Here is a 70,754-nt window from a genome sequence, read left to right on the forward strand (position 1 = left end):
CTGAGGGTGCAAAAGGGGAGTCACCCACGGGCTTGGATAAACCCTTCCTGAGAGGGCAGGTGATTCCAGAGCTGATCGGCCAGCCCCAGGGGATCAACGGGACCTGAGGTGCAATTACTGTGGGCAGAGGGGCCACAGATGGGCCTGATGCCAATAGCTCAGGGACAAGCTGAGCAAGCCAAGCCTTCAAGGGATTAATTGGGTGGGGGACCAGTCAGAATAGGGGCAGGCTCCCCAGATGAGTGTGGCTGGCAGTGTACCAACGGCTCCGGAGGGAAGAGGAGTCTCCCAGGCCAGCTCCTTGTGGGGGGTTGATGCTCCAGTTTCAGGGCTCTCAGTCTACTGGGTGGGCATGGGGCAGCCCCTGAGGAGTGAATCCCTCATTCCCCTGGAGGTGGATGGGAAGCAGGTCACAGGGTACTGAGACCCGGGTGCTGAGGTGAGGCTGGCCCGGCCCAAGGTGGTAGTCCGGAACCGGGTGGTGCCCAACCCCTACCTGACCCTGACGGGCATGTGCAGACCTCTGATTAAGGTACCCGTGGTGCGGATATGTCTAAAATGGGGGGCCATGGCAGGCCCCAAAGATGTGGGGGTGCACTATCAGTTGCCAGCCAAGGTGCTGATGGCAAGTGACCAACTTCATGTCAACCTTGCTCTGGTGCTTGTGGGAGATGTGTGGGGTCCGGCACATCAGTCCAACGGGCTGGTGGATAGGTTTAACAGGACCCTAAAGATGATGCTGAAAATGTTTATAAACCAGCACCCGCAGGACTGGGACAAGTATTTACCCCACCTGCTGTTCACATACAGGGAAGTGCCCCAGGAATCCACAGGATTTTCCCCCTTCGAGTTGCTGTGTGGGAGGAGAGTGAGGGGACCCCTGGACTTGGTGAGGGACAAGTGCGAGGGGAAGACCACCCCCAGTGGAGAATCAGTGGTGGGGTATGTACTGACTCTCTGTGGAAAGTTCGCTAAGTGCATAGGCTTGGCCTGGGAGAACCTTGCCAGAGCCCAAGGGAAGAAGGTCTGGTGCGACTGCACGGAATGGGCCCACACCTACGCCACCGGAGACCAGGTGATGGTTCTCGTTCCCGTGAGACAGAACAAACTATAAGCGGCCTGGGACGGGCCCTTTAAGGTCATCAGACAGGTAAACGAGGTTAACTATGTAGTGGAACTGTCCAACCGGGCTCACAGCCACCGGGTGTACCATGTCAACATGATGAAGCCGTACTGGGACAGGGAGAAGCTGGTACTGGCCGTGTGTGGCCGGTGGGAGGAGAAGGGGGATGATCCCCTGGTGGGTCTCTTCCCTGAGACAGGAGACGGCCTCCTGCTGGAATCAAACCCCTGCCCAGCAGGCAGAGATCAGAGCGGTGCTACATTCATACCCGCAGCTGTTCTCCAAGTGGCCTGGGCTCACTAACCTGGCTGTCCACCAGGTGGAGACGGGAGCCCACCCTCCTGTCAGATATTCCCATTCAGAGTCAGGGAGAAAACAGCCCAGGACCTGGAGAGAGAGGTCAAGGACATGCTGGCTTTAGGGGTGATCCAGCCGTCCTCCAGCCCCTGGGCCTCACCCGTGGGGCTGGTCCCCAAGAAGGACAGGTCGATCAAGTTCTGTGTGGACTATCAGAAGCTCAGTGCCATCACTGTGTCCAATGCCTACCCTATGCCTAGGACTGATGAGATCCTAGATAAGCTGCGGGGTGGGGGGCCTTGTTACCTCACTACCATGGATCTCACCAAGGGCTACTGGCAAGTGCCTTTGGATCCAGAGGCCAGGCTGAAGTCTGCTTTTACCACCCCTCTGGGGCTCTATGATTTCCTGGTCCTACCTTTTGGCCTCAAGGGGGCACCTGTCACCTTCAGCACCAGGTGGACCAGTTACTGAGGAGGATGGAGGACTTTGCTCTCGCATACATTGACCATGTCTGGGTCTTTAGCTGGACCTGGGAAGAACATGTGTCCCAGGTGAAGAGCATGCTGGGTCACCTCCAGGATGCAGGACTGATGATAAAAGTAGGAAAGTGCAAAGTAGGGATGGCAGAGGTGTTGTACCTGGGCCACAAGGTGGAGAGCAGCTGCCTAAAGCCAGAGACGGCCAAGATGGAGGCAATCAGAAATTGGTCCACTTCCCAAACCGAGAAACAGGTCCAGGCTTTCATAGACTCATAGACTCATAGACTTTAAGGTCAGAAGGGACCATTATGATCATCTAGTCTGACCTCCCGCATGATGCAGGCCACAAAAGCTGGCCCACCCACTCCTGGAATAATTCTCTCCCTTGACTCAGATGTTGAAGTCCCCAAATCATGATTTAAAGACTTCAAGTCACAGAGAATCCTCCAGCCAGCGACCCCTGCCCCATGCTGTGGAGGAAGGCGAAAAACCTCCAGGGCCTCTGCCAATCTACCCTGGAGGAAAATTCCTTCCCGACTCCAAATATGGCGATCAGCTTAACCCCGAGCATGTGGGCAAGATTCTCCAGCTAGACCCTCCGGAAAAAGTTCACTGTAGTAACTTTTAATATCCCATCATTGACCATCATTGGGATGGCGGGGTACTACTGGAGGTTTGTGGCCCACTTTAGCTATGTGTCAGCTCCCATCACTGAGCTATGCAAGAAGGGTAAGCCAGACAAGATGGTCTGGACTGGGCAGTGCCAGAGGGCTCTCTGCGTGCTGAAGAAGGATCTGGTCAAGGGCCCGGTGCTGGTAAACCCAGACTCTGACAAGCCCTTTATGGTGTTCACCGATGCCCCAGATACAGGGCTGGGCGTGGTGCCGATGCTGACTGATGCAAAGGGGGAGAAACGCCCCATCCTGTACCTGAGCAGAAAGCTGCTGCTCCAGGAGCAGGGCTATGCGGCCATAGAGAAGGAATGCCTGGCCATGGAGTGGGATCCTAAAGGGCTGCATCCCGATCTATTTGGGCATCACTTCACTGCCCTGGTTGCACCAGATGAAAGGGGCTAATGCCCCTTTGAAAGGGCCCTTGGCCCTCCAGGATTACGATATGGGGGTGGTCCACATTAAGGGGAGTGCCAATGTTATATCTGATTCTGTGTCCAGGAGAGGGGGGCCTGAACTTTCCCAGGCCACTGGCTAAAGTGACTTCACTCAGTTTGGTCTCGGAGGTGGGAGAGTAGGGTTGTCAACTGTCTAATCACACAAACCCAAACACCCTTGTCCCTTCCCCACCCCTTCCCCAAGCCCACACCCCTGTCTCGCCCCTTCTCTAAGGCCCTGCCCCCGCTCACTCCAGCCTCGATTGCTCACTGTCCCCTACTCTCACTCACTTTCACCGGGCTGGAGCAGGGGGTTGGAGTGTGTGAGGGGGTTTGGGCTCTGGTAGGGAGTTTGGGTGCAGGAGGAGGCTCAGGGTTGGGGTAGGGGGTTGGGGTGCAGGAGGGGATGCAGGGGGCAGGATCTGGGAGGGAGTTTGGATGTGGGAGGAGCTCAGGGCTGAGGCAGGGTGTTGGGGTGCAGGAGGGGGTTCAGGGTACAGGCTCTGGCCGGCCCTTACCTCCGGTGGCTCCCGGAAGTGTCCGGCTTGTCCAGCAGCGGCTCCTAGGCTCAGGGGCAGCCAGGGGGCTCTGTGTGCTCCCTCTGCCTGCAGGAACTACCCTCGCAGCTCTCATTGGCAGTGTGTAACGATGCTGCCTTTGGTGGGACGCTTCTGAGAGTATCAATTCAAGACAAATTGCTTAGATCAGGGCAGTTACAGCCCAAGGCTGGGGTTTCTCCACGTCTAAGGCAAACCAAACCAGCCAGACAGAGAGAACTTTGGTTTTACCCCACTGGCTAACCATAAGTCATACAAGCAATTCCCCTAGACACTCCAGTTTCCCAGTATCACCACCAGTGCCACTTGTTGGGGGATGAATGGTTATGAAAACCAATACCCCAGTAAAAGAAAAAAGGTTCTCTCGATCCCAAAGAACCAAGCCCCAGACCCAGGTCAATATATAAGTTAGATCTTACCCACAAATCACGCTGTTGCCAATCCTTTAGAATCTAAAATGTAAAGGTTTATTCATAAAAAGAAAGAAATATAGATGAGAGCTATAATTGGTTAAATTGAATCAATAGCCTACAGCAATGGCCAAGCTCCTGGTTCAGGCTTGTAGCAGTGATGGAATAAATTGCAGGTGTTGCGGTAAGAGTCACAGCCTATTGTCACAACTGGATGTCCCTACGTAAAAGGATAAATGGACACAAGTCAGATATCAGGAATGGCAATATACAAAAACCTGTAGGAGAACACTTCAACCTCCCTGGCCACACAATAGCAGATGTAAAGGTAGCCATCTTACAGCAAAAAAACTTCAGGACCAGACTCCAAAGAGAAACTGCTGAGCTTCAGTTCATTTGCAAGTTTGACACCATCAGATCAGGATTAAACAAAGACTGCAAATGGCTAGCCAACTACAAAAGCAGTTTCTCCTCCCTTGCTGTTCGCACCTCAACTGCTAGAAGAGGGCCTCATCCTCCCTGACTGAACTAACCTCGTTATCTCCAGACTGATTCTGGCCTGATATTTATACCTGCCTCTGGAAATTTCCACCACATGCATCTGATGAAGTGGGTATTCACCCAGGAAAGCTTATGGTCCAATACGTTTGTTAGTCTATAAGGTGCCACAGGACTCTTTGTCGCTTTTTACAGATCCAGACTAACACGGCTACCCCTCTGATACTTGACAGCCTATTGAGTTACTTTCATCACCAGCTAGTATGGGAGATGGGAAGGGGGATTACCCCACAGTCTCTGTTGCTCTGTAGAGCCAGGGCCGCCCAGAAGATTCAGGAGGCCTGGGGTCTTCGGTGCGAGACTTTTCCGGGGCCCCCAGAGCGAGTGAAGGACCCTGCTCCAGGGGCCTCAAAAAACTCTCATGGGGGCCCCTGTGGGACCCAGGGCCTGGGGCAAATTGCCCCACTTGCCCCCCCCCCCCCAGGCGGCCCTGCATAGAGCTCAATGGGCGCAGTTCGGCCTCCTGCCTGAGCCGAGTCCTGCTTCCCCTCTCAAGGGGATCTCTGTAGAGTAGGGGGGAGGGGGAACCCGGGCCCGCCCTCAACTCCGGGTTCCAGCCCAGGGACCCTAATGGTAGCAGCTGTTGGCGGCTTTCCCTCCACCACTGATGCAGCTTTGATTCCCTGGGCCACTTCCCTGTGGTCCCCCTTTCCCAGCCTCACCCTTACCTCAGGATTCAGGAATTCAGCTCCAGCTACTCCCTCTCTGCTACCTGGTCGCTGGCTGGCTGGTGGGTGCCCCCCCCCAACCCTTGGTTGCTGCTGCTCCTGCTGCAGTCCCTGGGGGGGGGAGCTGCTGGCCCGCTCCCCAGGAGAGGGGAGTGAGGGATCCCTGCCCCAGCCATTGCTGCTGCTGTGGACACCATCACCACCTGAGAGGGGTCCTGCCTGCCTTGCCACGAGACTGCCTGCTGGAGTTGCTGGAGCCCCTGCTGCTGGGCTTGCTGCCTGGGAACTGCTGGAGCCTTGAGGTAGAGAAGAAGAGAATTGTCTGCGGCTGGGGGAGGGCGCAGAGACTCTGCAGACAATCGTGGAGGGGGCCTTCCAAGACTGAGTAATTTTCCAACTGTGCTCTTGTGGTGGGGGTCTTGACTGTGTTTGTGGGGACACTAGGGGTGTGGTGTGGAGCCTGCCCCCTGGTTCATCTGTGCCCCCCCTTTTCCCCCCTACCACCGCTGCCCTCTCCACCACCCCCACTGGCTGCTTACTATCTGCCTCAGCTCCAGCCTCTGGGACTCAGCTGCTTGCCTTGTCTGCAATGCACTTTTGCCACCATTTGGGCCTGAAGCAGCAGTCAGCCCAAAGACTCTCTGAAAGTGCACGTGGGTGCATGTGCCCCCCGCCTTAGACTGACACCCCCCCTTCCCTGCAGCAATCCCCCAGCTTTGCCCCTTACTACCTGCCCCTTCCGGCAGGGTGACCAGACGTCCCGATTTTATCGGGACTGTCCCGATATTTGCTTGTTTGTCCTGCATCCTGACCAATGTTAGGTTGGGACACTGGACAAACAAGCAAATGCTCCGGAGCCCGGAGCTGCAGTTGGTCCTGTTGGCATATGCCGACGACATACTCCTTGTGGTCCAGGACCCGGGTGACTTGGTGCGGGTGGAGCCTTGCCAGGCCATCTACTTGGTGGCCTCCTCCGCCCGGGTCAACTGGGTCAAGAGCTCTGGCCTGGTGGTCGGGGACGGGTGGCCGGCGAGCTCCCTCCCACCTGCGCTTCAAGCCATCCGGTGGAGCGCGGGTCCGCTGCTCTATCTCAGCATTTACCTTTCTGCCATGCATCCATCTCCACCGAAGAACTGGCAAGGTTTAGAGGGCAGGGTGTCAGAGCGGCTCCAGAAATGGACAGGACTACTCCGGTGCCTCTCCCTGCAAGGGAGAACACTGGTACTCACCCAGATGGTCCTGTCCATGCTCTGGCACCAGCTCAACACCCTGGTCCTGGTCCCGGCCCCGGGTTTCCTGGCTGATCTCCAGAGGATGGTTCTGGGGTTCCTTTGGCCAGGACTGCACTGGGTCTCTGCACTCTGCCCCTGGAGGAGGGAGGACAGGACCTGAACTGCCTGTACACTGAGGTCCACGTCTTCCACCTCCAGGCCCTGACCAGACCTACGCTGTCCTAGGCCACACCATCTTCGACAATCTTTATTTGGTCCGGGATCTCCTTGAGCTTGGATGTAGGGATGGTCTGTCATTTGCCCTCCTTTCCCTGGATCAGGAGAAGGTGTTCGACCAAATGGACTATGGGTATCTCTTCGGCACTCTGCGGGCATTCGGCTTCGGGCCCCGTTTCATGGGTTTTCTCCAGGTGCTGTACAATTCCGCAGAGTGCTTGATCAGGCTCAACTGGACCCTGACCGAGCCGGTCAGCTTCGGGCGAGGAGTGTCAAGGCTGCCTCTGGCCATTGAACCCTTCCTTCGTCTCCTCCGGAAGAGGATGACGGGGTTGGTGCTGCGTGAGCCAGGGATGCAGCTGGTCCTGTCAGGGTACGCCGATTACATACTCCTCATGGTCCAGGACCCGGGGGACCTGGTGTGGGTGGAGGCCTGCCAAGCTGTGTACTCGGCAGCCTCCTCCGTCCGGGTCAACTGGGTCAAAAGCTCTGGCCTGATGATCGGGGCCGGGTGGGAGGCGAGCTCCCTCCCACCCATGCTTCAGGCCATTCGGTGGGGTGCGGGTCCGCTGCTCTATCTTGGCATTTATCTTTCTGCCGCGCATCCTTCTCCGCCGGAGAACTGGCAGGATTTGGAGGGCAGGGCGGTTGAGCAGCTGCGGAGGTGGGCAGGACTGCTCTGGTGCCTCTCCCTTCGGAGGAGGGTGCCGGTGCTTAATCAGCGAGTCCTGTCCATGCTCGGGCTCTGGCTCAACCCGCTGTGCCCAGCCCCGGGGTTCCTGGCCTGGCTCCAGAAGTGGGTTCTGGAGTTCTTTTGGCCGGGGCTGTCTCTGCGGGGGCTTTGCATCTTCCTCTGGAGGAGGGGGGACAGGGCCTGACGTGCTTGTGCATGCAGGTCCATGTCTTTCACCTCCAGGCCCTGCAGAGACTCCTTTATGGTGCAGGTAGTTTGGCGAGGAGCACGTTGGCGCACACCTTCCTCTGCTGCCTCTGAGGGCTCTGATGTGACCGGCAGCTCTTTTATCTCCATCCGAGAGGTCTTCCACGAGACCTCTCTGAGCTGCCGGTCTTCTACCAGGACCTCCTCTGGACCTGGAAGCTGGTCTCCATGACCAGGTCCGTAGCGGCCACCGGGGAGGCAGATCTCCTCGCAGAGCCCCTGCTACACAATCCCCATCTTCGTGTGCAGGTGGTGGAATCCCCCTTGGTGCGCCAGAGGTTGGTCCTGGTGGAAGTTACCAGGATCAGAGACCTCCTGGACTATGACCGGGGGGACTGGGTGGATCCCTATGCACTCAGTAGGCGCATGGGGCTCTCTGCCCTTGGCACCCTCGGTGCGTACTTCGGGAGGTGGAGTCAGCCTTATTGGCCACTTCTTGTTTTTTCCTCAAGTGAGTCCTGTGAGAGGGTATTCCCAGCCCACCCCTTACCCAGGGCCCTCCAGATTTCTTCATCGGGCCCCTACCCCATGAGCCTTCAAGACCCCCACCACTTTGTACCCCAACCCGGCTGCGCGATTTGCAGCCAGTTCGTTTCCGAACCGCACCACGGGACCATCTTTACACGCTCGTGATCCACACTCTTCATTTCCCCCACCCTCACGTCCCGCCCCGATACTAAGTGCAGAAAAGGACCTAGGGGTTACGGTGGACGAGAAGCTGGATATGAGTCGACAGTGTGCCCTTGTTGCCAAGAAGGCTAACGGCATTTAGGGCTGTATAAGTAGGGGCATTGCCAGCAGATCGAGGGACGTGATCGTTCCCCTCTATTCGACATTAGTGAGGCCTCACCTGGAGTACTGTGTCCAGTTTTGGGCCCCACACTACAAGAAAGATGTGGATAAATTGGAAAGAGTCCAGCGGAGGGTAACAAAAATGATTAGGGGGCTGGAGCACATGACTTATGAGGAGAGGCTGAGGGAACTGAGATTGTTTAGTCTCCAGAAGAGAAGAATGAGGGGGGTGATTTGATAGCTGCTTTCAACTACCTGAAAGGGGGTTCCAAAGAGGATGGATCTAGACTGTTCTCAGTGGTACCAGATGACAGAACAAGGAGTAATGGTCTCAAGTTGCAGTGGGGGAGGTTTAGATTGGATATTAGGAAAAACTTTTTCACTAGGAGGGTGGTGAAGCACTGGAATGGGTTACCTAGGGAGGTGGTGGAATCTCTTTCCTTAGAGGTTTTTAAGGTCAGGCTTGACAAAGCCCTGGCTGGGATGATTTAGTTGGGAATTGGTCCTGCTTTGAGCAGGGGGTTGGACTAGATGACCTCCTGAGGTCCCTTCCAACCCTGATATTCTATGATTCTATGATTCTATGAAATGAGATCCCAAGCTGTGTGTCTGTTAAAGGGAAAGGTTTCTTCAGCTCTGCTTTGGAGCAGACAGAAGGTGCCTTTCAGCCTGTGATGGTTGAGGGTAGTGCAGTTTTCTCAGAGTTGGTTCTGGATTCAACTAAAGCCCAGGAAGGGAATGGTCCTAAGTTTGTGTCCATTGTACTCTTTCCAATTTTTCCACATTATTCTTGTAGTGTGGGGCCCAAAACTGGACACAATACTCCAGGTGAGGCCTCACCAATGTTGAATAGAGGGAAATGATCACGTTCCTCGATCTGCTGGCAATGCCCCTACTTATAATGCCGTTAGCCTTCTTGACAACAAGGGCACACTGTCGACTCATATCCAGCTTCTCGTCCACAGTAACCCCTAGGTCCTTTTCTGCAGAACTGCTTCCTAGCCATTCGGTCCCTAGTCTGTAACACTGAATGGGATTCTTCCATCCTAAGTGCAGAGCTGGGATGGGTCGTTCAGTCCTTTGTTTAGAGCTTCAGTTTGTAGCAAGGTTCCTCCAGAAGTAAGAAGCAGGATTAAAGACAAGATGGAGGGGTTCCCAGGGCCTTTTATATCCTCTGCGCGTGGAAGGACACCCCTTTGTTCTTACTGTGGAAAATCACAGCAGCAAGATGGAGCTTGGAGTCACATGGTCATGTCACATGTCGCATGATTCAGTTTGCAAGCGGATGCCATTGTTTACATGTTAGTTTGAATGTTCTTGGGAAAGCTTAGATGTGGATTGGTGTCTCCCAAAACCCATTGTCAGTTAAATGTTTCTGGACTGGGCACTTACTGAGAATAGTCTTTTCTCAAGAAGCTGATCAAATGCTTCACTGAGGCTACTTAGAATCAAAACACATTGAGATACAAGTACGTAGCCAATATTCATAACTTCAACTACAAAAATGATACACACATACAGACAGCATAATCATACCCAGCAAATCATATCCTTTCCATAGACATCTTACACGACAATCTTTGTACAGTATTTGCTGCAAATATATAACGGTGGTTGCAACAATGATCTATATGGTCACAGGTGATGTCAGTAACGTCACACCGCAGTTCCCCGTTCCTGGCCAATGGGAGCTGCGGAGTCTGCGCTCGGGGTGGGGGGCAGCGCATGGAGACCCCCTGGCCACACCACTGCCTAGGGGCCGCAGGGACATGACAGTCTCTTCTGGAAGCTGTGCGGAGTCAGGGCAGGCAGGGAGCCTGCCTTAGCCCCGTTGCACCATCGGACTCTTAGCAGCCTAAAATCCCCCAGATGGGCTTCAGTAGCATCCAGGAGATCAAGCCCAATTCTGGGAGTCTCCTGGCCAAACCGGGAGGGTTGGCAACTCTAGTGAGATGTGACAAAGTGGGGGGTTTTCACGCCTTATTATGTTCTATGTGAATCTCACCGTTGTGTGTGAATACTGTTTGTGCCTCAGTTTCCCAGTGTATTACACCAACACCTAGGTGGTAGGGATAAAGGTGTGTGACTTTCACTGAGACCCTCGGGGCCAGGTGAAGCAGATCCAGCTGCCTTCACATAGGCAATGGATGGTACCCTTCATAACCTGAGACCCAGGAGGGGGATGTGACCAGGTGTCTCTTTGCCCTGGAAGCAACACAAAGACCAGGAGGAGGAGCAACGGGGGTGTCGGAGGTCGGGTCGCTGGAACTGGTCAGTCTCCTGTTTGGGACTCAGAGAGGGAGAGTCCAGGTCACCCCCCAGAGTCCCCCAAGATGGACTTTGCTGAAAGTTCCTGCTTTCTGTGCTAGCAAGCTGTGTTCTATGCTGTGTTCCTGTCAACTACTAAACCTAAATGTGTGTTACCCACTGGCTGGGAGTCATGACTGACTGCGGAGTCTGGGTGCAGGGCCCCTCTGGCTTCCCCAGAGGTCCCGTCCAGATGGACCCGCTGCGTGGAGTGCATGGTGAGAACAGGAGAGCTGAATGCTCTGAGATCAGATCCAGGAAGACCATAGCCTAGAAGGCTTCTTGCCCTGGTGACAGCTCAGAGGGGAGTCACGCTACCCCAGAGACTGTCTGGCTTCCAACATAGCAGTTCCAGAGCACCGGGCCTGTGACTCCGTGACACCCCAGGAGTGACTCCTTCCTGGATCACGTTCGTTTCACAGACTCCTCGCCAGAATTCAGGTCCCTGGTGCGATTGGCACTGTTCCATGGCAAACAAGGCATTCTGAGGAACGTGAGCAATGCCTAGGAGCACGTCCACGGTTCATGACCGCCTGAATATATTTACTTTCCACCAAGCAAATAGGTTCCAGGGAATGGCCGGCTGGTGGCTGGCAGCCGGCAGCTGGCACTTAGGAGGAAAACATACGTGACAATGAACTCATCACAACATCCAGTTCCTGCCACCAAGGGCTGGGAAAAGCAGTGGAGGAGGCTGCAGGTCCGGATTGAGGAGCACTGGTGGAGTTCAGAGAGCGGGATGTGATGGGGAGGAGACCAGGGCTGGGTTAGCAGGAGGGGTATAGGACAGGTCTGAGAGACATTGTAACAGCTGGGGTGTGGGGGGAGCAGGGCTGAGATAGCAGGGGCTGTGCAGGGCTGGCCTTAGGGAAAATGTCTCCCTGGATGAACTTGTATTTTGGTGCCCCCGCCCATCACTCCTGGCCTCCACAGGCTCCCTGGGCTCACTCCCCCTCCCATCACCTCTGGGCCCCACTGCCTCCCCCAGTGTTTAATTTGTATTGAAAGAGCTGCCAGAGCTCAGCCCTGGCACAAATTAAACACTGGCAGGGCGGCCTGATACTGGCGGGTGCTGGCCGGGTGCCCAGCTCTGAAGGCAACACCACTACCAGCAGCAGCGCAGCCGTAAGGGTGGCCTGGTGTATGGTGTATTGCCACCCTTACGGCTGCGCTGCTGCTGTGGCTTGTGGTGTCTGGCGCTCGGCACGCGGATCAAGGTGGGATTCGTGCTGTCACACGGGGATGGGGGGGGGGGGGGGCTGCATCTTGCCAGAGCCCACAGCCCTCCTGCAGCCCTCTGGCTCACCGGGATGCCATTTCAGATTTGGAGGGGGAGGAAACTTTAAACGTGATTCCAGGGACTACTTAGGCACCTGAAGACTCTAGGGCAGTGGTGGGCAACCTGCGGCCCGTCAGGGTAAGCCGCTGGTGGGCCGCCAGACCATTTGTTTACATTTGCACGGCTGCCTGAAGATCCCAGTGGCCGCAGTTCGCCGTTCCCGGCCAATGGGAGCTGCGGGTGGCCGTGCAAATGTAAACGAACGGTCTGAGGGCCCACCAATGGCTTGCCCACTACTGCTCTAGGTTTTTTGCAGATAATAACTTAGGAATTAGATGACAGGAGCACCTTATCTAACTGTTATAAAAAGAAAGAAAAACTATATACAGACTCCAATTAAAGCCACGTTTAAAGTTTATATGTAAATTTAGAACAATGAGGAGACAATACAGCAAGATATCCACAATCCCAAGCCTTGAGCTATCAGTTCTGGAGCTTTAACACAGATATCAGAAACGGGATCACGCCCCTTTCACAGGCTCCCAGACAGAATTCAGGTCCCTGGTGTGGTTGGCACCATTCCACGGCAAACACGGGAGGAACACGAGCACTGCCTAGGAAAGCTCACATGTGCCGGTGTCAGGATTGCCTGAGTGTATTTACTGTCCACCAAGCAAACAGACTCCAGGGCAGGGCTGGATGGTGCTCAGGAGAAAAGCATCCGTGACAATGAACTCATCACAGTGTAAAGAGCAACAGAGGGTCCTGTGGCACCTTTAAGACTAACAGAAGTATTGGGAGCATAAGCTTTAGTCTTAAAGGTGCCACAGGACCCTCTGTTGCTTTTTACAGATTCAGACTAACACGGCTACCCCTCTGATACTCATCACAGTGTACAATTCCTGCCCTTTGTTTCCCCCCCCCCCTTTTTTCTTTTTAAATTTCCTTTATTTTTTCCTGGAACTTTATCAGTGTTTATTACCACCACAACATAACAGGTGAAAAATAGGTGCAAAAACTATTAATCATTTTTCTGGGTAAATATCAGGGTTTATTTTGATGGACGGAAGGACAGTGGGGAAAAAAGTATTCAGTAGATTAATGCTTTTGTAAGGGGACTGTTGCCCCCTTACTAACACTCAGTGGGGGTGTTTTGGTTGGCTAGCTCCCAGAAATAAAAGGGGAAGGGTGGATGGCAAATCAGGAGCCTCAGACTGACAGTCCCCAGGAACAATGGGGAGAGGCCAATGCTCAAGGTCAGCCTGATTGACAGGGCGGGCAGGCTAATCAGGAAGCCAGGGGGGTCCCGTCCTCCATGTGAGCTGGAATTGCCTGGGTCAGACAGAGTGGGGCCGAGCTAAGGAGAGGGCAGGGGCCCAAGCTGAGCTGCTGGAAGCAGAGCTGCAGCCCCAAAGCCAGAGCACAGCCCAGAGCGAGCAGACCTGCCCTGGGAGCAGAGCTGCAGCCCCAAAGCCAGAGCACAGCCCAGAGAGAGCAGACCTGCCCTGGGAGCAGAGCTGCAGCCCCAAAGCCAGAGCACAGCCCAGAGAGAGCAGACCTGCCCTGGGAGCAGAGCTGCAGCAACCAGAGCCAGAGGGGCCAGACAAGCAGCCAGGAAGCAGGTCAGAGCTGGGAACAGAGTCACAGAAGCAGCCTGCAGAGCCGATCTGTGCTGGGGGCAGAGCTGCAGCAACCAGAGCCAGAGGGGCCAGAGAAGCAGCCCAGGGAGCTGATGGCAGAGCAGCAGCAGCCGTGTTGAGGCAGAGTGGAGCTGGAGCTGGAGCTGGAGCTGGAGCTGGGGCTGGAGCAGTCCAGAGCTGGGTGCGGTGAGCAGCTGGGGAGAGCGAGGGGGACCCTGGGCAGTGGGCCCAGCGCAGGGAGACGCCTCAGCCAAGAGGCTCTGCAGGCCAGACTCGGAGGGGGATCGTAACCCTGACCGGGCGGGGGCAACGCTGGGAAGAAGGGTCCTGCCACCTAGAGCCTGAGAGCATGTGGCCACCGCCAGAGCAAGAGTCCAACCCGCACCGTCTCTGCAGCACAGCCAGGGCCTGAGAAGGAGCCTGGGACCTACAAGGAACAGACTGAACTGCCCTGACGTTCCAGAGACACTGGTTGTGATGTTCCCTGCCACAGAGCGGGGTGATGTGTTTTCCTTTAACCTTTCCCATTTTTCCTTATTTTTTTTTTAATTAATTGTTAATTAAACAACTTGTATTTGCTTTAAATTGTATGAAATGATCAGTGGGTCAGGGAGGTGCCCAGTGCAGAGAGGGTACCCTGGAGTGGGGACACCCTAGCCCTTGTCCTGGGTGACCACAGCAGGGTTGGGGGTCGAGCACCCCAGGAATCCTGGGCCCAGCCTTGTCTGGGTTATGAGGACTCTGCCAGACAGGAGAGTGGAAGGGGAGTACTCAAGGGCAGGGAGGCCTCTGCGTAAAGGAAGTGGGAGCGAGGACTCAGATCCTTTCGCTAGCCCATTTCACTGGGGTAGTGCAGAAGCCAGGAAAGTTCCCCACAATAGCGGGACCATTCCCCTGCTTACGCTTTGATGAATGGAATTCAGTGTGGTTTGCTGCAGAACTAAAACAGAACTCAAATCTCTTTGCCACCTCGGAGTTTATTTAAGAAATAGTTTACTGTTGTAGATTTAGGACTATTAGCTTATAAACACATAACCCTTCTGGCAGGTGAAGCCAGCAGCAACAAGGGCCAGGTTCAGTTTCTAGGGGTTCCTTTTCAACAGTGTAGAAAATCTTTTAATAAAAGGAGGGAATTAACTCAGCATTAATTAGGGAAAACACTGCAACTAAGGCTCATAAACACAAATGATGAGCAAAAGACCCACCCCCAAGTAAGTTGGGCAGTGTCCTTTTCCCCTCAGGGTCTTAAGTCCAGCAACCCCACAGTCCCCTTAACGTGTCTGTCCCTTCTCTGCACCCCCTCGCAATTGCGGTCCTAGGCCAGTGCAGCCCCAGACTTCAGAGGTTCATCCACAGAGTTCACCTCCCACCCTGTGTGGAAGGTGGGGGCAGGGGGGTAAGGAGGCACCTTACACACTCCACTGCTCGGGCACTCGCTCATCACCTCAATAGCCAGTTGCCACACCTCTGCAGGGCTCTGCTCTGGTCCTTTCCACCAGTTTCTCTGCTGGCTGCTTGCCATGCCGCTCCACCAGCCACCCACTCACCTAGATGTCTTCAGCCCCCCCCCACACACACACTTAGCACAGCTCTCAGTGATTTCAGCTGCTAGTGGGGGAGCCTCACTGCTGGTGCACACACAGGTCAGTCTCTTGCAATAGAGACACTGTTCCAAAGCAGGTCTAATACTTAGACCCAGGTATCAGTGACTTCAGCTCTGCAGCATGTAACAAGACTCTCAATGGAGTCTAAATTAGCTCTGTTATTGTACCATGGAGAGAGGACAGGCCAAATAGTATCTAGGCCTGTAGCAAAGCGAGACTCACCGGCATGGTGCCTCTTGCTGGTCATCTTAGAAATTAGCTGTTGTCCAGCTCGGAGCACCCTTTGCAGGCTGGTGTCTTACCTGCCGCTGGCCCTATGTTCCTCCTAGACTCCGGGGCCCTTTACCTCAGGGTTCTTCCCCAGCAGTACCCCCTCGCTCTGGGTCTCCCCTCCCAGGGAGACCCCCAACCCTCTAAACTCACCTTGCCTCAGTGGCTGCTGCCAGTCATCATCTAGCCCCTGCTCACTGGGGCAGACTGCAGTCTGTAATAGCCACTCATCATTGGCAAGGGGTTAGGAGCTGCTGCCTTTGTCTATTCCCAGGCTGTATCTCAGCAGCGCCCATACCTTTGTAGGCCTTCAACAAGGCCTGCAGCCTGGGGTTTTACCAGGCTGGAACTCCCCAGCTCCCTTGGACTATTCCCCACCACTGCTCCAGTTCAGGTATATTCCTTTCAGGCAGTTAGCTCTTTCCCCTTGAGGGCTGGAAAAAGATACCTCCAGACCTCTTATCAGGACTAACTACTCTTCAGTTGTTTTTACTGCTTTTCCCATCTTCTGAACTGTTTTTAAAACACCCCCATCCCCTTTACAAAAACAACACCCCACTCCTAGGCCTTTGGAACCCATGTCTCCTGCCTAGCGAGTGCCATTCAAATGAGGGTGAGTCCTTCCATTGGGATATGCCAGGTACAGTTCTGCTGCCCTCAGTTCACACAACAAGGATAGCAACGCTTTATTACTCCTGCCCCAATAACAAGGAGACTGGGGATCCAACACCAGCCACAAGTGATCACTTGGGGGAAGTAATCCCATTATGCTGAGCATCTAAGCAGGGTGGGTGTGTCCATGCAAACAAGACCAGCTTCTGAAGTCTTTTTCCACAGCTCACCACTAGATGGCAGGGGAGAGCACAGCCAGACTCTGCTTACAAATATTTACATTTAATAATTGGGCCACACCATTTGCAGCGCACACACTCAACTTCAGCCTTTTTTCCTATTTTTGTTTTTTTAAAACTTTTGCATAAGTCATGGAAGAATCATAGAAGTGTAGGACTGGAAGGAACTTGAAAGGTAATTGAGTCCAGTCCCCTTCCTTCACAGCAGGACCATGTACCATCCCTGACAGATTTTTGCTAGGGTTACCATACGTCCTCTTTTTCCCGGACATGTCCGGCCTTTCAGCAGTCAAACCCCCGTCCGGGGGGAATTGCCAAAAAGCCGAACATGTCCAGGAAAATGGCGGCTCTGCTCCTCCCCGACTCTTCGGCTCTGTTTAAGAGCTGGGCTGCCCGAGCGCTACCGGCTTCGGGCAGCCCCGTGCCTCCAGACCCTGCGTCGCCGGAGCCCGGGAGGGGAAGAGCCCGGCTGGGGGCACAGGGTCTGGAGGCACGGGGGCTGCCCGAAGTCGGTAGCGCTCGGGCAGCCCGGCTCTTAAACAGAGCCGAAGAGTCGGGGAGGAGCAGAGCCGCCGCGGCTGGAGGCTCTGCTCCTCTTCGGCTCTGTTTAAGAGCCGGGCTGCCCAAGGGCTACCGGTTTCGGGCAGCCCCCGTGCCTCCGGACCCTGCGCCGCCGGAGCCCGGGAGGGGAAGGGCCCGGCTGGGGGCGCAGGGTCCGGAGGCATAGGGGCTGCCCAAAGCCCGAGCGCTACCGGCTTCACGGTTTGCCGGGCAGCCTCCAGACCCTGCGCCCCCGGCTGGGCGCTTCCCCTCCCGGGCTCCAGCTGCGCTGGGGAAGCGCTGGCTGGGGGAGCAGGGTCTGGGGGCTGCCTGGCAAACCCTGAAGCCGGTAGCACTGGGGCAGCCCTTTCCCCCTGGCTGGGAGTGGGAGGGAGGAGGGGGCGGAGTTAGGGTGGAGAAGGGGCAGAGTTGGGGCGGGGCTAGGGTGGGGAAATGGGCGGGGCCAGGGCCCATGGAGGGTCCTCCTTTTTTATTTATGAGATATGGTAACCCTAATTTTTGCCCCAGATCCCTAAGGATTGATCTCACAACGCTGGGTTTAGCCAGCCAATGTGCAAACCATTTCCCTCTTTCTTGCCTTCTGAACCGTAGTCTGATACAGATTGTCATTTTCTTCCCATTTTAGTGTGTCAAACCTTTAAACTGGTCTCTGCGACCAGCTTGAAATGTGTACGTGGTGGGCATGAGATTCAGAGCTTGTGTGCAGGCCTGTTTGTTTCTTGTATGTACCTTCTAGACTAATATAGCCTTACTTCAACACACAGCTCTGCGTATACACACAGACTAATGTCTTCGCATAATATAGCTCTCTCATGCAATGGATTGTATTTTCCTAGTAAAACACGTTATTTTTTATGTATTTTAATGATACAAAAATAGGGTGAAAATCAGAGAAAACTGAACACGTTTTGTAAAACCCGGGAATTTTTTGGTAAAAAAAATTTGGTAAAAAACAAAGGGGTTTATTTGTACGCCATCTTTAGTAGAGATAAATAAAAATAAATAAAATCTGCTTACTTTCTCTAACAGACACACTGTATTATTGCCATTATCTGCTCTATTTTAGTCAATTGTTTTTCACTCCACTAAAAAAGTATTTACTTTATTTTAACACACGTGACTAAGGTTTTTTTTTTTCTCTTTTTTTAAGAAAGAGAATTTATTTTTCTAATTATTTTGGCATTTATGTTTACTGAGCACAATCATGTACACGACTCACTCACATTTGACTCCATCGTACTTGGAACTGCATTTATTTTCATATGAGTTTTAAGTTATTTTACAGATATAACTAAAAATCCAATTTGAAAATAAGTGACCTTCATCTGCTCAGTGTCTAAAGTTATGTGTTTGTTTAGCTATTTTTTTAAATCGGGAATTGCTAAGGAGAATACAAGCTAAAGTTACATTCTAGAAGGATACTATTATATGACTATACCATTTTAAATAGTAAATGACAAAGCACAATATGGCAATAAAAGTAATAATGATAATTACTCCAGCCAGGACAAGTTAGGCATTTTAGAACTCTCTACTGAAAGAATTAAATTTAAACATAAGAGAGAAATTAAATTATGAATGCATAGACCAGTCAAAACACTAAAATAACAGCATGGTAATCCTTAACAAACTTTGAAAGAATAAAATTACAGAGAATATATGTGCATTGCGCATTTTGAAAGGAAGTACCAAACAATAATAACAACAATAGAAGTGTGTGTCTGTGTGCGTGTGTGTGTGTGAGAGAGAGAATATGTGTCAGGGGAGTGTCCAGACACAAAGCCATTGAAATAGGGGCACCACCATGCTGGGCGCTGCCCAGACACAGAATCACTGAGATCGGGGCCCCGTCACACTGGGGGCTGCTCGGACATAGAATCACTGAGATTGGGGCCCTGTCAGGCTGGGCGCTGCCCAGACACAGAGTCGCCAAGATCGGGGCCCCGTTGTGCCGGACGATGCCCAGACACAGAATCACTGAGATCATGTGCCATCTACCGCGATTGCCCAGACATTTGGTACCAAGCAACTAAGGACCATGGCTGTACCATCCCCCTGCAGGAAGCCGGCCGGGTTTGCCTGGGAAGACCAAAGGACTGAGGAGGGCCCAGGTGTGGGCTGTTACGTGTGGGACAGTTGGAAGATGGAGACTCTCCTGAACTGGGACAACAGGGGGTGAAGACAGACCAGGCTGTAACTTTCTGGCCCCTGCGTTAACCAAGGACGTTCTATGCTGTGCTCCAGCCAGCTGAGAAACCCAACAGTCTTTACCCTGCTGGCGGAGGGTCACTGCAGCGGCTGGATTTGGGGGTGCACACGGCTCCCTGTGGGGGTACACGTCTTCCTCAGGTGCCCATCCCAGGGGGACCCGCTGAAGGGACTCAGAGGGTGAAGCAGGGAAGCTGGTGGCTCAGGTTCAGTCCAAGGAGGCGGAGAAGCCACACGGGTTCCCCTAGGGACACAGAGAGGAAGGCGCCTCCCCGAGCTCTGGATCTGTGGCTCCGTGACCCAGGACGGTTGGTATTCGAGCAGGGACATTTTGCTCTTTTCCTGGTAGGTTTTTTCTTGGGCATTAACGTGCAGGAACTTTCCCATCATGGATGGCCAAATCTCACTCCCCAAATGCTCTCTCTTACCCTGCAAAGGGCCTTGTTGGATTTGGTTCAACTGCGTCTCCTTCTCTGCGGGGTTATTCGCTCATATCCGGAGGGGATGAGGGGGAGTCACAAATCCACTGGCCCCCACACAAGGGAGAGGAATTGCTAAACTGGATTTCTAGAGCTAATGCTGGAGAATGGCTGTTTTCCAGATGTGAGCAGTGAATCCATCCATCCAGCCGTCCGTCCAGCCAGCCTGCCGACGAGACCCTGCCTCACGAACCACCTTGGGGCTGAAATCTCTGGGAGTTATCAATCAATCAATCAATCAATCAATAAACCCCTTCGGTTTATAATCTATGGCTTCTGTATGACCTGTCAATCAGTCCATCAATGGACCAATCCATCCCCCAGTCATTCCCCCCTGCTCCGGCCCTGTGATCTCACCAACCCATTCCAGGCTCTGAGGGGAGCCCGACTTCAGCCCTTAAACATCTGATTTCTGTTCCTCCTGAATCTGCCCCCTCCGATGCAGGGTGGTGTAGCCCAGTGGCTAGAGCCCCGGCTGTTCATCCCAAAGTTCCCCCAGGTCTTTACAAAGGAGGCTGGGCTGGCGATGCCCATTTGACAGATGGGGAAACTGAGGCAGGGAGTGGGGCTCTGCCCGGGGGCACATAGCAGAGCTGGGGCCAGGGTGGGTGTTCAGGTGACTCTGAAGGATCCTCTAGCCCCATGGAAGGCGGACAACGGGTGCCTCATGTGGGCAGAAATGAGGAGAGGGAGTGAGCACCCTGGCAAGGGGTGGGCAGTGGGGTTGCCCCTCCCTGAGCCACCTTTAGCTGCCATCCAGGGGGCAGCGTGGATTAGCACCTAAAGCCTGGTGCTCAGGACTCCTGGGTTCTATTCCCCCTTGGTCCAGGCCCTTCTGCTATCTCTGCCTCAGTTTCCCTCTCTGCACTTATGGGGTGAATGGCCATGACTTCCCCCTGCTCTGGGGCACTACAGATGGGGAAAGCCTGGGGTGTGTGTGCTGCTGTTCCAGATGTGGGTGACACCCTGGGGCGGGGAGGGGTTGTCCCAGCCCCCCAGCAGGGCTGGTTCAGGGTAGGGGGGCTGGACAGGAGCTGTGGAAGGCCCTGCTCACTGGGGGTATCAGGTGAGGACGGGCCCTGTCTGCTCCCCTACTGCCTTGGAATAGGGGGTCAGGAGGTGCAAGCAGAATGGGGGATGGGGGAAGGTCAGGGGGTCAGTACAACAAGGGATGGAGGCAGGAGATGGGGGCTGGGGGATGAGGTGGGGGCATGTGGGGGCAGCAGGGATGCCAGGAGAATGAGGGACACGGGGGGCAATTGTTTTGGGGAAACGGGAGGTGGAGAAAGGGGGCTAGGATGGGGGGGCTGGGACCCCTCCCGGGTGACAGAATCAAAGCAGAGGCCTGATCTAGGGGGAAAAGCCAGGTTGCTTTCGCCCCGTATCCCCCCTTTTCCCCCATGTTCCCTGTGCCACTCCCTGCCCAGCTCCCCCATGAGCCTCCACATGCAGACTGTCTGGCTCTGGCCTCCCCTGCGCCGTGTGGACGCTCCGCAGCAGCCCTAGGCTAAGGGAGGGCTGGAGCCCGGGGTGGGGGTGGGGGGGTGACCTTTGTCCCTCCTCCCTCCTCCTCAAGCACTTTCGCTTTCACTGCCGCAGCTGGTGAGTGGGGCCGGGCTGGGGCAATGCTCAGGGATGGGGGGGAGGGCTCCCCTCAACCTGCATCCTCAGGTGCCCTCCCCTCCTCTCTGCCCCCCCCCGCTCTCTCCTGTCACCCCTCCAGGGCTTAATTTGGGGCAGGGCTGAGCCCGGTCTCTCTGGGCTTGTCACTTCCTAACCCCGGCCCCGCTGGGCTTGGCCCGTCAGTTATGAAAGGAAAAATATTGCTTGCGCTCCGGCAGCTCTCCACCACTAATGAAGTGCTGCCCCGTCCCCTCCATTATTCCCCTCCCCTCCCCTCCCCTGACCCTCTTCTCTTCCCATCTGTCCCCCTGTTCCTCTCCGGTCTCCTTCCCTCTCTGACCTTCCCCCCCCATCTTCCTCTCCTGCCCCATCTCCTTCCCCCTTCCCCCATCTCTTCTTCTTCTCCTGTCCCCTTCACCATCTGACCCCCCTCTTCTTCCCCTTCCCCTGAGACCCTCTTCCTCTCCACCCTCCCCTCCTGACCCCCATCTGATATCCCCCCTTCTTCTCTGACTCCTGCCCCCCCACTCCTCCCCTGCTGCTTCCCCCACCCCACAGCCGCCCCTGGTCTCTGGGGGGCAGCAGACGGGCAGGGGACCGAGAGCCGCAGCAGCTGGGCCTGGGAGCTCTCAGCTGCCTTCTGACTTCCCCATGGGGGTGACACCAATTCTCAGCAGCCAAGCGGCTGGAGCCCAGGTGCCGATCCAAGGGGACACCGGGGATCTGGTGGTTCAAGCTCCCTGTGCCCAAAGCAGGGGGTGGGGATGAAACTGAGGCAAGGGACCGGCTCGGGGCAGCTACAGGGACGCACGGTGAGGAGCTCAGATTTGGGGTCCGGTCCCAGTTCTGCCATGGGGTGTGCATGGTGGGGGGTGGGGGGATGTGGGATTGTGTCTGCATCAGGTGCTTAATAATGCCCCATAGCCCCTGGGTCTTCCTGTCAGCAGCTCTTGAAGTGCTCTGCAAAAGAAATTGGGATCATTAACCCCATGGCACAGATGGGGACACTTTCCTGCTGAGCTCTGGGACGCCAGCCCGGGGCAGAGATGGCAGAGAGCGTGTGCTGCAAGCTTGTCGAGTATTTGAACGATCTAGAAGCGCAGGAGCTCCAGTTTCACCTGGAGAACTATCCCCTGGAAGACGCTACAAGCACATCCCCCGCTCCAAGATGGAGGCAGCCGATGCCATGGACATAGCTCGAGCATGGTCCAAACTTACCAGGAATCCAGGGCTCTGCAGATGGCGGTGAAGATATTGGACGGCATTAGCCGGAAGGATCTGTCGCTAAGGATTCAAAACGACATGCCAGAGGGTGAGTAGATGGAGGAGATCCCCTTCATTTCCGCCTACGGTCTGACTCATTCCTTGCTGGAGCTTTTTTGATAAATGGGAGGGGGTCACCCCCTGGTGTGCCTCAGTTTCCCCCAGTCCAACAAGGGTGGCCTAGGGGCTAGCGCACAGAGCTGGCACTCAGTGGACCGGGGTTTCATGCCCAGCTCTGCTGCTGGGTGATCCCAGACAAATCGCAGCTCCTCCCACTCTCCCTGCCTCAGTTTCCCCATCTAAAAAATGTCTGCAAGGGATGCTGGCCTCCCCTCTAAAGTGCTTTGCCTCTACGGATGGAAAGCACTAAGGCATGGAGAGGCTGCAGCTACATCTCTGCTACTGAGCCTCGTGTAGACGCCGTGGCCGCTCTGTCTCACTGCAGGGGCTGCCCCTCTCCCGCTGGGGTATAAACGCTTCCTACATCAGTGGAAGGGGTTTTCCCGTCCTCTCTCTGAGAGACAGTAGCAAGGTTGACGGAGGAATCCGTTCACCTAGCCACAGCGATGCTGGGGATGAGGGCAACCCATCTCCGGCGCTCGGAGCATGACATTTTTCACCTCCCGAAAAACACGGCGGGGTCGATCTCATTTTGCAGCTAGACCAGATGCTCTCTGCTGTCAGCACTGGGGGCTTTGCTGGCCTGGCTCTGTCGATCCCGGGGGGCAGTTGTTCCCTCCCCGCAGCTACATCAGGAGGCATTTGACGGGTAGGCCAGGTGCAAGCAGCTTGTCCCAGGTCGCCCGGGGTGTCTGTGGCAAAGCAGCAGATCAAACCCAGGGCTTCCAAATGTCAGGCCAGTGTCCTAAGCCTCTGCCCTTTTTTCACAGAAAGGATGTGGATACATTGCAGAGGAGTCAGAGAAGAGCTACGAGAATGATTAAAGGATTAGAAAACCTGCCTGACAGTGACAGACTGCAGGAACTCGATCTAGTTAGTTAAAGCAAGAGAAGGTTCAGGGGGGACTTGATCCCAGTCTATGGCTATGTCTACACTATGAAATTAGGTCAAATTTATAGAAGTCGTTTTTTTAGAAATCGAAATGAATTCTGCCAGAGACCTCCCTAGGCCAATCTAATTCACGGGGGAGGCACTCAGGTCTGTGGGGATGGGCAACAGGATCAGAGCTTGGGAGAGACAAAGAGAAAAGTGCAAAGCCAAATTCCTCCTGATACTACAGCTGGACAAACAAGGCCCTGCAGCATGTCTGAGGAAACCATGTCTGCTCCTGGAGCCTAATATGGAGGCCCATCAGCAGACAAGGTAAGTGCTGCGCTGCCAGGGCTGGGGCTCTTGGCACCTTCAGTGTGGCTGGGCTGTCCTCAGGGACGTGTCAGAGCTCCAGCGGGCAGAGAGCACGTTACAAACCTGACGCTACGGATCCCCATGGCCAAGCGATGAATGGAAAGGGGCTGAGCCAACCTTCAAAGCACCATGCCAGCGTGTCCCAGGAATGGTTTCCTAGGAGAGGAAATTCTCCCCTCCCCCTCTCTGCGCAGAATCCCCCTTCCCCATGGCGGGAATCTCTTACACTCTCCATCTTGTCTCCGTGTAGAGATACAATGTAGCTCCAGCCTCGGAGTCAGCGCCTATGCACGGAGCCGCAAAGTAACCTCTGAAGAACCGCATGTGGATCCGGAGGCACAGGTTGGCCACCCCTGCCCTAGGAAAAGGAGACACCAACCTGTCATGTGCGATCTAATGAGCAGGAAAAGAATCTGGGAGCCTAGAGCACCCACAAGGAAAAATTAGTGGGTGTTTAGCACCTACTGGCAGCCAAGCTCTGCTCTGCTCGCAGTACATCTCGCCCGCTGGCGGCCCCACTGAGCAACTCCTCCCGCTCCCTCCCAGCACTTCCTGCCCACTGCAAAACAGCTCTTTCATGGAATTCAGGATGCTCCGGGAGGGTAGGGGAGGAGCGGGGACATGGCATATGTGGGGGAGGAGATGGGGAAGAGGCGGGGTGGGGGTTGGGGAAAGGGGTGGGATAGAAGCGGGACGGGGGTGGAGCAGGGGCAAGAAGAGAGGGGGCCGGGGGTTAGAGGAAGGGGTTGATTTGGGGGTGTGGCTGGGGCAGAGCAGGGGCGGGAAAAGGTGGGGCGGAGCTTTGGGGAAGGGGTGGAGTGGGGGCGGGGCCTGGGGCAGAGCGGGAGTTGAGCACCCACTGGCCAGAGGGGAAGTCGGTGCCTACTGAGGGGATGGACAAAGGACTGATAGAATCATAGAATATCAGGGTTGGAAGGGACCTCAGGAGGTATCTAGTCCAACCCCCTGCTCATGGCAGGACCAATCCCCAACTAAATCATCCCAGCCAGGGCTTTGTCAAGCCTGACCTTAAAAACCTCTAAGGATGGAGATTCCACCACCTCCCTAGAGAACCCAGTCCAGTGCTTCACCACCCTCCTATTAGGAAATTGTGTTTCCTTATATCCAACCTAGACCTCCCCCACTGCAACTTGAGACCATTGCTCCTTGTTCTGTCATCTGCCACCACTGAGAACAGCCGAGCTCCATCCTCTTTGGAACCCCCCTTCAGGTAGTTGAAAGCAGCTATCAAATCCCCCCTCACTCTTCTCTTCTGTAGACTAAATAAGCCCAGTTCCCTCAGCCAATCCTCATACGTCATATGCCCCAGCCCCCTAATCATTTTCCTTCCCCTCCGCTGGACTCTCTCCAATTTGTCCACATCCTTTCTGTAGTGAGGGGCCCTAAACTGGACACAATACTCCAGGTGTGGCCTCACCAGTGCCGAATAGAGGGGAATGATCACCTCCCTCGATCTGCTGGCAATGCACCTACTAATGCAGCCCAATATGCTGTTAGCCTTCTTGGCAACAAGGGCACACTGCTGACTCAAATCCAGCTGCTTGTGCATTGTAATCCTCAGATCCCTTTCTGCAGAACTGCTGCTTAGCCAGTCAGTCACCAGCCTGTAGCGGGGCATGGGATTCTTCTGTCCAAAATGCAGGACTCTGCACTTGTTCTTGTTGAACCTCATCAGATTTTTTTTGTCCCAATCCCAATTTGTGTAGGTCACTCTGGACCCTATCCCTACCCTCCAGGGTATCTACCACTCTCCCCAGCTTAGTGTCATCTGCGAACTTGCTGAGGGTGCAATCCATCCCATCATCCAGATCATTAATGAAGATGTTGAATAAAACCAGCCCCAGGACTGACCCATGGGAAAGCGGGGGAGGGAGTGGAGGAGAGGAGGCACACGGTGAGCGTAAGGGACTCCACAGAGCGGGAGTGTAGTGCAGGAGAGGGGGAACTCAGCCTAGCAGTGGTGGGCGATGGGGGCTGGGAGAAGGGGCTAAGCAGATACAGGAAGAGATGGAGAACAGGATGGGCCACCGGGGCCCAGGCATCTGGGGCCTGGTCGGCGGCTGTGCCAGGGGAGGCTTAGCCTCCCCGCCTATTATACCCACGGCCTGTGCTTCCTCTGAGGGATCTCCAGTGTCAATGTTCCCCGGAGCTCGCCTTCCCTGACAGGCCTGAGCAACCAGAGCTTGTAACTAGACCACTCACAGCCTCCCCGCGGGGAGCGTATGGACACAAACAGGCTGGAGACAAGTGATGGCAGAAATCACTGGGGACTCGGGGAGCTGAGGACGGGGCCACACCCCACAGGAGCTGAATTTCTGACTCGGGGCTGAGTAGTGCAGGTTGGATGCGCAGCACAGCTGTGAGGCTGTCTGCTGCGATCGATCCCCCGGGGGTCGATTTAGTGGGGGTCTAGTGAAGACCCACTAAATCGACAGTGGAGCGCTCTCCGGGAGACTCGGGGACTACACCGGGAACGCCAGGAGTAAGGTAAGTCTCCCGTCGGCCCAGCATAGAGTAGACACAGCAGTAAGTCGACCTAAGCTACGTTGAATCCAGCTGTGTTATTCACGTAGCTGGAGCAGCGTCACTTAGGACAACTTACTGCGGTAGGATAGACACTGCCTGAGGCCTGAGTTTCCACTGGAGTCTGGATGCTCAAACACCAGATTGGCAACACAAGTCACCAAGCCCAGGCCACACAGAGACAGGCTCAGTGTGCAGTGTGGACACCCCCTCACACAAGCCCAGGATTGTCAAATGAGGAAATCCTTCCTTTCGTTTGACTTGCTGGCAGAGGAGCCCAGTGATATTGGAGCTCCCCAAGCGTCAGTGACAAACGCAGCGCTCCAGCCACTGAGCTCTAGGGCTCCCTGCTGAAAGAAACGCTTCAGGAGGGACAGGTCAAAGAGAGGTGCTGGTCTTTGGCCAAGGGCAGGGAGTCCCACCCTCAAATATAGACCATTTCCCTCATTGTCTGTCTGTGCTGGGGCAGGAGCAATAACACGGCCTCCTGCATTTGCTATTGCAGAGAGTGGTTTCTGACGGTCTCCTCAAACACAGGGTGCGAAACAGGCCTCAGACCTGACTGGCTGTAAACAAGAACTACGCAGCTAGACTGAGCCAGCTGAGAATTCAGATGTGCCCCTTGCCTAGAGCGATGGACTGAGCTGTGAGGGGACTGGAACCTGAGCTCCCAATGTTTAACTGGCACTCGTTCAGCATCTTTCCTCCGAGTGCCGTCACTGTAGGTTAAATACTCCAGCACCGGACTCCCTGCCAGCTCTGGGCCCCACAAGCTTTCCTTGGGACTGGATTCTGTACAGCAGGGGTGCAGGGAACCAGCAGGTGCATGTGACTCCTTGGTAAGGTTTTGCGTGCAAGGTGTGTGTGTGAATCTTTGTGTGTCAGAAGCAATGAGTGTGGCACTCTCACTGAACCGAGAGAGGGCCACGGTGGTTGGAGCGAGACAGCAGAAGAATAAAGGGGCAACGATGAGCATAACGATGATGATTGTGTTGTGTTTCATTCCTTAGATCTGGTGCCACTGCCCATCCCTTTAGCCTTGTAGTTTACCAAGGGTAAAACTAACCATCTGTTCAGATACAAGGGAGTGTTTGTGTTCATTTCCGCTAGCTACACAGGGGTTTGATGTTGCTGCTTTCAATCCTCCAGCTCTGCCGGGATAAGGAACAATTCAGGCCGTCACTGAACTGAAGGAGGGAGATGATTTTCTGACAGGGAGGGACGCCTCCTCTTCAAGGTGTTTGGCAGGCAGCCTCCTTCCCAGCTCTGTCCTGACAACAGCCAGTTGAAAGGGACCCTCCCCAGCCCTCCTCAGCCTGGTGAAAATGAGCCAGTGACTGAGTGTGGGGGAGAGCAAGCGACGGAGGGAGAAGGAGTGAGCGGGCCGGGACCTCGGAGAAGGGGCGGGACATGGGTGGTCAGTTTTGTTGGGTCAGAAAGTTGGCAACCCTAGATCCAGGGGAATCATCCAGTATGATTCTCTTCTCAGTGAATTATCAATTCACATTAAAAAGAACAGGAGTACTTGTGGCACCTTAGAGACTAACAAATTTATTAGAGCATAAGCTTTCGTGGACTACAGCCCACTTCTTCGGATGCATACAAGTACTCCTGTTCTTTTTGCGGATACAGACTAACACGGCTGCTACTCTGAAACCTGTCACTTCACATTGTTTGCTCAGACCAGCCTCCCCGGACCACTCACTGCTGTGCGGGGCTGTAAGTGTGTCCATTGCTGGACAGCAGGAATTCCTGCCCATTTCCCTTCTGGCTGGAGCAGGATTGGAGTGTGTTTGTGTTAATGACATTGCTCTAGATTGTTGTTCGTTCCCCATCTTGACAATTCAGACAGTCCCTTTCCCATTCAGATCTCCAGCATCTCATTCCAATAGCAGGGGTCCAGTTTTCTCTGGGGCACTGCCATGTTTCATGGGGTTGGTGAGTGAACTCAGCCTTGCATTCCGTCCTTGATGGGGCAGGACAAGGGTGGTCAGTTTTGTTGGGTCAGAAAGTTGGCAACCCTAGATCCAGGGGAAACAAACACCCAACGAGGCTGGCCGGGGCAGGACATCAGCTTGGAGGGGAGGGGTGGGGGTGGCAGTGACATCACAAAGGCCTGTTGCAGGAACTCGGCCTATTGGGCAAAGTTGGTGGGGAGGGGATGACCTCACAGAGAGACCCTCACATCAGCTGGGCAGGACAGAGGTGCAGGGCCAGGCCAGTCTCTGAGACCCCCCCCCCCCCGGCTTTGCTGCCGCAAGTCTCCTTCGCGAGGTCTCTCCTCGAGGACTGAGAGAGAATTAGGATTCACAGATGTGAGCATGAGGAGGAACCTCTGTGGAGTTTTCTCCTTTCCTACCATTGATTGTGCCAGAAAACAAACTTCCCTTTTATAAGGTAAGAGGCCCAGAGAGGTTTGGAACCTGTTCAGTCTGATCCCCCTGGTGCAGGCAGCATTCTAGGCCCAGAAAACACTGGCTTAAGGGGGCAGAATTTGATTTCCTACCTAGGACATTGACGCTTGGAATCCCTGGGGACATTGGAGTTTATCCTTTTTGGTTTCCCTTTTCCTCTCTCCTCCCTCCTTTCTCCTCTTCTCTTGCTTCTTTTTCCCCTTTCCCCGGCTTCCCTCCCTCTACCAAGGAGGGGTGTGTGTGGAGTGTGGATGGGGTGGGGGGTGCTCTCATTGTGGGAGGTCCTCACAAAGAGGTGGGGCTGGATTTGAGAGTGATCCCCTCTGATGGTGACCTGAGCCGTCCTTTGGGACATCTGGTGAGACCTCTCACCCTCCCGCCCCTCAGAGTCTCAGTGCTGATTGGCCGAGCAGGGGGCTATCAACAGCGAGGAGACTCAGGTTCTTTTGGTCTCTTTTCAAATCAGGCAAATAAGTCACAACCAATCCAATGTATGGGATTAATCTTGCTGCTTCTCTCCATTAATTATCTCTTAGCAGTTCATGATTTCCTCTAATGTTCTAGGTCTTCTAAAATACTTGCTGAATAATTACTATGAACCAGTGTTGGTCTGTAGCTCACTTGAGAGCACTTTATTCTGATCAGTCACTGTATGAAATTCAAGATGTGACAGATAGGTTGAAAGTCAGGAGCAGTGTTTCCTCTAATTTTTTGGGTCGCCATGTGCGGAATGAATTCTGTTGTGTGCACCAATATGGAGGCGAGGTGTGACACATCACCTGTATATTGGTGCACATTACAAAATTTCTTCTGCACCTGGATGATGTGTGGCAGGGGTGAGGCTGAAGGGTTCGGAGTGTGGGAGGGGACTTGGGGGGGGGCAAGGGTTGGAGTGCAGGGGGGTGAGGGCTCTGGCTGGGGGTGCGGGCTCTGGGGTGGGGTTGGGAATGAGGTGCTTAGGGCTAGGGCAGAGGGTTGTGGTGCTGGGGTGTGAGGGCTCCAGCTGGTGGTGTGGGCTCTGGGGTGGGGATGGGGATAAGGGGCTCAGGGCTATGGCCGAGGGTTGAGGTGCAGGGGGGTGAGGGCTCCGGATGGGGTTGTGGGCTCTGGGGTGGAGCTGGGAATGAGGGGTTTTGGGAGCAGGTTGCCTGAGGGAGAGAGGACTCCCCCAGCCCTTTCTCCCCACAGCAGCCCAGGGCCAGATGAGAGGGCCCCTGTCTCCTAACCGCAGCACCTCTGGTGGGGCTGGGCTGGGGGAGTGGACAGGATGTAGTTTTCCTAAGTCAAAAGGGGGAAGGGAAGGAGTTATGCTTCAGTTTTTACCTCATAAACTTAAGTCCTGTCTAACCTACAAGATGCTATGGGAATAAGACACCATCTCATGTGGTGACATCACAAGAGCAGAGGGTGTGAGAACTGCAGCAACCGAGAGGGCAAGGGATTTAGAGTCAGATTGCTTCAAATGCTGCATTCCTCGGCTGGCATTTAACAGCAACGCTTAGCTAACAGAATGGAGAAAGGAATTCTCTGCTAAAGATTCTACCTGCCCCTTTGGCCAACTCCACCCCTTCCCTGAACAGAGTGTGCTCAGAACAACACTCCCCCCCCCACACACACACACACAAGCCCACAGCTGGGCGCCCAGCACAAAGCAAGGGAGTGGGTTGCTTGGCTTGTTTTACTTTTTACTTTGCAGACGTTTTTTTAAAAAGCATTTTCTGCTCCTGTTCCCCATGGTGAGGAAGCAGATGGTTGTGGGGAAGGGAACTTGAGAGCGGTGGAGCCATGGCAGTAGGGGGAAGTTGCCGGAGGCTGAAGAGGGCAAAGGGGGGCTGAAGGTGACCAGGTGCGGTGCGGGGAAGGGAACAGTTTGGGGAGGCTGAACAGGGCGATGGGGGGCAGTTGGAGGAGGCTGAAGGGGGAGATGGGGGAAGGGGACATTTGTGGGGAGGCTGAAGGGGGCAATGGGTTGAAGGAGGCTGGGGCAGAGTGGTAGTTGTGGGGGCTGCTCATCCCCATGGGAGGGGAGGAGGAAGAGGAGCTGCCCTTGTATCAGAAGCTGTTTCCTATTAGAACTTGCAACTTCACTGATCCTGAGCAGGGTCCTGTGATCAAAGGGGAACTAGATGGGTTCATGGAGGACAGGTCCATCAATGGCTGTTAGCCGGGATGGGCAGGGATGTGTCCCCAGCCTCTGTCTGTCAGAAGCTGGGAATGGGGGACAGGGGATGGGTCACTGGATGATTCCTGTCTGTTCATTCCCTCTGGGGCACTTGGCACTGGCCACTGTCGGCAGACAGGACACTGGTGCTAGATGGACCTTTGGTCTGACCCAGTCTGACCGTTCTTATCTTCTAATCTACTTCTCACATGCTCAGTAACATCTGCAAGTTGCTGCCCTCATGTGCCATCAGAATCTGCTCCCTGCAATCAAAGGCAGGGAAAATCCCCCTGAAGAGGGGAAATCGGAGGGGAGGGATGGGCAGAGGGACAAAACTGGGACAGGATCAGGGGTTCAGACTGGGGTGGGGCTGCCCTGCCAGGTAGGTGCAGAAGGGAAAACCCCCAGATAGAGGGAGGCAGAGGGGATAAAAGTTACCACGGGTGGGGGGAGCCGTCAGCAGCAGTTCCAAACTAGGGTGTGGTGGAGGGTAGAAGGACTTGTGTTCCTCACTGGATGGTCCATCTCAGCACCCCCTCCCCAGGGCGTGGTGTTAAAGGCCCCGGGTGGCCCAGTGCCCAGCTCTGCTCTAGCTGAAATGGTGACTGAGCTGCCAAGGGAGACTTGATCCAGGGAAATAGTTTAAACCTCCCCCCTCCCCATATCATAAAACAAACTGATGATCATCATTTCATCACTTCACCACTGAACTGACCAGTGCCTGGCTTGGAGATGGGGGCAGGAGGAGAGAGACAAGAGTGAGATTTCAGCATCTCCAGGTAGTCCCACGGCTCCAGTAGCCCCAACAAACACTGTGGGGTTTTAATTCATAGCTGTTGTCGGTTTTGGGGAGACCTTGGTGCACCAGCGGGGGAGGGTGTCTGACGGGGTGGATGGTCTGGCTCAGGGTGGGGGGGTGGCACAGCTGGGAGGTGGAGGGGTCTGTGTGGTGTGGGAGGGTAAGGGATGGATCGGTGCTGTGGGACAGGAGACGGGGGTTGTTGGCAGGGGGCGATTGGGTTGTACAGATGGGGCCTGGGTCTGGGAGGGGCCTGAGGGAGGGAGAGGCTATAGGGGACTTGGATCGGGGGCTTGGGTCAATGGCATGGCTGTGGCTGTTGGGCTGGGAGGTAGTGAGGGGCAGCAGCATGGCTGCCCCCAGGGGGACACAGCACGGCTGTGGGGGGCTGTGGGGGGTGGGGCTGTCGGGTGGCACAGCTGGGTGGGGTGGCTGCACCCTGGCTTGGGGCGAGGAGGACAGTCGGTGGGGGATTGCGGAGTGGTGGGCCACACTGGGGCCTGGGGGCTGTGTGGGGGAAGCCCCATGGGGCTGTGGGCAGGGTAGTGGGGTGGCACCAGACCACGGTTGTTGGTCGGCCTTGGGGCATCTCTGGCTGTGTGCACCAGCGGGGGACGGGGGGGGGTCTGTCCACCCACTAGGTGTAAGTTGTGGCATCGACTGATCTAGTGACATTTTGTATCTTCATTTTTATTTAAAAACACAGCTCGATCCCCTCGGCCCGGCGCCTTTGAAATCCCTGGTCCCCTGGGCATGGACCCCTTGGCCCCCACGTCCCTGTTGAGGGCCGGGGTTGACGCCACAAGACATGAATAAGAGCCAGACCCCCTGGCCAGACCCAGGGACTCCAGCTCGCCAGGGCCCAGGAGGCGCCGGGCGTAGCGAGCCGGGGCCCAGCCCAGCAGCAGGAGTGAATTGCGGGCGCTGCCTTGCCAGCCCCCTGGGCCTCGGCTGCTGCCGCTGGGGCCCCCCGAGCCCTGGCTGCGGCAGGGGAGGGACATTCCCGCTGCCCCGCCCCCCCGAGAGACTCTCCCCAGGCAGAGACCCCGGCCCGGCCCCCCTGACTGGGACCCCGAGCCCCCCCAGCAGTGCCCCACGTGGGGAGAAGGGGAGACCTGCCCCCCGCAGGGAGCTGCTCCCGGTGCAGCCTGTGTGGGGCGGGGGGCCCAGGCTGCTCCCAGCGGGGCGAAGTCCCGGCCTCAGGCAGAGGAAGCGGCTGCAGCGCCCAGGGTTTGCAGGGGGTGGGGGCGGGGAGGGGGAGGGGCAGCGACATGTGGGGAGCTGGGGGAGTGGAAGGGTTGTGGGAGGGGGCAGGAAGGGGGAGGGGGAAGGGTGATGTGGGAGGGGGCGGGAGAGGAGTGACGGGGGATGAGGGAGGGGGCAGAATTGGGGAACAGGGATGTGGGAGGGGGGTGAGCAGGATGTGGGAGGGGGCAGGAGGGGTGACTGGGGATGTGGGAGGAGGTAGGAATTGGGGAAACAGGAATGTGGAAGGGGTGAGAGGGGTGTGACCAGGATCTCGGAGGGGGTAGAATTGGGGAACAGGATGTGGGAGGGGGTGAGCAGGGATGTGGGAGGGGGCGGGAATTGGGAACAGGGATGTGGGAGAGGGGTGAGCAGGGATGTGGGAGGGGGCGGGAGGGGGATGACTGGGGATGTGGGAGGGGGTAGGAATTGGGGAACAGGGATGTAGGAGGGGGATGACCAGGGATCTGGAGAGGGCAGGAATTGGGGAACAGGGATGCAGGGGCAGGAGGGGGCTGGGGGATATGGGGCGCTGGAGGGAGGCTGGGGGAACACACAGGTATCGGGGCAGGGGAGAATTCTGGGGCTCAGGGGAGCAGAGCTGGACTAGAGGGAAACTCTGAGTGTCCGATAAAGGGAAGAAAAGGGGGGATGTGGGGGAGGGGCTGTGGGGGGGCTGGAGGGAGACTATGGAGCAAGCAGAGACTGGCTGGGGAGGGCAGAGCCAGAGGGCAGGAGGAGGGAGGGGATGGGCAGAGATACAATGGCAGCTCCCCCCAGCCCATGGGGTAGGAGATTGGGAGGGCTGCCCCGCCCAGCAGCCACTGGGAATCTTTTTCCCTAGACATGGTCAAACCAGGGATATCAAAGGTGAACCAGGAAGTACTGGGTTTACTGGTTTGCTTACCGGTTAACCGGACCTTGCCAGTTAACCCCGCTGACCGGCCAGCCCCCCTGGGCCAGAGGAGTCCCGGCCGCAGTGGGCTGGGGGGTGTGGGCAGCCCCACGCCGGTGGGCAGCAGGATCAATATTGCAAACTGTTTGGATTTTTGATTATTTATTTATTTGGTAACTTTAACTTTACATGAGTTTCCCTAGTGTTTTTGTGTTGTCAAATATACATGATTATTTTTTCCTAAACAGTCTGTTTGAGAAACCTAAAAAAACATCTTTAAACATTTGCTTTGTCATACAGGACCTCTGCAGTGAAAGGACACATTGGAGGCCCGGAAAATTGTCTTTTGACGCTCACTTGTGTTATGGAACTGCCGGTATGAATTTTGCTAGTTGATTTAGCGTGGGCGTGACATTTTTCAGCTGTTCCCAGTAGTTCAATATGTTTTCTTTCTTATGGAGACGTGGTCCATCTGTGAATGAATCAGGAATTGGCCCAATCCTTTTTTGAGCTTTCCATCATCCAGATATCGCTTCCTTTTTAGAGATTTCACAAGCGTTCAGAAGACATTCCAATTCATCTTTCAGTTTCAGACATGTCTGACATTGATTCTCTGACATCATTATTTCTGACTCAAGCATTTCCATCTTCATCCACTTTTTGGTGTCATGAAATTTTGCCTTGACTTTGTCCTCTGCTGACAGTGGGGGTTGATGTCTAGGATCAAGATATATGTGTGAGAGAAATGGCTCCTGCTCGGTACCCTTCCTCTTTTTCTCCACGGCCACTGCCTACCAGCAAGAGTCCTTTTCCTCGACCTCCCTCTGTGCCGTGGGGCCACTAAATCGCACCTAGACAGCCAGCTGCATCCCAATCCCCCATGCTGAAGCCTCCCTGCCAAAGTCCTGCACCTGGCGCCACAACTCGCTGGGAACTTGACTTCTTGTGCCCAGGAGAGTCTCTACCCCTCAGTAGATGACCTGAGAAACAGTGTCCATCCCCCTTTTCTAAAGAAGGCTTTGGCGAGGCTTTTCCCCTGTGGCCTAAGGGTGAAGGCAGCTGACTTTAGATCAGGCAATGGAGGGTTCAAGTCCCTTCGTGGTTGTGCTTGCTTAGTTTTCCCTTTGTGCCAAAATTCCTGCTTTCTTCAGGTCTGGAACCTCTTCTTGGCCGCTCAGGCCCATGCTCTGGTTTCAGCTAGAGCCCCAGGATGGAATTGGGGCCAGGGCCGGCTCTAGGTTTTTTGCTGCCCCAAGCAAAAAAAGTTTTGGCTGCCCCCTGTCCCAGCCCTGGGCTCCTCGCTGCACCCCCCTACCCGCCCCAACCCTGGACTCTCCCCCACCACCCACACCCCCCTGCTGCCCCAGCCCTGGGCTCTCCCCCCCACAATCCGCACCTCTCTGCCTCCCCCTCTTTCCTGTTGGTAGTGGCCAAGGGAATGCTGGGAAATGTAGTTCTTTCCCTGCTCCAGGGCTGGCTCTATAGGCAGGGAGCTAACCAAGGAACTACAGCTCCCAGGGACCCCTGTTGGTTCTCAGCTCCCATGCTGGATCCCTGCCGCCCCTGCAAATGGGCTGCCCCAAGCATGTGCTTGCTTTGCTGGTGCCTAGAGCCGCCCCTGCATAAGACATACGCACAACGACACCGTGCTAAGGTCGTACAAGCAACCTTCATTCTGGTGTTTCCTAACGTTTAAAGGCCGGTCTGCACACAGTTCTTGGTAGTTCTAGAACTATTTTGGGTAGGGATGCATTTATTTACATCTCCCTTAATAGTTGTCCCAGCACAACTTCTACTGTGCACACAGTTCTATCCTCATACAAGTGTCTTACACCAATATAGCTTATTCCCCTCACTGTACTGGTAGAAAGCACCGTTATACTGATAGGACTGTCCCCATACTAGGGGGGTTGTACTGCTTCAACTATACTAGTAGAGCTCAAGCACTACAACTTTCTAGTGTAAACAAGCCCCTGCTCACTATCATTCGTGCACCTTTATATTGAATTAGAACAAAAAAGTCAGTCTCTTGTTACGGGGAACAGAGATTGCCTCCCCACAGGACAAATGACACTCAGATACTTGGCCCTCAGATACTGTGGTGAGGGCACCAACTGAGAAACCTCGATAAATAGCTCCATGTAGATGAACGAATGTCAGTGCAGAGGTGTCATGGGGTTGCTGGTCCTTAAGTGGAGTCTGGGCCCAGGCTACGTAGGGGAAGCTGATTTAAAAGCAAAGGAGCCCATGTAGGGCAGATGATTGTCTGTCAGGCACCTGGCCCTCATCAAAGGCCATCAGGACTCAGTGGCAAGGAGGGGCTCTTGGGACAGGCCCGTTCTGTTGCTGCAGGAGGAGACCTACAGCCTGTTTAACTCTCTAAGCTGTCAGGTAAACTGATGGAGTAGAAAGGGTCCAGCTTTAGCCCCCAGCTCAGCCAATCAGCATTGAGACTCTGCGGGGCAGGAGGCTGAAGGGTCTCACCACATGGCCCAAAGGATGGCCCAGCTCACCAGTGGGGATCACTGTCAGAGCACTCTTCCTGTCCCATCGCTTTGTGAGGGTCTCCCACAATGAGGGCTGGAGAGCAGCCCCCTCCTCGCCTGTGGAGGAGAGAAGAAGGGAAAAGGGAAAACAAAAGAGACACAAACCTCAATGTCCCCAGTGACTCTAAGGGACAAAGGCCTAAGTGGGGGAAAAATTCTCCCACCTTAACCTAGTGTTTTCCATGCCTAGAATTTGGCCGGCACCAGATGGCTCAGGCTGAACAGTTCCAAACCGCTCTGAGGCTCTGACCTTCTCAGCAGGGACGGCTGTTTTCCAGCTAAATCAGTAGTGGGAAAGGGGAAACTCCGAAGAGGCTCCTCCTCGCGCTCACGTACCTGAACCTGAATTCTCCCTCAGGCCTCAAGGGGAGACCTCGGGAAGGAGACTGGCTGCAGCAAACCAAGGGGGTCTCTGAGATTACCCTCCTGCCCTGCAGCCTGTCCTGCCTGCCCGTTGCCATGGACTCTCTGTGAGGTCACCGCCTCCCAACCTCTTTTCACCAATCGAGCCGAGGTGCTGCAAAAGGCCCTTGTGATGTCACTGCCACACCCACCCCTGCCCTGTGGGGCTAATGTCCTGCTCCTGGCAGCCTCTTTCCATGTTTCAGCTGCTCCCCCTGTATCGCCCCCCCACACACACTCACTGTTAGCTCTGGCATCAATCAGGCTACTAATAAAAACATCAGAGGCTGTTCAATGTGCCACACTCCGGTTTTCAGAGATTTCTAGACTTTAAGGCCAGAAGAGACCATTAGATCATATAATCTGACCCCTCCGCCCCCCGCCTCTTGCATAGCATCTTGTATAGCACAGTGGCTAGTTTTGGACCAAAGCACACTCCAGAAAGGAATCTAGTCTTTATTGGAAGACATCAGAGATGGAGAAACCACCACTTCCCTGGTAGTTTGGAGGAAACTGATGCAGAGAGGGGAAGGAACTGACCCCAAGCCACACCGTGAGTCTGTATCATAAGACATACGCACAACGACACCGTGCTAAGGTGGTACAAGCAACCTTCATTCTGGTGTTTCCTGACGTTTAAAGGCCTGTCTGCACACAGTTCTTGGTAGTTCTAGAACTATTTTGGGTCGGGATGCATTATTTACATCTCCCTTAATAGTTGTCCCAGCACAACTCTACTGTGCACACAGTTATAGCCTCATACAAGTGTCTTACACCAATATAGCTTATTCCCCTCACTGTACTGGTATAAAGCACCGTTATACTGATAGGACTGTCCCCATACTAGGGGGGTTGTACTGCTTGAACTATACTAGTAGAGCTCAAGCACTACAACTTTCTAGTGTAAACAAGCCCCTGCTCACTATCACTCGTGCACCTTTATATTGAATTAGAACAAAAAAGTCAGTCTCTTGTTACAGGGGAACAGAGATTGCCTCCCCACTGGACAAATGACACTCAGATACTTGGCCCTCAGATACTGTGGTGATGGGCACCAACTGAGAAACCTAGATAAATAGGCAGGGAGTTAACCAAGGAACTGCAGCTCCCAGGGCCCCCTGTTAGTTCTCAGCTCCCATGCTGGATCCCTGCCGCCCCTGCAAATAGGCTGCCCCAAGCACGTGCTTGCTTTGCTGGTGCCTAGAGCCGCACCTGATTGGGGCGTAGGGCATCACAAAGGCTAGAGCGTGAGCCTTAGTTGCTTCCAGGCTAGCCTTTGCCATTCCTGACTTGCCAAAGAAAATGGGCGGATGCCCAGGCTAGTGTGCAGAGCAGTTTCCCTCTTCCAAATGTGCACCTGTCCCGCTGCTTGAGGGGGCTGCTAAATAGCACCTTTGGAGCCCGGCTGTTTCTCTGCTTCTCACCAGCTGGGGAAAAGCCTCTTGGGGGGAAATCTCCTGCTCCACTGTGAAATGAGCAACCTTGGAGCGGGAATGGTAAGAGGCCCCAGCAGCGGGGCTGGCCCTGCTCTCCTACCGTCTTCTGATGTTGGCCACAGAGCATCAGCAGCTGCCCCCCATGCTGGTCTGCGGATGGCCTTTCAGTGGGTGTCTGGTGTGCCAGGGAGCAGGCTGGCTGGTGTCTTTGTGGCTGTCTGCAGCTCACGCGCAGGCACGGTCCTCCCCTCCTCTTGCCCCACCCTCGCTTGCTCTGTGGCTTTTAAGCCTTCCCTTGGAGTTGTCAGCACCAGCCGCCTCTGCTCTAGGAGCCCGGAGGAGGAAAGTGTGCTGGGCTCCAGCATGGGGCTCTTCCTCCCTCCTGCCTATCAACCCTGGGCCTGGGCCTCCTTTCATTACGCGCCATGTGGGCAAGAGTCAAAGCGCGGCAGCAAGTGCAAGGGCCAAGCTTGTGGGCATCTGGTGAAGCTGCGAGAATCGCAACCCTCAGGACTACAGCGTCTCTAGCCAGGGTGTCAAGTTCTAGGGCCCGCCCATTGCGGCCATTCCATCAAACCAGCCAGAGCGAGGACCTGGCACCAGTGGGCTCTAGTCACCCGGCAGGAGGGGAAACACTTGCTCTTGCACAACTCAATAGAAGGAAGCAGAGCTCCCAGGGCTTGGCCACAAGCCAACAGGGTACCCGGTGGTCCCATGGAGAGTTGAAGTGAGATGGTAGGAGTCAGACTCCTGCATGCTGACCATTACACCAGGGGAGGGTGGGGAGCAGCTGTGTCCGGTGCAGGACATTTGGAGTCCGGGGGCTGCGGCAAGGACGGTGGTGCCTGGGCTGCTGCTGCCCCCAGCCAGGTCTGTACTGGGGAGACAGCTGCATTAATTAATATGGAAATATACCTATCTCACAGAGCTGGAAGGGACCTTGAAAGGTCATCGAGTCCGGACCCCTGCCTTCACAGCAGGACCAAGTACCGTTCCTGACAGATTTTTGCCCCAGATCCCTAAATGGCCCCCTCAAGGATTGAACTCATAACCCTGTGTTATGCAGGGGGTCAGACTAGATGATCAGGGCTGGCCTTAGAGCCTTTGAAACTATGAATTTATGAACCTAAAGATGGCTGTAACTGCTAGTGTGAAGGTTGCTGCTCCTGTCCAAGGGGAGATGCTTTGTCTGAGGTTTCCTTGAGGAGAGGCACCAGGATCCCTGTTTCCTCTTTCTCATAACCTTCGTTGGACAGAGCACATCACAGGTTCTCCCCTTTTGGTCTCTAACAGGAAACCTCCATCCACCAGATCTCACGCCATGGATCTCACGCCTCCTCTGCCATTGGGCAGACATGGAAACAGCAAAGGTCAATTTCTATTTTCTTTGCTCATTGCTTGAGTCTAGTTGCAAAACTGCTTCATTATTAACCCCACTCATTTGTGCACAGAATGTGGGACTCTGGGAACAGATGGGGCCAAGCTGAAAACCAATAAACCTCTGTTCCCAGAGAACCCAGGAAAAGGAACAAAAGATTGTCATCCAGAAGGTTTGAGGGTCTGGAAGGATGGATTTGCAGTTGCAAATATGTTGACTTATTCTCAACTATTTCAATATCTGGAATTTATTAGCATGGGGAAAACAATCAGTAAACTTTAAATGAAGAATTTCCCATACTATTTATAACATCAAGTCAGAAGTTGGGCCACCAACACAATAACAAAGAAATCACACCGAGACCCATGACCAATGTAAGCTACAGTTTATTTAAACCCCGTTCCTCGAAAGGAATTGTAGGGGGGAATTTACACATCTATTGTATATAGCCCAATGGGGGTATAGTTGAATTTGTAGAGAGTTTTGAAGTCTATCTCCATGAGATTATTTCTGAGAGAACTGCCAAGATGACAGCCAGGGGATGGGAGTGGAGCTGTATCACTTTCAATAGCTTAACATTTCTTTCTTCTGCATTATTTGATCTCATTTATGTGTGTTTCAATCATGTAAACAGATAGATATTGTCTCAATACACATACATTAGCAAATCATTACATGAGACAAAAGGTTTAGATTCACAACTTGAAGGCAATGAGTGAATTAGAACATAACATAACATAAGAACGGCCGTACCGGGTCAGACCATAGGTCCATCTAGTCCGACAGTGGCCAATGCCAGGTGCCCCGAGAGGAGTGAACCTAACAGGCAATGATCAAGTGATCTCTCTCCCACCATCCATCTCCACCCTCTGACAAACAGAGGCTAGGGACACCATTCCTTACCCATCCTGGCTAATAGCCAATAATGGACTTAACCACCATGAATTGATCCAGTTCTCTTTTAAATGCTGTTATAGTCCTAGCCTTCACAACCTCCTCAAGTAAGGAGTTCCATAAGTTGACTGTGCGCTGTGTGAAGAATAATTTCCTTTGATTTGTTTTAAACCTGCTGCCTATTAATTTCATTTGGTGACCCCTAGTTCTTGTATTATGGGAATAAGTAAATAACTTTTCCTTATCCACTTTCTCCACATCACTTATGATTTTATATACCTCTATCATATCCCCCCTTAGTCTCCTCTTTTCCAAGCTGAAGAGTCTTTAATCTCTCCTCATATGGGACCCTTTCCAAACCCCTAATCATTTTAGTTGCCCTTCTCTGAACCTTTTCCAGTGCCAGTATATCTTTTTTGAGATGAGGAGACCACATCTGTACACAGTATTCGAGATGTGGGCGTACCATCGATTTATGTAAGGGCAATAATATATTCTCCGTCTTATTCTCTATCCCTTTTTTAATGATTCCTAACATCCTGTTTGCTTTTCTGACCGCTTCTGCACACTGCGCACTGCGTGGACACTAATAACTATCCACAATGACTCCAAGATCTTTTTCTGACTTGTTGTAGCTAAATTAGCCCCCATCATATTGTATGTATAGTTGGGGTTATTTTTTCCAATGTGCATTACTTTAGGGGCAACTCCAAGGGAAATACTATTTATGGAGATATCAATCTAAATTTTACATGAGTTTCGTTATCTTCCCTTTAGGTTCTATCCATGGAAATTCACCCATACTCGTCTGCGGAAAGATCTAATAATGAAAATCTGCCTCTAGAGAACGTGGAAGGCTGACGCAGACGGGGAACTGAAAGATGCCCACATTCAAATCAAAACGGGCTGTTGAGAACTGACTGTTGCAACGCTGGCCCCCACCAGTCCCTAGGACAGGGGTAGCCAACCTGAGCCTGAGAAGGAGCCAGAATTTACCAATGAACATTGCCAAAGAGCCACAGAATATGTCAGCAGCCCCCCATCCACTAACAACCTCCAGCCCCCAGCACCTCCCGCCCACCAGCAGCCCCACCAATCACCGCCTGGGAATCTGGGAATTACCTTCTGTAAAAAATCTTCTTTCGAAAACCTGTGGAAATAGCTGATTCAAGAAGTTGTTGACAGATGGATAGTACGCGTCTATCATCAGCTCCTTGGGTCACCAGCCGCTGTCAACCAAGCCAGTTGGCAGACTGAAGGCAGGGCAAGAATGCTGAAGCAGAACATTCTTTGCTGTTGGATACGTGACATCACAATAAACTGATACAGAAACACACCTGGACACCCACCCAGAGAGACACGCACCCACAGAAGCTAGTAACATTTACAACATTGAGAGATGCACCCAAAATCTCTAGGAATTTTGATTTGTGGGGAGGGGATCATAGGTGCTGACTGCATGGGTGCTCCAGGGCTGGAGCACCCACGGGGAAAAATTAGCGGGTGCTTAGCACCCACTGGCAGCCAAGCTCTACCCTCCCCCCAGCCCATCTCCCGCTAACCAACTCCGCCCCCTCCCTCCCAGGGCCTTCTGCTGCCACAACAAACAGCTGTTTGGCTGCATTCAGGATGCTCCCAGTGGGTGGGGGAGGAGCAAAGCCGTAACTCACCCAGAGACGTGATTTTATTAAAAGGTTCGGAGGCCCAGAAACACGTTGAAAATGTTGGAAGGCCCTGTGGGAAGGAGCAGAGCGTTGGGCCTGTGGGATCGATACGATGACTCAGGGGAAGCTCTTTGGGGCAGGGAGAGCTTTGTGTGGCTGGGCAGGGCCTAGCAGAATGGGGCCCCGGGCTCAGACTGACGCTGTGCAGCCAGTGGCAGGACAAACAAATAACAATGGGCGGGAACAAAGCTGACACATCTAATCATTGGGATTTCACACAAAGACCTTTCAGAAGAGCCCCAGGCAGTGTCTGAGCTGGCTCGGATGAGGCAGCAAGGGGCAGCGCAGCCTGAGGCAGCGAAACTGCCAAACCCCCAGGGAGCAGTGGAAGCAGGTCCAAGCCGTAGCAAAGAGCGGTTCCTGCGGGAGACGGGAAGCAGGCAGATGGCAGCTCTGTGAGACAGAGAGTGTCTGTTTGTTCTGTATGTGGACGGCACCTGGCACAATGGGGCTGGTCCCTGAGTGGGGCCTGTACACAATGGTAATAAAAGAAGGGGATTTGTTGGGTTACTCTAAATCCCGAGTGGAAAGGTGGAGGTGACAGGGGCAAGCCCTGAACAGATGGGATCTGCCCAACCAGGGCAGCATGTGCAGGACAGGGAAGGGGAAAGGCCATTGGAAGTGTTTCCACAGAAGCAAAAAAATCGGGGAACCAGCCCAACCATGGCGGAGTGAGGCTGTTCCCTGGGCTAGATCTCCACAGACAGCAGTCATGGGCAGGCTGGGAGGGATGGCCTGGATTCACTTTGGATTGGCTCCAGTGTAAATGAGACGAGAATTGTCCCAGAAGGGCCCAGGTACAAGAGTGACAGACACTGTAGGTGGAGCCTGTGAATAAAAAAATTAGTGCATTATAAAACAGTAGTAAAATAATCCCCCTGCTCCCCTTCTCCTGATGGGTGACTCCAAGTCTGACCTTGTACCTGTCCATCGGGCATCATCACTGAATGGGGGAGCTGTTAACGAGGCACCACAGGGATTGGCTGTAGCCCCCTCACTATTCAACTTTGTAATTAACCATCTGGAAGTAAATATAAAATCACTGCTGATAAAGTCTGTGGCTAGCACAGCTTGGAAGAGTGGTAAATAATGCTAATGATGGGGCAGTTGTACAGAGCAGCCTGGATGGTTTGGTAAACTGGGATTAGTAAAACAAATGCAGTTTAATACAGCCAAAAGCCAGGCCCTATAGCTGGTAACGGAAGCTGGTGGCCACACCTAGAGCCTAGGGAACCGTAGCCTGGAAAGCAGGGACTATGAAAAGGATTTAGGGTCATAGAGGACAAACAGCTGAACCTGAACTTCTGTGAGCTGCTTTCAGGTTAAGCCTGCAGCTTTGGGCAAGTAATTCAGACCCTGGGTCTGTATTGGAGCAGACGGGCGTGTCTGGCTCAACAAGACAGGGTTCTGGGATCCTGAGCTGCCAGGGCAGAAAAGCAGGGGCAGAAGTAGTCTTGGCACATCGGTTGGCAGCTCCCAAGGGGCTTTCTGTGATCCAACCCTTCACAAGGGACAAAACACTCCAATCCCTCCCGGTGGGAGGAACCAGGTTTCGTCTTCAAATTGCCATCCCACCATCAACCTCAGCCTAGATCAATCCACACAAGCGGTCCATTTCCTGGACACTACTGTGCTAATAAGCGATGGTCACATCAATACCACCCTATACCGGATACCTACTGACCACTACACTTACCTACATGCCTCCAGGTTCCATCCAGGACACACAACACGATCCATTGTCTACAGCCAAGCTCTAAGATATAACCGCATTTGCTCCAATCCCTCGGATAGAGACAAGCACCTACAAGATCTCTATCAAGCATTCTTAAAACTACAATACCCACCTGCTGAAGTGAAAAAACAGATTGACAGAGCCAGACGAGTACCCAGAAGTCACCTCCTACAAGACAGGCCCAACAAAGAAAATAACAGAACACCACTAGCTGTCACCTTCAGCCCCCAACTAAAACCTCTCCAGCGCATCATCAGAGATCTACAACCTATCCTGAAAGATGATCCTTTACTCTCACAGATCTTGGGAGACAGACCTGTCCTCGCTTACAGACAACCCCCCAACCTAAAGCAAATACTCACCAGCAACCACACATCACTGAACAAAACCACTAACCCAGGAACCTATCCTTGTAACAAAGCCCGATGCCAACTCTGTCCACATATCTATTCAAGTGACATCATCATAGGACCTAATCACATCAGCCATACCATCAGGGGCTCGTTCACCTGCACATCTACCAATGTGATATATGCCATCATGTGCCAGCAATGCCCCTCTGCCATGTACATTGGCCAATCCGGACAGTCTCTACGCAAAAGAATTAATGGACACAAATCTGACATCAGGAATCAAAATACTCAAAAACCAGTGGGAGAACACTTTAACCTGTCTGGTCATTCAGTGACAGACCTGCGGGTGGCTATATTACAACAGAAAAACTTCTAAAACAGACTCGAACGAGAGACTGCTGAGCTAGAATTGATATGCAAACTAGACACAATCAACTCCGGTTTGAATAAGGACTGGGAATGGCTGAGCCATTACAAACATTGATTCTATCTCCCCTTGTAAGTATGCTCACACTTCTTATCAAACTGTCTGTACTGGGCTATCTTGATTATCACTTCAAAAGTTTTTTTTCTCTTAATTAATTGGCCTCTCAGAGTTGGTAAGACAACTCCCACCTGTTTATGCTCTCTGTATGTGTGTATATATATCTCCTCAATATATGTTCCATTCTATATGCATCCGAAGAAGTGGGCTGTAGTCCACGAAAGCTTATGCTCTAATAAATTTGTTAGTCTCTAAGGTGCCACAAGTACTCCTGTTCTTCTTTCTTCAAATTCTGTCCTTGGTAAATGTCCAAGTCTGGGAATGTCCCACAACAGCATTTCTAATGGGAAGCTGGCTGCAGAACTGCTGAGAGCTCCTATGCAGGAGGGGTGGGAATTCAGTCTCTGTGTTCTGTCAGTGCAGATAGAGCAATAGGAAAACCTCACCAGTCACTGTAGCAACTGTCTACGCCAAAGTACTACAGGAGTATTTTAAGTGTAGACAGCCTGAGAGTGAGACCAGATCTACCTCTAGTTGGCACTAGGAATGCACAAGCACTGAGACTACAGCAACGACAACAGTTCAATGCTTCCGGAGTTGGCAGGATTCAAACCTACGTGGAAAGACCCCAAGGGATTTCTAGCCCAGCACCTTAACCCCTCAGCCACAGCTACTTAATAGCCAGTGGCCTCCCTACACTGTGATTCTCTTCTCAGTGAATTATCACTTCACATTGTTTGCTCAGACCAGCCTCCCCAGCCCACTCACTGCTGTGCGGGGCTGTAGACAGGAGGAATTCCTGCCCATTTCCCTTTCGGCTGGAGCAGGATTGGAGTGTGTTTGTGTTAATGACATCGCTGTAGATTGTTGTTCGTTCCCCATCTTGACAATTCAGACAGTCCCTTTCCCATTCAGATCTCCAGCATCTCGTTCCAATAGCAGGTCCAGTTTTCTCTGGGGCACTGACATGTTTCAGGGGGTTGGTGAGTGAACTCAGCCTTGCATTCCGTCCTTGATGAGGCGGGGCAAGGGTGGTCAGTTTTCTTGGGTCAGAAAGTTGGCAACCCTAGATCCAGGGGAAACAAACACCCAACGAGGCTGGCCAGGGGCAGGACATCAGCTTGGTGGGGAGGGGTGGAGGTGGCAGTGACATCACAAAGGCCTGTTGCAGGAACTCAGCCTATTGGGCAAAGGTGGTGGGGAGGGGATGACCTCACAGAGAGACCCTGACATCAGCCGGGCAGGACAGAGGTGCAGGGCCAGGCCAGTCTCTGAGACCCCCCCGGCTTTGCTGCCGCAAGTCTCCTTCGCGAGGTCTCTCCTCGAGGACTGAGAGAGAATTAGGATTCATGGATGTGAGCATGAGGAGGAACCTCTGTGGAGTTTTCTCCTTTCCTACCATTGATTGTGCCAAAAACAACCTTCCCTTTTACAAGGTAAGAGGACCAGAGAGGTTTGGAACCTGTTCAGTCTGATCCCCCTGGTGCAGGCAGCATTCTAGGCCCAGAAAACACTGGCTTAAGGTGGCCAAATTTGACTTCCTGCCTAGGACTTTGACGCTTGGAATCCCTGGGGACATTGGGGTTTATCCTTTTTGGTTTCCCTTTTCCTCTTTCCTCCCTCCTTTCTCCTCTTCTCTTGCTTCTTTTTCCCCTTTCCCCAGCTTCCCCCCCTCTACCAAGGAGGGGTGTGTGTGCAGTGTGGATGGGGTGGGGGGTGCTCTCATTGCGGGAGGTCCTCACAAAGAGGTGGGGCTGGATTTGAGAGGGATCCCCTCTGATGGTGACCTGGGCCAGCCTTTGGGACATCTGGTGAGACCTCTCAGCCTCCCTCCCCTCAGAGTCTCAGTGCTGATAGGCCGAGCAGGGGGCTATCGCCAGTGAGGAGACTCAGGTCCTTTTGGTCTCTTTTCAGATCAGGCAAATAAGTCACAACCAATCCAATGTATGGGATTAAACTTGCTGCTTCTCTCCATTAATTGTCGCTTAGCAGGTCAGGATTTCCTCTAGTGGTCGAGGTCTTCTAAAATACTGGCTGAATAATTACTATGAACCACTGTTGGGCTGTTGCTCACTTGAGAGCACTTTATTCTGATCAGTCACTGTATGAAATTCAAGATGTCACAGATAGGTTGAAAGTCAGGAGCAGTGTTTCCTCACATTTTTTATGTCCGTGTGCGGAATGAATTTTGTGATGTCCCCCAATATGTGCAATTTTGTTATGTGACACATCACCTGTATATTGTTGCACATCCCAAAATTCATTCTGCACATGGACGGTGTGTGGCAGGGGTGAGGCTGAAGGGTTCGGAGTTTGGGAGGGGGCTGAAGTGGGGCAGAGGTTTGGAGTGTGGGCTCTGGGGTGGGGCTGGGAATGAGGGGCTCAGGGCTAGGGGAGAGGGTTGGGGTGCAGGGGGCTGAGGGCTCCGGCTGGAGCTGTGGGCTCTGGAGTGGGGCTGGGAATGAGAGGCTCAGGGCTAGGGCAGAGGGTTGTGGTGCAGGGGGTGAGGGCTCCGGCTGGGGGTGTGGGCTCTGGGATGGGGCTGGGAATGAGGGGTTTGGGGAGCAGGTTGCCCGAGGGAGAGAGGACTCCCCCCAGCCCTCTCTCACCACAGCAGCTCAGGGCCAGGTGAGAGGGCACCTGTCTCCTGGCCGCAGCAGCTCTGGAGGGGCTGGGAGATTTATTTTTCCTAAGTCAAAATGGGGAAGGGAAGGAGTTATGCTTCAGTTTTTACCTTATAAACTTTGGTCCTGTCTAATATATAAGGCGCTATGGGAATAAGACACCATGTCATGTGGTGACATCACAATAGCAGAGGGTGTGAGAACTGCAGCAACCGAGAGGGCAGGGGATTTAGAGTCAGATTGCTTCAAATGCTGCATTCCTCGGCTGGCATTTAACAGCAACGCTTAGCTAACAGAATGGAGAAAGGAATTCTCTGCTAAAGATTCACTCTGCCCCTTTAGCCAACTCCACCCCTTCCCTGAACAGAGTGTGCTCAGAACAACAATCTCCCCCCCCCGCCCCCCCAGCCCACAGCTGGGTGCCCAGCACAAAGCAAGGGAGGGGGTTCTTTGGCTTGTTTTATTTTTACTTTGCAAAAGGTTTTTTCAAAAGCATTTTCTGCCCTTGTTTCCTATGGTAAGGAAGCAAATGGTTGTGGGGAAAGGAACCTGTGAGTGGTGGAGCCAGGGCAGTGGGAGGAAGTTGGCAGAGGCTGAAGAGGGCAATGGGGGGGCTGAAAGTGACCAGGTGCCGTGCGGGGAAAGGAACAGTTTGGGGAGGCTGAACAGGGGGATGGGGGGCAGTTGGAGGAGGCTGAAGGGAGAGATGGGGGAAGGGGACATTTGGGAGAAGGCTGAAGGGGGCAATGGGTTGAAGGAGGCTGGGGCAGAGTGGCAGTTGGGGGGAGCTGTTCATCCCCATGGGAGGGGAGGAGGAAGAGGAGCTGCCCTTGTATCAGAAGCTGTTTCCTATTAGAACTTGCAACTTCACTGTTCCTGAGCAGGGTCCTGTGATCAAAGGAGAACTAGATGGGTTCATGGAGGACAGGTCCATCAATGGCTGTTAGCCGGGATGGGCAGGGATGCGTCCCTAGCCTCTGTCTGTCAGAAGCTGGGAATTGGGCAACAGGGGATGGGTCACTGGATGATTCCTGTCTGTTCATTCCCTCTGGGGCACCTGGCACTGGCCACTGTTGGCAGACAGGACACTGGGCTAGATGGATCTTTGGTCTGACGCAGTCTGGCCGTCCTTATCTTCGAATGTACTTCTCACATGCTCAGTAACATCTGCAAATTGCAGCCCTCACGCGCCATCAGAATCTGCTCCCTGCAATCAAAGGCAGGGAAAATCCCCCTGAAGGGGAGAAACCGGAGGGGAAGGATGGGCAGAGGGACAAATCTGGGACAAGCTCAGGGGTTCAGACTGGGGTGGGGCTGCCCTGCCAGGTACGTGCAGAAGGGAAAACCCTCAGATAGAGGGAGGCAGAGGGGATAAAAGTTACGACGGGTGGGGGGAGCCGTCAGCAGCAGTTCCAAACTAGGGTGTGGTGGAGGGTAGAAGGACTTGTGTTCCTCACTGGATGGTCCATCTCAGCACCCCCTCCCCAGGGCTGTGGTGTTAAAGGCCCCGGGTGGCCCAGTGCCCAGGTACCGCAGCTCTGCTCTAGCTGAAATGGTGACTGAGCTGCCGAAGGAGACTTGATTCAGGGAAATAGTTTACACCCTCCCCCCCACCCCCCTGGGCTCTGCTGGTATCAGCTCCTGAGCCAGAGACTGCAGGTGATAGGAGAGATCTGGGGTAAGTGCTGGGGCCTGGCTGGAAAGTGACTCTGCAGAAATGGCTCCTGCTCGCCCCATCTCTGCCCCGAGTGTCTGCGCGGCTCAGAGCTGCTGCCCCAGCTCCCCCAGGCTCACCCCCGTTAGCAGTGGCTGTAGCTATTGGCGAGGAAACGCCCATGGGAATGCAGGACAGTGACCGGCTCTTCGTGCAGGAGGGAGAGGGGAGAGACTGGACGGGGCAGCTGGAGCAATCAGTGGGGAGGGAGGTTCCGGGCACCCAGCCTTGCCCAGTTCCATTCCCTGCAGCCCCCCGGGGCAGTCACTTTCCTGGGAGAGAGGAGGGGCAGAGAGAGGAAAAGCCAGTTCCTGCCTCTGCCTGGTCCCTGCGCTGCTGAGGGAAGGGGCTGTTCTGGGGACAGTGTCGGGGGATCCCCCAAAGTGGTTCCTTTGATTCTGCTCTTTCCTGGCGTTTGGCTCAGAGACTCTTTTCCTGGGAGAGTGTAATAGCGTCTGGTGGGTTTAGTCCCGGGGGAGAGGTCGGGTCTGTGATGTAATAGCGTCACTGAGGCTTCTCCCAGCATGGCAGAGTCTAGAGTGTCTGTCTGCAAGGACAGAGCCTGGGGGAATCGGGGTGTGAAATGGACTAACACTCATTCAGAAACCTCCCGATCTTCCCTTCTCACCCTGACAGGCTGCAGAATAACGACCCCATTTTGCTCCAGACCGTCCCATCTTCCTAGGGGCCGGGGAAGGGAAATGGCTGTGGTGGATCCAGCTCAGGTAGGAGATTTTGGGGGAGCTGCTGGGGAGGGTTGTTGGAGAGGGGGAGGGTCATGAAATCATAGAGTTCACAGTTCTAAGGAAGGGTAGAAGGGAGTACAGCAAAATAGAGGCAATGGATTTCAGGAAGGCGGATTTTGGTAAGCTCAGAGAGCTGATAGGTAAGGTCCCAGGGGAATCAAGACTGAGGGAAAAAACAACTGAGGAGAGTTGGCAGTTTTTCAAAGGGACACTATTAAGGGCCCAAAAGCAAGCTATTCCGCTGAGTAGGAAAGATAGGAAATGTGGCAAAAGACCTCCTTGGCTTAACCACGAGATCTTGCATGATCTAAAAAATAAAAGGAATCATAAAAAATGGAAACTAGGACAGATTACAAAGGATAAATATAGGCAAACAACACAGGAATGCAGGGGCAAGATTAGAAAGGCAAAGGCACAAAATGAGCTCAAACTGGCTACGAGAATAAAGGGAAACAAGAAGCCTTTTTATCAATCCTGTCGGAGAAAAACACAGTTCTCACTCTTTGGTTGGTACAGCAAAGTCAGATACTTTATTCTCTCTCTATCAATTGCATAGAGGGAGAGAGTGCACTAGGACACAGGGTCTCCCCCTCCTAGGCAGGTCTCTCCCAGGTAAACAATTACAGCAAGCATTTATACCTTTTGTTACAGACAATAATGAGCAACAGCTGCATTTTGTTTATACATAGGTCATCCTGATATCTTATTTCCCTCACTTGTTTAGACTCTAGTCTACATACAATATTATCTACACAAGGTTGCAACAACTTCTCACACAGTTCTTTCTCACTCGCCTCACAAAATCCTCGCTTCTACAAATCTCGCGTTATTAGGGTTACAGTTAGCCTAACTCTTGCTAACAAACTGTCATGCATTGCAATCCCCTTCCTGTCCCTTCTTTCTCTGCTTCCACAATACATTAGAAGCAAGAGGAAGACCTAGGTCAGGGTAGGCCCACTGCTCAGTGAGGAGGGAGAAACAGTAACAGGAAACTTGGAAATGGCAGAGATGCTTAATGACTTCTTTGTTTTGGTCTTCACCGAGAAGTCTGAAGGAATGACTAACATAGTGAATGCTAATGGGAAGGGGGTAGGTTTAGAAGATAAAATAAAAAAAGAACAAGTTAAAAATCACTTAGAAAAGTTAGATGCTTGCAAGTCACCAGGGCCTGATTAAATGCATCCTGGAATCCTCAAGGAGCTAATAGAGGAGTTATCTGAGCCTCTAGCTATTGTCTTTGGAAAATCATGGGAGACAGGAGAGATTCCAGAAGACTGGAAAAGGGCAAATATAGTGCCCATCTATAAAAAGGGAAATAAAAACAAGCCAGGAAACTACAGACCAGTTAGTTTAACTTCTGTGCCAGGGAAGATAATGGAGCAAGTAGTCAAGCAAATCATCTGCAAACACTTGGAAGGTGGTAAGGTGATAGGGAATAGCCAGCATGGATTTGTAAAGAACAAATCATGTCAAACCAATCTGATAGCTTTCTTTGCTAGGATACCGAGTCTTGTGGATAAGGGAGAAGCGGTGGATGTGGTATACCTAGATTTCAGTAAGGCATTTGATAGGGTCTCGCATGCTATTCTTATCAATAAACTAGGCAAATACAACTTAGATGGGGCTACTATAAGGTGGGTGCATAACTGTCAGGATAACCGTACTCAGAGAGTAGTTATTAATGGTTCCCAATCCTGCTGGAAAGGTATAACAAGTGGGGTTCCGCAGGGGTCTCTTTTGGGACGGGCTCTGTTCAATATCTTCATCAACGACTTAGATATTGGCATAGAAAGTACGGTTATTAAATTTGCAGATGATACCAAACTGGGAGGGATTGCAACTACTTTGGAGGATAGGGTCATAATTGAAAATGATCTGGACAAATTGGAGAAATGGTCTGAGGTAAATAGGATGACCTGTTAACAAAGACAAATGCACAGTGCTCCACTTAGGAAGGAACAATCAGTTTCACACATACAGAATGGGAAGAGACTGTCTAGGAACGAGTACGGCAGAAAGGGATCTAGGCGTTATAGTGGACCACAAGCTAAATATGAGTCAACAGTGTGATGCTGTTGCCAAAAAAGCAAACATGATTCTGGGATGCATTAACAGGTGTGTTGTGAGCAAGACATGAGAAGTCATTCTTGCGCTCTACTCTGCGCTGGTTAGGCCTCAACTGGAGTATTGTGTCCAGTTCTGGGCACCACATTTCAAGGAAGATGTGGAGAAATTGGAGAGGGTCCAGCATGGTCTAAACAGTATTTGGTCCTGCCATGAGGGCAGGGGACTGGACTCAATGACCTCTCGAGGTCCCTTCCTGTCCTAGAATCTATGAATCTATGAAGGAGGCAACAACCTGTCATGTGTGATCTAAGGAGCAGGAAAACAATCTGGGAATTAGCTTTTGTAAAATCTCATCTTCTTCCGAAAACCTGTTGAAATAGCTGATTCAAGAAGTTGTTGACAGATGGATAGTACGCGTCTATCAGCTCCTGGGTTCACTAGCCGTTGTCAACCAAGCAAGTTGGCAGACTGAAGGCAGGGCAAGAATGCTGAACCAGAACGGTCTTTGCTCGTCACACATGACATCACAATAAACTTATGCATATACACACACACACACACAGAAAGAAGCTGGTACCATTAGCAACAGGAATTTTGATTTCTGGGAGGTGCTGACAAAGGACTGATACTTTGCATGGACAGAATATATCACATTGTACCTGGGGAGTCACAAAGTATTTACAAACTTTGAATTCAAGGAGCCTGAGAGCTGCCCTGAGCAGGACCAGGTGAAGGTGGGGCTGTACTGAGGGGTCTGCGAACTGCAGCGGGACGAGCTGGACTGGGTTTCTCTCTGGTGGAGCAGGTGAGAGGGTCTGGGGGCCAGTGCATTGGGGGAGGGGCTGTCACCCCAGTGGCAGAAGCCCAGAGCACTGACCCCCTCACCCCTCTTGTGGCTGAAGTCCAGAGCCCCAACCTCCCTCCCTGCCCTCCTGTGGATGAGTCGCAGAGCCCAGACCCGCCCCACTCCCCTCCACCTCCCCCTCCCCAGCGGCTGAAGCTTGGAGCCCTGATCTCCCCCCCATAGCAGCCGAAGACCAGGTCTCTTCCCTTCATCTCTCTTGGTGGCTTGAGCTTGGACCACAAGCCCGGAGTCCTCCCTCCCCGCCTCCGCCCTGGGTGCTATAGCCCGGATCCTGGAGTCTCTACCCAGTTGTGAGAGACCAGAGCCCCAAACCCAGAGCTCCCCCTCCATCGATCAAGCCTGGAGCCCTGAGCCCATCCCCACCCCCGGGAGTTGTTTCGGAAGATGGTACACACCTATGTAGGGCCCTACGAAATCTCTTTTATTATTGGGGATTTTCCAATTTAGTTTTTTCTAAGTTTTGTCCTTTCCATTTCTTAAAAATTAATTCAGTCTTTCTGGTTTTTGTGTTAATCACAATTGTTTGATACACTGACCACAGTTAAGTAGCTTTACTATTGTAACCCTTCTGCCCATCTAAGTTGGCAGCAACAAGGGCTGGGTTTTGTATCTAGGGGTTCCGTTTCAATAACACAATGCAAAACCGGCTCAAGCCCCCACCCAGTGACCTGGGACAATTACATACCACCCCCTGGGCGCCTCTAAGAGGCGATACTTCCCCTCTCGCAAGCACGGAGTCTGAGTGTAACAGAAAATGTTTAATAACATGAGGTAAACAACATCAGCATTAAATTGGAAAAACACCACAAACAGGCTTCATGAGCAAAAAACCCACCCCAGCAAATTGGGCTGTGTCCTTTCCCTTTGGTTCTTGAAACCAGCAAGCCAAGAATCACCAAAGTCCCAAAAGTCCAACAAACCCCCAAAGTCTCTGTCCCTGGTCAGTGCAGCCCCAGAGTTCAAGCCGGGGGGGGGGGCACGCAGGGTGTTAAGGGGCACCTTACGTGATCCCCGCCGCAGCCTTCTCCACGAGCCACTCCCGCCGTCCACAAACTGCTCTGCCAGCTGCTCAGCTCTGCTGCACTTCAGCCGTTCCTTGGGCTGCTCCCACAAGGCTCCGCTCTGCTCGCTGCTTCTCCAGCCACTCCACCCTGCTCACCGACCTGTGAGTCGCTCAGCTCCAACCGTCCCGTGAGGCTCCACTCTGCTAGCAGCTCTGCCAGCCGCTTAGCAACATAGCTTCATTCTCCCCCACTAGCTAACACAGTCTCAGTGATCTCATCTCTTAATAAATTTAACTCTTTTGTGATTTCAGCTCATAGTAGGGGAGGCTAGTGCACCATTGGCCCACATGAATTCAGCTCAGCAGCCTGTAAATAGATTCCTAATGGAATCAAAGTTAGCTCTGACATTCAACAGTGAAGAGAGGAGATAGTGCAATTGGCGTTTCAAACCCTCAAAGAGGACCCATACCATCAGATTTAAATTTTATTAGAGAATATTTAAAAGAAATAAACGATACAGAAAATTTGAAGCATAAGTTATTGGTCATTGGGGGTAGCATACAGAGTATGGGGGTATGTTGGTGTTTTGGGGCTGGGCAGCACACATAGTATATACATACTGCAATGTCCCCAATGAGGGGTGGGTAACCGGTGGGCGGGATCAGGACACAGTCGATAAACGGTGAGGGTCTATCACCCATACGGGAGGTAGAGATAGTCATGGGTATAAGTAAGCGGGCTGGGTAATGGGGATGGGGTGACCCTCACGTGGCGGGATTCAGCTAGGTTTGGTGGGTTTAGGGCTCAGGGGATTTGCGCCACAGCTCAAAGAGCATCCTGGCTCTTTGAGCTGTGGTCCAAGTGTTAGTAGTCTCTTGGTCTATCCAAGGCCGTGATCAAGTGTCTTGATGTTTTTGGTCTTTTGGCCTCGGGATGAAAACCTTGCCTTTGCTTCTGGGACCTTGAAGTGAAAAAATTCTCTAAGTTATATCTGTTCACATCCTCTCTCCCTTCCCTGGGCGTTGTAACCCATGCCCCTTGTCAAGCAAGTGCTACTTAGGTAATGGTGAAGGACTCACTCAGTCCTTCTGTCATACAACAGTTCCACTGGCCTTGATTCACAGAATCAGGGTAACAAAACTTTATTCTTACTGCCCCAATAACAGAGAAACTGGGGATCCCACACCAGCCAAAGTAACCACTGTGAGTTGCTGTGGTTTCATGCCAGGCGAGAGGGTGTGCCTATGCAAACCAGATCAGCCCCTGGAGTTCTTTTCCACACTCGCCATAATTCACCACCAGATGTCAGGGTAGAGCTCATCCTGACTCTGCTTACACTATAAATGCACAGAAATGTTCAGAAATGGCTTGCAAGGGGAGAAACTGATTTTACTAAAAGAATCCTACAATTTAAACAAAACTTCCTGCAGATGCCCAGAGTACGGTAAAAGTGAGATTTTTAACTCACCTTTTAAAGTAGCCGTCAGTAACACGACCAACTGACATTGCTGAACAGTGACACTACAGTCCACAGCAGTGTGTGTGTGCATGGGGGAGGGAGGTTGTGGGGGAGTGGAGTGTGTGTGTGTGTGTGTGTGTGTGTGTGTGTGTGTGTTGGGGGAGAGTATGTATGGGTGTGTTGGGGAGTGGGGGAGGAGTGTGAGTGTGTGGGTGGAAGTTTGTGGGGGCAGTGGAGATGAGGGTGGGGGTGGCTGGAAGTTTGTGGGGGCAGTGGAGGGGAGGGTGGGGGTGGGGGGTGGGGGTGGGTGGAAGTTTGTGGGGGGCAGTGGAGGTGAGGGTGGGGGTGGGTGAAAGTTTGTGGGGGCAGTGGAGGTGAGGGTGGGGGTCGGGGGGGGTGGAAGTTTGTGGGGGCAGTGGAGGTGAGTGTGGGGGTTGGGGGGTGGAAGTTTGTGGGGGCAGTGGAGGTGAGGGTGGGGGTGGGTGGAAGTTTGTGGGGGGCAGTGGAGGTGAGTGTGGGGGTGGGTGGAAGTTTGTGGGGGTGGGGCAGTGGAGATGAGTGCGTGGGTGGGGTGGGTGGAAGTTTGTGGGGGCGGGTGGAAGTTGGTGGGGGCAGTGGAGGTGAGGGTGGGGGTGGGTGGAAGTTTGTGGGGGCAGTGGAGGTGAGTGTGGGGGTGGGTGGAAGTTGGTGGGGGCAGTGGAGGTGAGGGTGGGGGTGGGGGTGGGTGGAAGTTTGTGGGGGCAGTGGAGGTGAGTGTGGGGGTGGGTGGAAGTTTGTGGGGGCAGTGGAGGTGAGTGTGGGGGTGAGTGGAAGTGTGTGGGGGTAGTGGAGGTGAGTGTGGGGGGTTGGGTGGAAGTTTGTGGGGGCAGTGGAGGTGAGTGTGGGGGTGGGGGTGAGTGGAAGTATGTGGGGTCAGTGGAGGTGAGTGTGGGGGTGGGGGTGAGTGGAAGTTTGTGGGGGCAGTGGAGGTGAGGGTGGGGGTGGGTGGAAGTTTGTGGGGGCAGTAGAGGTGAGGGTGGGGGTGGGTGGAAGTTTGTGGGGGCAGTGGAGGTAAGTGTGTGGGTGGGGGTGGGTGGAAGTTTGTGGGGGCAGTGGAGGTAAGTGTGTGGGGTGTGGGTGGGTGGAAGTTTGTGGGGGCAGTGGAGGTAAGTGTGTGGGTGGGGGTGGGTGGAAGTTTGTGGGGGCAGTGGAGGGGAGGGGAGGGTGGGGGTGGGGTGGAAGTTTGTGGGGGCAGTGGAGGGGAGGGGAGGGTGGGGGTGGGGTGGAAGTTTGTGGGGGCAGTGGAGGGGAGGGGAGGGTGGGTGGAAGTTTGTGGGGGCAGTGGAGGGGAGGGGAGGGGAGGGTGGGGGTGGGTGGAAGTTTGTGGGGGCAGTGGAGGTGAGGGTGGGGGCGGGTGGAAGTTTGTGGGGGCAGTGGAGGTGAGTATGGGGGTGGGTGGAAGTTTGTGGGGGCAGTAGAGGTGAGTGTGGGGGTGGGGGCGGGTGGAAGTTTGTGGGGGCAGTGGAGGTGGGGGTGGGGGGAAGTTTGTGGGGGCAGCGGAGGGGAGTGTGGGGGCGGGTGGAAGTTTGTGGGGGCAGTGGAGGGGAGTGTGGGGGTGGGTGGAAGTTTGTGGGGGCAGTGGAGGGTGAGGGTGACTGGGGGGGGCAGTGAGGAGGCCGGGGTTCCCCTCCTCCGTGTGAGCTGGAGCTGCCTGAGCAGGGCTGAGCTGAGGGGGGAGGAGCAGCCCAGGGAGCTCTGTCTCCCGTGGCCGTGGGGAGCGTCTCGGGGAGAAGCGGCCCCGGGTGCAGCGGGGGGACCGAGCACAGCGACGGGCCGGGGCCGGGCGGCGATGTCCTAGGGCTGAAAGTGCCACTTAGACCCGACCGGGCACCGCGGCTGAGCGCCCCGGGACCCCCGAGCCGGGCGGGGCGGGGCCAACCTCCGCGGGGGACGGGCACCCGGCTCGGCCCCCGCCCCGCCCTCAGCCCCTCCCTGATCTGCCCCGGCCCCGCCCCTTTCCCGGCCCCAGCCCCGCCTCCCCTGGGGGCTTGGCCTCTGTCCTGATCGCTCTGTCCCACCCCGCAGCCGCCACAGGCCCCGCCCACTGCGACCTCCTTTCGCCTCCCTAGCGCCCCCGCCCCTGAATCTCCTCTACCTAGGCGGAGGCTGGAAGCGGAAGTGAGTGCGCAGCTCAGGACGCCATTACGAGAAGGTCAGAGGCGCCTGAAGGTGGGGCGGGGCGGGGCCCTTGTGTGCGGCCTTTGCCAGCCCCGGTGCATTGTGGGATTCCTCCTTCCTCCCAGCGAGTGTCTGCTGTGCTCAGTCACGTGTTGCCCTCGCGCCTCCGCTCGCCACAAGGAGTCCGGCCCCGACCTCCAGCCTGAGTCTGCTCCCGTGGGGCCCCTCAGCCCTCCCATCCCCTCCCCCACCGGCTCCCTAGTGCCCCGACACCTCCCTCAGCCCCCCAACTTGCCCCATCCCCCCGCCCCCACCCTCCATCCACCCCATGCCCCCAGCCCCGCACTGTGCCCCATCCACCCCCTGCCCCCCCCACCCGCTCCCTAGAGCCGTGACATCCCCCTCACCCCCCAACCTGCCCCGTCTGCCCCTGTCCCCAGCCCCCCATCCACCCCCTGCGCCCATGGGGACCCCTCAGCCCCCGCATTCCCTCCCCACCTGTTCCCTAGACCCCAACATCCCCCTGAGCCCCCATCCCCTCCCCCACTTGCTCCCTAGAACCCCGACATCCCCCTCAGCCCCCATCCCCTCCCCCACCTGCTCCCTAGAGCCCTGACATCCTCCTCAGCCCTCCAACCTGCCCCGTCCCCCCTGCCCCCCTACCCCATGCGCCCCATCCACCCCCCCTACTCCCTCCCCCACCCGCTCCCTGCTCCCTAGAGCCGTGACATCCCCCTCAGCCCCCAACCTGCCCCATCCCCCCCCAACCCCCAACCACTCACTGCGCCCAGGCCCGCCCTGTGCCCGTGGGGACCCCTCAGCGCCCCCATCCCCTCCCCCACCCGCTCCCTGTTCTGTAGGGCCCTGACATTCTCTTCAGCCCCCCAACCTGCCCCGTCCCTGGGCCTACCCAGCCCCCCCTCCACCCCCAGCCCTGCCCTGCACCCATGGGGACCCCTCGGTCCTGCTCCCCAAACTCCCCCTAGTTCACCCTCAGCCCCCTGTCATTCCCCAGTGCTCCCCTCCCCCACCTTGTCCTCTCTCCTTGGCCTTTCCCTTTGCCCTGCCAATGTGCTGCTTCCCCCAGCGTCCTCCTCCCACCCCGCCCCAATCAACTCCAGCCCATTTCTCCAGTGCTGGGCCCCACGTCCCTGTCACCCCATTGCCTTCTCCATCCCCAGTCTGCGAGTCCCTTATCTCCACTCTCTGCTACCCCCCAACCCGCCGGATTCCCCTTTCCAGCCCCCGTGGGGCCCACCAACCTGCCCCACCCGTCCTCTCTGGGCTCTCTAAATCCCCCAATCCCACAGTGCACTTGGTAACCCTACTCTCCTCTACCCCTAATCCCCCTAGTCCCTTACCTTGGGTCCTCCTGGACACCCCAACCCCACTGTCCCGCTCCCACATATATCCCAATCCTTCATTCACACGCTGAGCCAGTCCCTTTGGGGCCCACACTGCCCACCAAATTTCTCTATTCATGAGGCCCGGGAAGGGGGGGCAAGCTCCCAATTTGGCTGGGCTTGGTGTGTATGTATGTGCTAGGCTCACAAAGGCGTTTTGCTCCTTTGGGGTGGGGTGTGGTTTTTGGCACAAGGTGACATGCGTTGGTAGCCCTGTGGATGCCATGTGGTGTCTGGAATGGGGCATGTGTGTTCCCATGATGCCCCTTCCCCTCTGCCTGCAGTGCTGAGGACAGACAGGTCTGAGGAGCAGAGCAGGAGTTCTGGGAAGGAGAAGAGCAATATGAAGATGGAGTCTAAGATGACATCAGGTGACTTCTGTGGAGGGAGACATGCTGGGCAGTGCCAAGGACTGGGGAGACAACCAGGTGTGAGCCCAGGGCGCAGAGAGAGCTGGGGGAGGGTCTCTGTGTCTGTAACACTTCCCAGTCCTCTCTCACAGCACAGATGGAGTCCAAGAGGGATAGGAAGGAGAGGACGAGAGCCCCAGTACTAAAGAAAAATAAGGTGCATCCTAGCTGGGCCTGGGGCTCTGTGGGGTTAAGACCAGTGGAAGGGACAAGAGTCTCCTGTGCAGAGTGACTATGTTGGGTGCAGGTGCAGTGGGGTGCTTTCTAATTGTAGCTCTGACAACATCATGGGAAGGGGGTTCAGGGTAGAGCCCTGGGGTGTGGGAGATGCGAGAAGGAGAGCCTGGCCATGACGGCAGATTGTGATGATAACTTTTGTTTTTCCTTCTTGTGTTGTGTTTGGCACCAAGGAAAAAGAAGTGTGTGGTGGGGGTGGGGGACAGAGTCCGTCTCGGTGGTGAGATGGAAAGCGAGTGAGAGCGCAAGCGTTGTTGATGCCAGGCAAGACCTGTCCAGCTGGGAGCGGAGCAGCTGTCACTGTCTGTGAGATCAGTGTCTGGTTTGGTGAGGGCTCTGGTCACAGCCCCCCTGGCTCCAGGCAGGGACTTCCCGTTAGCTGGGTGTGGGTTTGTTTAAAAAAAGAACAAAAAAACAAGAAAAAGGGTTTCCTGACTAACTGTGGATTCAAGGGAGTTGATGTTGCCATTTGCGGGGGCTGTTCATCTCTCTGGCCAGCAGTGGTGTTTGCTCCCTAGCAGTAGTTGAGTCCATGAGGGTGACTCCTTGTTCTGATAAGAACAGATTTAAATTTTATTAGAGAATATTTAAAAATAAAGACGGTACAAACGATTCAAGGAGTCAGGTGTCAGTCATTGGGGGGAACATACAGAGTATGGGGGGATGTTGTTATGTTGGGGTTGGCAGCTCACATAATATATACGGGACTGTAGTGTCCCCAATGGGGGGGTGGGTGGTGGGCGAGATCAAGACCTAGTTGATAATCGGTGAGGGTCAATCATCCATACATGGGGTACAAGTAGCCATGGGCACAAGTAGGTGGGTTGGGTGATGGTGATGGGGCGACCCTCACAGGGTGGGATCCAGGGGATCCAGGGGAAAGAAGCCCTGCAGGGTGGGGGGGGTTGATAGGTCCCATCCCCCTTGCGGGCGGGTGAGGTCTCCCCGGCTCACTCCTGAGCATTGACGGTGGCCGGTGAGGTTGGGTGGGTTCAGGGCTCGAGAGACAAGGCCCATCGGGGGGGGGGGGGGAATATAGACCACTTCCCCCTTGTCGGTGGGCAGGGTCCCCTTGGCACACTCTCGTTATCGGCGGTGGCCGGGTTCAGGGCTGGGGCGGGGGGGGAAGGATGGGACCCCTCCCCCTTCCAAGTGGGCAAGGTCTTCCTGGTTCGCCCTCAGCACTGGAAGCGGCTGGTGGGGTTGGGTGGGAAGGGGCTCAGGGGGGTAGGATCTCTGCCCCCTTGTGGGTGGGCGAGGTTTCCCTGGCTCGCTCCCGGAGTTGGCGGTGGCCGGTGAGGTTGGGTGGGTTAGGGGTTCAGGGGGTAAGGTCCAGTGGGGGGAGGAGGGGGGAGTTAGCGAGTCCCTCCTCCCTTGCAGGTGGGCAAGGTCTAATCGGCCCGCTCTTGGTATTGGCGGTGGCCGGTGATGTGTTCCGTGTAAATGTCCCGGGACCAACGGATAGTGTCTGAGACCATCAGGCGTCTCATGAGCCGTGCATAGTGACGGCCCACTCCACAGGTCTTCAGCACTCTCTCGTTGCACGGGTCCCAGGCGCCCAGGGCCCCGACCAGCAGGGCGTCGGTGTGTACTTCATAGCCCTTCGACCGCAGGGTGTCAGCCAGGGGGGCATACTTTTCAAGCTTGCGGGCTCGGGCTTCACGGAAGGCTGGGGTCCTGTTCTCGAATGGGATCGTTATGTCGATCATGATGACCTTTTTCCCGACCTCGTCCGTGATGACGATGTCTGGGCGCAGCAGGCTGTCGGTACCAGGGACGGTGCGATTGACGGCGACTTCCCCCAGGCGTGGGTCAATGGCCTTCACCAGGCGATCCTGGACGGCGTTGTGGCGCAGCTGCCAGGCTCTGGCATGGGGCTTGCAGCTGCATAGGACGTGGGGTAGGGTTTCGGCAACGTACCCGCACTTCCTGCAGCGCTTGTCCCGGTTCCCGTGGCGGACGGCTCCGTTGAGGGGGACGCAATTCAGCCGGGCTCGGTGTATGAATCTCCAGTCGGCGAACCGGGTGAAGCTGCCCGTGGGGAGGAAGTGGTTGCTAGAGTCCCACTTGCTGGTCACCTTGAAGGCCTTACCCTGGTCAGGTTTTTTCTTCAGGGTGTCTATGTAGAGCGCGTGGACGGCGGCCTTCAGGGATCTCTCGAGCATGCCTCTGGCTCCGGGGGGTGATGACAGTGTTGTCCTCCGACTCGGTCCGCGGTATCAGTATTCCCAGTTCCCGGCGTTCCTCGTTCCACACCCAACGACAGCCCAGGCGTTTACCCAGTCGGCGAGTGGCATTGCGGGTGCGGGACCACAGCGAGGCGATATCACCTCCGTCGCGGGCGAACTCACCGTCCAAGGAGCCGCTCAGGAAGGTGGCCACGTCTCGGTCAGAGGGAGGTCTTCCGATACGCTTCTCCACAACGGTGCGCAGGGCAGTCGTCGCGATGGACCTCACCTTGGCGTCAGGGCACGTCAGGAGCCGGAAGGCGTGTGTGACGACAGCGATGTCACATAGGTCTCCCATGCGGGGGACGTTTGCACCACCGTGCCTGTGTGCGATGTAGATGAGCTCATTGCTGGCTCTCTGGGGCAGGGACAGCCAGCTCTTGACCAGCTGCCGGATGGAGTTGTCTGCCCTGTTGAGAGGCACCTTTGCCACAGCGGATCCCCTCAGGACGAAGGCGATGCGGGGGATCAGGAAGGTATTGAGGGCGTTGATTTTCTGCCATGGGGCCAGCAGGGATGCGTCGATCTTGGTGGCATCCAGTAGAATCTCCCGGATGGTGTCCTCGGGGGTCTGCTGGACGCGGAAACCCGTCGGCGTCCCGAGGTGCTGGTATGCCTGCCCCTCCGCCAGGGGGATGACAGGCTCCCCCTGGATAAGAAATTCCGTCTCCAGGACCGAGTCCCGTACGCTCCCATCAATGTGGAGGGATGCGCACTTCTTGGAGTTGAAGCGGAGTCCTGCCCAGTCCGTGACTCTCCCGATGGTATTGAGCATGCTCTGGAGCCTCTTGTGGTTGTCTGCAATCAGGACTAAGTTGTCTGCATAGGCCAGGACGTTCACCCTCTCGCCGTGGAGGTCGAAACCATGGGCGCCGTTGGAGATCGCCCGCAGGAGTGGCTCCATGGCGAGGTTGAAGATGATCGGGCTGAGGGGGCAGCCCTGCTTCACACCGCTGTGGATCGGTATCTCGGCGGTTTCCCCTACCACCGAGCAGATGGTGGTGCTGCAGCCCTCATACAGCTCCCGGACGAGGCGAAGGAAGGTCTCCGGCATCCCGAACTCCCGGAGTGTGTCAAAGATGTGGTGGTGGGGGATGGACCCGAAGGCGTTGGCCAGGTCGAGCCACGCTATGGCACACTGCTTCCGCGCCCGTCTGGTTGTCTGAATGACGGTTTGGAGCAGGAAGTTGTGCTCGTAGCACCCCTCTGACGGCATGAAGCCCTTCTGGGCAGGGCTGATGGCCCCTCCGGCCGTCGCCCACTCCGTGATTCTGGCTGCAAGGCAGCTGGCGTAAAGTTTATACATCGTGGAGCAAAGGGAGATGGGTCTCCAGTTGCTGGGGTCGTCACGCTCTCCTTTCTTGTGGATAAGGACGGTCATGGCCTTCTTCCAGGAGGTGGGGGTTTGGCTGAATTGCTTGCAGAGGTTGAATATACTGGAGAGTACAAGGCAGCCAGGGTCACATCTTTTTAGGAGGCCGTAGGGGATACTGTCTTTTCCGGGCGCTGTGTTCTTAGTTCTGGAGAGCCTGGCCATCACCTCTTTGGGGGTGAAGTCGGCCTCCAGGCCATCGGAGTCTGAGATGCGGGGCAGGGGGGGAGGCACTCCGGGCGCGGCACGTCGTTCCTGGGCACGCCACCGAACACCCCGTGGAAGTAGCTGTGGAGGCGTTCGGGCGGAATCGTGCAGTAGGACGGGGGCCCGTCGAGGACCTCTCTCACGGCCTTGAGGCGGTTAGTCCGATACAGCTTCTGGATCCTTGATGCTGCTGCCGAGTCATAGCGGCGGCTGGTGTTCCTCCGTCTAGCTTCCCTCGTGTTTGTGTCACGGTGTGGGGGGGGCCGTCTGGGGGCAGGCCGGGTGGTCTCCTGGTTCGGGGTTCTCCGGAAAGCGATCTCTGCGGCCAGCTCCTGGGTGAGCCTGTTGACGCACGAGTCGAATTCCGCAAAGGAGGTAGCTGTTTGGAGTTCCCCGATCCAAGTGGCCTGCCAGGGCGTGGCCGGTCTAGCCGCCGGTCGCAGGTCCTCGGGTCCCTCTGTCGGCAATGGGCGGCAGGTTGGCTGCGTGGTCGACAGGGTGTACCGCTTGTGGATCTGGAGACCGTACCTCTGGGTCCTGGGGCGTAGTCGCTGGTGGAGAGGTGTTGTTGTCAGCCGTTGGTGGGATCCGGATCAGGTCGGTGGGGGCACGGGTGGTGGCAGGACCTCCGTGTGCTGGTATCGACCGACGGGTCGCTGTGGGAGCGTGCGACCTTCTGGCGGTGGGGATTGGCCTGGTGGCGCCTGGGGCCGTGGCGGACCATCTGGCGATGGGGGGCTGGCGCTGTGGACTGGCCGTAGTACTGGTTTCCCTGGCACCAGCAGTTTGCGGAGTGAGCTGGGGGGTGGGCCCCGCCGCCCCAGCGGGTGGGGTTCGCGGTGCGGGCCGCGGGGGTCGCGTCGGCTCTTCTGGTGTCCGGTGCCCGTGGGGTGGTCTGTGAGCCATCATCGGTTCTACCGGGGGCAGAGTTTTGAGCGGCCACACCTGGTGGGGCACTGGTCCTGCGGGCGATGGGGTCGCGCTGGTTGAGCGCCGGGAGGGCACTGAGGCGCCTCAGCTCCGAGAGCTTCCGGGTGACCTGGGAGGATGTGATGGGTCTCCTGTCGGCAGGGGCTCGGTCGGCGTTTCCCGTTGCGGGGGGCGACGTCTCGGTGGTGGGGCCCTGGGCCACTGGCTCGGGGACTGGGGCGGGATACGGGGTGGCGGCTGGGGGGGTCCCCGGCTACCTCGTGGTGCGGGAGCAGCGGACCGGGGCACAGAGGAGCGGGAGGCCGGGGCCGGAGCTGCCGCTGCACGGGGTCTCTTGCAGCTGGCCTGGTGTGCCTTGCACCTCTTCTGAGTTTCAAAGGGCAGGCTGCAGCGGGCGCAGCTGAAGGCGACGGATTTGCCGTGGCACCTCTTCAGGTGCCTGGTGACTCCCCCGAGGAGGTGGAAATGTCGGGGCGGCAGGCAGATAGGGCAGAAGAGCGCATCAGCAGTGAGGGGGTATGCCAGTAAGATGGTGTCACCGTCAGTCCCCTGTGGGGTGGGGGTCCCAGAGGTCGGGTGGGTGACCCCAGTAGGGGCGACCTGTTGGGGGTTGGGGGAGTCTGCTTGCGTGGGGGGAGACTGCTGGGGGGCAGGGGGAGTGTCCGGCAATCGCTGGAGGACGGGGGGGGGGCTGTCCCATGGTGGCTGGAGCTGCTGGAGGGCAGGGGGAGTGTCCGGCCACCGCTGGAGGACGGGGGGGCTGTCCCATGGCGGCTGGAGTTGCTGGTGAGCGGGGGGCGTGTCCGGGGACCGCAGGAGGACGGGGGAGACGTCTTGTGGCAGCTGGGGGGCAGCGCAGAGTTCCTGAGATGACCGAGGGGCATGGGGGGGAGTGGTCAATGGGCGCAGCTGCTGTGGGGCAGCGTGGGGGTCCCTCGTTGACTGGGGCAACAGGAGCGCGGGGGGGGGTCTCCAGCTGCTGGGGCAGTAGTGGAGTGGTTGGGGGGTCTCCCGGCGGCTGGTGGGCTGTGCAGGGATCGCATGGCAGCTGGAGCGGTGAGTGGCGGGTGGGCGATTCCCTCTGGCTCTGTGACACCTGGCAGGCGGCGGGCTGGGGTCTCATCTGCCGGGGCGCATCAGGGGTCTCCTCGGATGGTGCGTGCATCGGCGGCTGGAGAACAGGGTGGGAAACCCCGGGCCGCTCCGCCAGTGGCGGCCGGGGCAGGTGGTGGGGGTCCCCTGGCTGCATAGGCGGCAGCGGCGCGGTACAGGAGACCCCCAGGGGCTCAGGCAGTGGTGGCTGGGGCAGACGGTGCGACTCCCCACGTGGCTCGGGCAGTAACAGCTGGTGAGCGTGGCTGGGGTCGCCCGGCGTTCGGCAGGGTGGTGGCGGCTGGAGCACGCTGCGGGGCTCCCCAGGCTCCTCCGGGGGAGGCAGTCCCGGGGCGGGGCACGGGGTCCCCGGTGGCCCAGGCAGGGGTGGCCGGAGCGTGCCACGTGGGTCTCCGGGGGGCAGCGGCCAGTGCGCGGGGCAGGGGTCCCCCGGCGTCCTGGCCGGCGGCGGTCGGGGCACGCCGCAAGGCTCCCCGGACCGCTCCGTCAGCGGCGGCCGGGGAGCGGGCCAGGGGTCCCAGAGAGACCCGAACGGCGGCGGCGCGCCGCGGGTGCGCTCCGGCCGAAGCGGCCAAGAAGCGGGGCAGGGGTCCCTCGGTGGCCTGGGCGGCGGCTGCCAAAGCGCGCCGCGATGTTCTCCTAGCTGCCCGGGGGACAGCGGCCCGGGCGCGGGGCGGGGGATACTTGGGGTCCCCGGTGGCGACGGCGGCAGCACACCGCAGGACTCCCCGGTCCGCTCAGGAAGCGGCGGCTGGGGAGCAGGGGAAGGGTCCCTAGGTGGCCCGAGCGGCAGCGGCTGCGCCGCGCCGCGGGTCTGCTCCGGCCAGGGCGGCGGAGGAGCAGGGCAGGGGTCCCGCAGCGGCCCCGGCAACGGCGGCCGAGGCGCGCCGCGTGGCTCTTCTGGCTGCCCGGGGGGCAGCGGCCAGAGCGCGGAGTGGGGGTCACCCGGGGGTCCCGGGCGGCAGCGGCGGCAGTACACCGCAGGGCTCCCCGGGCTGCGCAGGAGGCGGCAGCCGGGGAGAGGGGCAGGAGTCCCTCGTCAGCCCGGGCAGGGGCAGCGGCGGGCAGGGAGTGGGGCAGGGGTCTCCAGGTGGGTCCGGTAGCGCGGGCCAGGGCGCGCCACGTGGCTCCCTGGGCTGCTCAGGGAGCAGCGAACCAGGCGCGGGGCAGGGGTCCCCCGGCGACCCGGGCGGCGGCGGCGGTAGCCGGAGCATGACGCGGGGCTCCCCAGGCTGCTCCGGTAAGGGCAGCCGGGGAGCGGGGCTAGGGTTGCTCGGCGTCCTGGCCGGCGGCGGCGGCGGCTGGGGCACGCCGCAGGGGTCCCCAGTCCGACTACGGGGCAGTGGCGGGGGCTCAGGGCAGGGGTCCCCTGGTGACATGGGCGGTGGAGGGGCTGTGGGAGAGTCCCCACGTGCAGGTAAGTCTTGGGGTTCCCTGGGGCACTCACCCGGCATCCGGAGCAGCAGCTGGGCGACGGAGAGTTTCCCAGGCGGCTGGGATCCAGGGGAGCAGTCTCCTGGTGGGAGAAGCAGCAGCTGGGCATCGGGGTTCTCCGGTGGCCGGGGCGCGGGGGGGCCATCCTTCTGGGGTCGCAGCTGCAGGCGAGCGGTCCGCGATAGCCGGGTGGTGCGGCGGGCTCCCTGCAGCTGGCCGTCAGCGCGGGGCTTCTCTGGCGGCAGGAGTATGGCAGGGCAGGCACCAGCACCAGGTGGTTGCGGCTGCTGGTCGGCTGGAGAAGTTACCGGCGGCAGGACCACGGTGGGGTTGATGTTCCTCCTCTCCAGGACCACGGTGGGGTTGATGTTCCTTCTCTCCAGGACCACGGTGGGGTTGATGTTCCTCCTCTCCGTGATGTCCCTGCAGGCAGGTCTTTGGATCCGGGAACTTCCCGAGGCAGCATCTGGGGGGTCTTTTACCCGCTCCCTCTTTCCTTTGCAGGTGGTGGCTTGTTGTAGCTTGGGGACCCCTGGGGTCTTTCTCGGCAAAGCGCACTGAGGACCACTCTCAGTAGAGTTGGCAGTGTCAGGGGCGCTGTGGGATGCTGGAGTACCAGACAGCACTTTGGGCTGAGATTTACTAGCAGTAGGATGCATTCCCACTGTAAGTGTTTGGCATAGCAGATATAGTGTTGCATAGATCAAGGTAGTGGCTTAATCACATGAAATGAGTAAGGATTAAGATACGAATAAACACTTGATCTTAGCCAAAAGGCCGAGAAGCGATCTGAGTTTTGTTCCTTCCTCCTAGGTTTCTCTCTCTCTCTCTTCTCTGTGTTGGCCAACTGACACTCAAACACTCTCTCTCTCCTTTCATGAACACCTGTCATGTTCAGTTGCCTGCATCCTCTTCCTCTGCGCCTCCCCCCCCCCCCCCCGAAGTCTCCTATGGACTAATCTGGGTCTATCTGCCTGCCTATCATAGAATCCGAGAATATCAGGGTTGGAAGAGCCCTCGGGAGGTATCTAGTCCAACCCCCTGCCTAAATCAGGACCAATCCCCAACTAAATCATCCCAGCCAGGGCTTTGTCAACCCTGACCTTAAAAACCTCTAAGGAAGGAGATTGCACCATCTCCCTAGGTAACCCATTCCAGTGCTTCACCACCTTCCTAATGAAAAAGTTTTTCCTAATATCCAATCTAAACCTTCCTCACTGCAACTTGAGACCATTGCTCCTTGTTCTGTCATCTGCTACCACTGAGAACAGTCTAGATCCATCCTCTTTGCAACCCCCTTTCAGGTAGTTGAAAGTAGCTATCAAATCCCCCCTCATTCTTCTCTTCTGCAGACTAAACAATCCCAGTTCCCTCAGCCTCTCCTCATAAGTCATGTGCTCCAGGAGCCCCCTATTCATTTTTGTTGCTCTCCACTGGACTCTTTCCAATTTTTCCACATCCTTCTTGTAGTCTGGGGCCCAAAACTGGACACAGTACTCCAGATGAGGCCTCACCAATGTCGAATAGAGGGGAATGATCACGTCCCTCGATCTGCTGGCAATGCCCCTACTTATACAGCCCAAAATGCCATTAGCCTTCTTGGCAACAAGAGCACACTGCTGACTCATATCCAGCTTCTAGTCCACTGTAACCCCTAGGTCCTTTTCTGCAGAACTGCTGCCTAGCCACTCGGTCCTTAGTCTGTAGCAGTGCATGGGATTCTTCTGTCCTAAGTTCAGGACTCTGCACTTGTCCTTGTTGAACCTCATGAGATTTCTTTTGGCCTAATCCTCTAACTTGTCTAGGTCCCTCTGTGTCCTATCCCTACTCTCCAGTGTATCTACCACTCCTCCCAGTTTAGTGTCATCCGCAAACTTGCTGAGGGTGCAGCCCACGCCATCCTCCAGATCATGAATGAAGACATTGAAGAAAACCGGCCCCAGGACCGTCGCTTGAGGCATGGTCTCTGCTATACTGGGAAGGATGCGTACTGCCTGCCAGGCTAAGGGGTTTGCTCTTCCCACTCCTATCTTTCTAGAGAGCCTTCCTAGCTGTAATTGGGTCACAGCGTGAGTGGCCAGTCATGTCTTTGGGGCTGTAGGGTCTGAGACTGAGAGGGGTGGGCTCACGCTCATGGCTTTGGGCACAGGAGAAGTGGGGCTGGGATTAGAGATGCCTAGAACCCCCCTTATCACCTCCTAGCTCCATTACTGCATCACCCAAAAGCCTTGCTCAGGGTCCACGCCCAATACCGGGTTTCCGATGGTGCCCTGGCCCTGCCCTCTCCACTTGTGATGCACCCTTAGGCCCCCCTGCCCGCTGGCTCCTCTCCCCCCCCCAGCCCCATCCCCTGCTCGCTCCTCTCAGCTGGCCAGGCCCAGGGCTCCTCTCCACCCCCTGCCCCCCCCCCCCACTGCCACTGCTCGCTCCTGTCCGCCGCGGGTGGTGAATGCTATAAGGGTGAGGCTCTCTTCTCGAGCACTAGCTCTCCTAGCTCAGGACATGGGGCTCCTTCCTCTGCCCAGTCTCTCCGAGCGACCTGTGTCTTGTGGACATGAGCCTGCTCCTGTCGCCAGGTGGCTGACAAAGGAGTCTCCTGCCTGGGGAGGCTCTGGCATTGTGATGCAGGCACAGTGCAGCAGGCAGTTAACACTAGGGCAGTAGTTCTTCCTTCCCAGAAACAGGAAGTACGTGCTTGCAAAAGGGGACAGCCCCCCCAGTGCAGCGCAAGGTCGGTGTATCTCAGCAGGGAGCAGCAGGAACTCCTAACCCTACATGGGCTGGGATTGATACCTGGCTGGCCTGGGCCTCTAGAGGTGTGAGAGCCACGTGAAGATTTGTTTGTGGCTTTTCCCCTTCAGGGGGCCTAAGGAGCTCTTTCTCCCAGAGCTGCATGGGAGGAAGTGAAGGCTCAGCCCTGAGCTGGAGGCTGGCAGCGATATTCTGTTCAGGGCTGGGTGGGAGAAGCAGGGCCGGCTTTAGGCCGATTCAGCTGATTCGGCTGAATTGGGCCCTGCGCCAAGAGGGCCCCGCGCCGCAGCTCTCCACCCCGCCCCCAGCTCACTTCCCCCTCCTCCCCTCCCCTGAACGCTCCGCCCCCTGCTCCTCCCCCGCCCCTGCTTCTGAAAAGAAGCAGGGGCGGGCAGGCAGCACCAGATAAGCTGGGGTGGTGGGGGGTGTGAGAAGGGTTCCGGGGAGGCGCGGCGCGGCCCAGTCCAGCCCCGGCCGAGCACCTCCGGCCCCAGCAGCTCTGACCCTGGGGCGCCGGTCCGGCCTGCTCGGCTCGGCTCCGGCCCAGGCCCCGCAGCCCGGTTCGGGCCCGGCCCGTGTCCGGCCCCCCAGCTCGGCTCCGTCCCGGCCCCCGCGGCTCGGCTCGGCTCCGGCCCGGCTCTGCTCAACTCCAGCCCGGCCCTGGCTGAGCGGCTCGGGCCCGGCCCCCGAGGCTCGGCTCCGGGTCCGGCCCGGCCCCCGCGGCTCGAGCCCGGCCCCGGCTGAGCGGCTCCGGGTCCGGCCCGGCACCCCGGCTCGGCTCCAGCCCGGCCCTGGCTGAGCGGCTCCGGCCCAGACCCAAGCCCCACGACCCCGGCTGGAGCTCCGGCCGGAGCGGGGCCCAATTCCTGGGGGTGGGGCTTGCGGCAAGCCACGCCCCCAGGAATCGGGCCCCGCTCTTGCTAAAGCCGGCCCTGGGGGGAAGCTCCCCGCAGTGAGGCTTAGAGGCTCTCTGCTGCAATCGGGCCTGTGAGATATTAGTCTTGCAGTATTTGTTCAGTGCTGATGGATTGGCTGTAGGAGCTGTGTCTGGGGAGTCCCCACAGAACTGCCCGGTGGAAAGAGGGGACTGTTCAGTTCTGCTGACTTTGCAGCTGGATGCAGCCTTTTGGGTCCTAGTGCCGGTGGTGCTCCCCGTCTGTGTGCTGGGAGGGGCCATCCTGTTCTCTGTA

This window comes from Chrysemys picta, chromosome 17 (assembly GCF_011386835.1).
Source record: "Chrysemys picta bellii isolate R12L10 chromosome 17, ASM1138683v2, whole genome shotgun sequence".
Classification (NCBI taxonomy): domain Eukaryota; kingdom Metazoa; phylum Chordata; order Testudines; family Emydidae; genus Chrysemys; species Chrysemys picta.